The following is a 72,089-nucleotide window of genomic DNA, read 5'->3' as shown; positions in this document are numbered from 1 at the left end:
AAAAAAACATCATTTAATTGTATCATGATATAACATTATTGTTTATTGTCGTTGGTCGCATCTCGAAATGTCCAAATATGATGGTTATCATATTTCAAGATAATTGTCTGTGTATCTCTCCAGCTTTGTGTATTTAAGAATGATGTACAAGTATTGGGCCAGTATGATTGTTATGATATGTAATAATTTATCATGTTGTAGAATTCTATATTGTGTATTGGATCATAACATTGACTTTTTTCTTTAGTTTTCATGTGGACTTAGTATACATTTTTAATTAGAAAATATAAAAAATCTAGTTTGATGAAAAAGAGGTATGTTACATTACGGGTTTTGTGTATCGACCACAATTAAATTAAATTAAATAATTAGATCTAGCGATACCGTGTTTCTGTAAATTATGAATTCAACCAAAAAACTTTGACTGTGAAATTAACCGAGTTCATAACAACGTACATTGTATTTTTATATATTATGCATATAAGTGTTATTAAATATATTGATGGAGTGTTGTGAATATTACTAAAACGCTTCGATTATGAAATTTACCGATTTCATAACAACGTATTATATCTATAATGCATATACGTTTTGTAAATCTATTAATGGAGTGTGGGGACCATCAGACAATCATACATTCACACATAATAGTTGTCGATTGAATTTACATAACTTCTGACTTCAAACTAAAATCCGACCGTTTTTACGTAATAGCATTATGAGGATAAATTAATTATATTATTGGTCATGAAATTTACCGACAATATATTTATATAACTTATGACTCTAAACAAAATGCCGACTATCATGTGTACTTTTATATAAGAATACATTAAATATATTTTTTATTATAAATGTGACCGACAGCGTATGTTTGTAGAGACAAAACTATAGGCATCCATTCAATATAAAAAGCGGGATGTGTATTCAGAAAACAGATCAGCTCATTTTGAAAATTAGCTTGTAGGAGAACATTAAAACGTATTGCTGATTTCATAAAAATTGAAACTGACAATTGTTGTTTAGGAGTTTGGATTTAATATCTGGAAACTTTGTATAAAAATCAATTACATCACATAATTAATATTATTTAAAAAGAATAAAATTGGAATTAACTTTATATGTTGAAATATAAAGAAAAATTTCACTTAAAAATATTCTGTATTTTTTTGAAAATTGTAACATAGATTGAAGCGATCAAATAAAAAATTTACTGGACATTTAAACAGTGAGCAATATGTCTTATCCAAACTGTCAGTTTTTAATCAAAGATAAAACATTTTTTCACAACTCGATTTTGCTGCTTTTTAAATAATATTTGCTAATTGATTTATTAATGTATTAATTTATTAATATCAATCTAACACTCTAAGGCTTTAGTCTGGCTATTTTGACACTTCAGCTTAATTTGTATACATATCATTATGGATGCAAGTAATATTTGACTTAATTTCGCCGTAGTGGATTGCTTTGAGTATTCCATTTAATACCCAGGTCGTTCTATCTAATAACACATACAATATAATCTTTTAAATTTAAAAGACATTCGACTGAATACTTTTCGTATTTACAAAGCACATAGTTGAGATGTCTGTATACACTGTATGAAACAAGTGTGAACTAGCAATTGACACTGTATATCGTAAATGTAAACCAGCAATTTACATCATGTGCAGTAAAGGCAAAACAGCCACAAATACGATGTTTTGTGTGAATTCAATCAAATAGCTCGGATTATGAAATTGATCGATTTCAATTTATAGTTGAATTTATAATTATATAAACACTTGATCGCCATATTTAAATATCTCTGTCGATATACAAAACCCGTTAGAAAACATGATTTAAAATCATTTTCAATTATCGTTGGTTTCAATTCAACAATCATGTTTTGTATTTTAAAATGCCAAAATCGGATGCTTATCAATGGCAAAACACCATCATAATTGTATTTATAATTGTCTGAAGATATCATCATAAAAACATAAAAATAAATAATGAATAAAAAAATCATCATGTTGTCATGAATAAAGATAATTGTCTATTGTCGTTGGTCTCATCTCAACTGTCGTGTTATGTATTTTATAATGTCCAAATATGATGCTTATCAATGTAAAAAACATCATCATCATATTATTTATCATTGTTTAAAGATTATTGTCATCAAATAAATAAATAAATAAATAATTCAGATATAAAACAATCATAATTATTAAATAAATGTATAAATGTATAAATACTTTGTAAAATAAAATATAAAATAAATAAAGAAATTATCATAATATTGAATCATGTTTTGTAATTATAATGTCTTAACATGATGCTCATCGATGTCAAAAACACCATCTTATTATTTTAATTGTTTAAAGATTTGTATCATAAAAATAATATTTTTTATTTAAATTACAAATTATTTATAAAATAATTTCAAAAATCATCATTCAATTGTTTCATTATATTGTTTATTGTCGTTGGTCGCATCTCAAAATGTCCAAATATTATGGTTATCATATTTCAAGATAATTGTCTGTGTATCTCTCTAGCTTTGTGTATAAAATAATGATGTTCAAGTATTGGGCCTGTATGATTGTTATGATATGTAATAATATTTTATGTTGTAGACTTCTATATTGTGAATTAGATAAAAAAAATATGACTTTTTATTTTTTAGTTTTCATGTGGACTTAGTATAGATTTTTAAATCATAAAATATAAAAATCAAGTTTGATGAAAGAGATGTATGTTACGTACGGGTTTTGTGTATCGACTTAGATAATTAAATCTAGCTATAAAGTGTTTATTTAAATTATGAATTTAACCAAACAACTTTGACTATGAAATTAACCGATTTTATAACAACGTATTTTTATATATTATGCATATAAGTGTTATTTAAAATAGCTCAGATAGATAGACTTTTATTTTATTTCCTCCATTCATGAAGAGCATAAGAGCAGTTTGAAAATTAGCTTGTAGGAGAACGTTTAGACGTGTTGCTGATTTCATAAAAAATTGAAACTGACAATTGTTGTTTAGGACTTTGAAATTATAATATGTGGAAACTTTGTATAAAAATTCAATAACATCACAAAATTATTATTTTTAAAAAGAATTAAATTGGAATTAATTTTATAAAAGACTTTGTTCTGAATTGTATTACTGTGTCGCCGTTCGGAGTAATAACGAGTTACGCCACACTATAAACGTCAGCAATCCATCGTCAGTCAGTACATGCAGAAACAAAATGCCACACTATAGCTCACTGGGTCATTGTCGACCTGAAATGGCTTGAAGTCACCCGAGGGTGACTACAAGCCGATTCCTGTCACCCTAGGGTGACTTCAAGCCGATTCATGTCACCCTGGGGTGACTTCAATCCGACCGGGTGACTAGAATCGGTTTGAAGTCACCCCAGGGTGACATGAATCGTCTTCTAGCTACCCCCTGTTGACTTCAAGCCATTTCAGGTCGGCAATGACCCAATGAGCCACACTATAAACTTCAACAATAGATCGTCAGCCAGTACATGCAGACAAAAATGCAAAAACACTATTATCAAACATATGCTTAATGTAATTTTGCAAATATTTCAGCACTACCATTTCCATGGTCACTTTTTAGCGCGGAGGACAACATAAATGTCGTTTTAATGTCGTTTATGTATAGTATTCTCATTGCATGCATGATGCATTTTGATTATTTTGTGCTTTAATTTAAATCTTCAACACACTTTTTCTGGCAAAAAGGCTGGACCCGATATGTTTCTAAACGAATTTTTTATTCATGGTAAAGACGTTCTTATTCCGTATCCGTATACCCTTTTCAATAAATATTTTTCATTAGGGTGCTTTCCAGCATCATGGCCTGAGGGTCACGTTATACCATTACATAAAAAGATAGTTTAAATGATATTAACAACTACAGAGGTATCACATTGTTGAGTTCTCTTGGTAAATGTTCACAAAATTTTTAAATAACAGATTAACCGATTGGGCCAAAGAATATTATGTATATGTTGAAGCGCAGGCGGGTTTTCGATCGCATATGAGTACAGTCGATAATATATTTGTTTTACACGGTTTATTAACGCATGTTTAAAATCAAGGCAAACAGTTATATTGTGCTTTTATAGATTTCGCTAAAGCATTTGATTATATTGTAAGAGACAATTTATGGTACAAGCTAATTAAAATAGGCATACGTGGTAATATACTCAATGTAATGAAATCAATGTATAACTCCATCAAATCAAAAGTTAAACATAATAACACGTTAAGCGATAGCTTTCAATGCATTCTAGAGGTCAGGCAAGGTGAGTGTTTGTCGCCATTTTTATTTCCCATGTATCTTAACGACCTAGAACAGGAATTCACATGAATGGGTTAAATGGTATAGATATTAACTGTTTTGAAATGTTTCTACTGCTCTACGCGGATGATATAATTATATTTGCTAATAATGCAGAAGAACTCTAAAGAGGTCTATATTTACTACATGAGTATTGCCACACATGGAAGCTAGTAGTAAATACAGATAAGTCTAAAATAATGATATTTCGCAAAGGCGGTCGTAACTCAACCAGTTCTTTTTGTAATTACAACAAAACTATAGATATTGTCAATCGTTTTAATTATCTCGGTGTTATGTTTACGTCTGGCGGGTCATTTTGCGACACCACAAACGCACTAGCTGGACAAGCTCTTAAAGCTATTTTTAAACTGAAAAAGTATCAATACAAATTTACGGAAATGCCATTAGGCAACAAACTTGAGCTCTTCGATAAGCTTTTAATGCCAATATTGAATTACGGTAGCGAGGTGTGGGGCTTTATTAAGGCTTTACCAATAGAAAGGGTTCATATGCAATTTTGCAAACAATTATTGGGTGTAAGAAAATGCACACAAAATGATTTTGTATATGGTGAGGTTGGACGTATTAATTATCTATCCATAAGATATTTAAATATTATTAAATACTGGGTAAAACTTTTGAGAACTCCAGACAACAAATTTATTAAGAAAATATATTTAACTGTATTAAATGATCCTTTAGAGAAAATTTGGTGTACATAATTAAAGGATTTGTTAAGCAATTTGGGATTTTATGACGCTTGGCTCTTCCAAGATGTTGGTGATATAAACATTTTCATATCTGCCTTAAAGGGATCTTTTCACGCTTTGGTAAATTGACAAAATTGAAAAAAGTTGTTTCGGATTCGCAAATTTTCGTTTTAGTTATGATATTTGTGAGGAAACAGTAATACTGAACATTTACCATGGTCTAATATAGCCATTATATGCATCTTTTGACGATTTTAAAACCTAAAAATTATAAAGCGTTGCAACGCGAAACGATTGAATAATTTGGAGAGTTCTGTTTTTGTCGTTAAATTTTGTGAAACTACGAAGATTGCTTATATAAGGTATAAAATACGTTCAGTATGTGTACACGGCGGAATAGCTCAGTAGGATAAAGCGTTTTTACTTCAGGACTCTTGCAGGACTCCAGGGGTCATTGGTTCGAAACCTGGTCCGGGCAATGTTCTTTTCCTTTTTTTAATTTTATTCTTGATTTTTTACTGGAGCTTTTACGATCCAATGTTTACATTTATCGATATAAAGCATTTAATGAATAAGTTAAAAAATGCCAAAATCTGTGAAAAGGCCCCTTTAAGGCAACGACTAAGCGACACATTTATCCAAAACTGGAATAATAGACTTGAAAACTCCAGCAGAGCTAATTTATACAAACACATTGCAATATTTCGTTTTCAACCGTACATTAACTATTGTCAAATAAGTAAATTCCGAATAAGTTTTTCTAAATTACGGCTGGCATCACATAGGCTGTACATTGAGAGCGGCAGATGGGCACGACCCACTCCGATTCCATTAGAACAAAGAAAATGTACCGTATGTAATAAACTTGAAGATGAGTTTCATTTTGTCTTTGATTGCAGTTTATACTCAGAACTTAGAAAACACTACGTTCCATCATATTTTCGACACGGACCAAATATGTATACATTCGTAGCACTTATTACGTCTGAAAATAAATTGGTGATTAAAAAATTGTGCATGTACATTTGTAACGCATTTCAAGTTCGTACAAACAACACATATGTAATGTCAAACTAATTCCATTATAAGATTACAAATATTGTGTTCTACTTTATGAAAGTGTTAATTAAGCAACCAATATTCATGTGTACTTTCAACAATGTAAAATATTTAAAATTATGTAGCTCTAATGTAAACTTCATATAAATTTGTGTTACGATTTATTATTTATATAATCTTATATAGTTTATGATCAATTGGTGTGAAGTGCGATATCACACGCATGCGCAGTGTATACCAAACTCGTCAATAAGATGTCTATTATGTTTTATTTTTCTTTGACGCGCATTATTGTTTAATCTCAAGGCAGCTGGCCTTAGTCTTAGAAAGAACATTTAAATGTCCTTTTTGATCATTATTTAAACTATGTTATCATTTATTTAAACATGGTCAAGCCTTATGTCTATCTATTTTTTCAATTTCGAAATGGTAGCAAAGACAAGGCGCTAGCAAAAATGTATAGTTTCAGTGATGTCAATATGAAAGTATCTTCTTATATTCATTATTGTGTAGGTTTCATAATTACTTTTTGTTTCTTTTTCGAATAAATAGTCGAGTCTATGCTAGTATTTAATAGTATTTTTTATACAGTCAAGGCAGGTGGCCTAAGTCTTAGAAGGGAATATTATATGTCCTTTATGATCATTATTATCATTCTGTTATCATTTATTTAAACATTTTCAAGCCTTATGGCTATCTATTTTTCAATTTCGAATAGGTAGCCAAGACAAGGCGCTAGCAAAAATGTAAATTTTCTTTTAACGAATAAGTAGTCGAGTCTATGCTAGTATTTAATAGTAACTTTTTTACAGTCTTTAACAGAGCCTGTGTAACAATAGATATGTATAATACATACAAAAAGGTTATACCATGCTTTTACTACTCTAATGTGTAATTATAAAGACTCATAGTTATTCGTATAATGTTATATAATCTGATTACACAAATTATTATTCCCTTATAACGAGATGGTAACTATTTACTTTACACGCGCCTATATTGTACAAGCCCGCTTTTGCCTGTTTATATGTTATCCAACCAATAATTGTGTGATGCATGTATAATTATCATTATATAACTATCACAATTATTACAGGTTTGCTGTAGCGGCTATATTTGTCATTTCATCAATAACTTTGCAATGCATTGTATGCCAATGTACATTTTATACATTGCATTATTATCATTAGAATAATTAGTGCTCGTTTGCTTAAGCGGTTTTAGATATGATTTAACCAACAATTTTGAGTTGCATGTTATGAAAATTTACATGATATACCTTGCATCATTATAGTAGAAAATATTTGTTATTATTAGTAGTAGAAGTAGTATTATTTGTATTTTAAGTATTATTAATTATCCCGAAGCTTTTTGAAAAGCGTGGGGATATTGTGGTTATCTCCGCCGTCTGTCCGTCTGTCTGTCCGTCTGTCTGTCCGTCCGTCCTGGCCACTATTATCTCCTACACTTATAGCACCAGAACCTTGAAACTTACACACATAGTAGCTATGAGCATATGTGCGACGGTGGACTATTCGGAATTTTGATCTGACCCCTGGGTCAAATGTTATGGGGGTTGGGTGGGACCGGGACAGAGATTTTCCTGCGACTGCGATTCGAAAAAGGCTCATACCTACTGGGTCCCTTAAGATATTGCTTTCATATTTGGTATGCATGTGTATCTGGAAAAGACCTTTCCATGTACACACAAATTTTTACCCTTCTGACCTTGTCCTTGAACTTAGGTTCAGTTTTCAGGTTTCGAAATCTGCGACCGCAATTCGAAAAAGGCTCATAACTACTGTGTCCCTTCAGATATTGCTTTCATATTTGGTACTCATGTGTATCTGGACAAGACCTTTCCATGTGCATAATTTTTTTACCCCTGTGACCTAGACCTTGAACTTTCGGTCAGCTTTCAGGTTTCGAAATCTGCGACCGCGATTCGAAAAAGTCTCATACCTACTGGGTCCCTTCAGATATTGCTTTCATATTTGGTATGCATGTGTAACTAGACAACACCTTTCCATGCGCACACAATTTTTTACCGCTCTGACCTTGTCCTTGAACTTAGGGTCAGTTTTCAGGTTTCAAAATCTGCGACCGCGATTCGAAAAAGGCTCATAACTACTGTGTCCCTTCAGATATTGCTTTCATATTTGGTATTCATGTGTATCTGGACAAGACCTTTTCATGCGCATAATTTTTTTACCCCTGTGACCTAGACCTTGAACTTTCGGTCAGCTTTCAGGTTTCGAAATCTGCGACCGTGATTCGAAAAAAGTCTCATACCTACTGGGTCCCTTCAGATATTGCTTTCATATTTGGTATGCATGTGTAACTAGACAACACCTTTCCATGTGCACACAATTTTTTACCCCTCTGACCTTGTCCTTTAACTTAGGGTCAGTTTTCAGGTTTCAAAATCTGCGACCGCGATTCGAAAAAGGTTCATAACTACTGTGTCCCTTCAGATATTGCTTTCATATTTGGTATTCATGTGTATCTGGACAAGACCTTTCAATGCGCATAATTTTTTTTACCTCTGTAACCTTGACCTTGAACTTGGGCCAGTTTTCAGATTTTTAAATCTGCGACCGCGATTCGAAAAAGGCTCAAAACTTCTGTGTCCCTTCAGATATTGCTTTCATATTTGGTATGCATGTGTATCAAGACAACACCTATCCATGACCACACAATTTTGTACCCTTATCTGGATAACACCTTACTATGCGCATACAATTTGTTACCCCTGTGACCTTGACCTTGAACTTGTGGTCAGTTTTCAGGTTTCGAAATCTGTGACCGCGATTTGAAAAAGGCTCATATCTATTGTGTCCCTTCAGATATTGCTTTCATATTTGGTATGCATGTATATCTGCACAACACTCTATGGGCATAGAAATGTTTACCTCTGTGACCTTGACCTTGAACTTGAGGCCAATTTTCAGGTTTTGAAATATGCGACCGCGATTCGAAAAAGGCTTATAACTTCTGTGTCCTTTCAGATATTGCTTTCATTTTTGGTATGCATGTGTATCTGGACAACACCTTTCCATACGCATAAAATGTTTGACCCCTGTGACCTTGACCTTGACCCTGCGGTCAGCGTTCAGGTTATGAAATCTGCGACTGCGATTCGAAAAAGGCTCATACCTGCTGTGTCCCTTCAGATATTGCTTTCATATTTGATACGCATGTGTATCTGGACAAGACCTTTCCATGCGCATGAAATTATTTACCACTGTGACCTTGACCTTGAACTCAGGGTCCGCGTTTAGATTTCGAAATCTATTATGTGGTTATCTACCCAATCAGAAAAAAGTGCAAGCATTTTCATCGGACAAAGGAATTTTTTTAACAATGAAGCTTGTGTATTGAAAACACATATAGAGTTGCACAGTAGTGGCGCAGAGATGTATTTAGTAGTCAATTGTTTGTGTTAACCCATCTGTGAAATGGTTTAGCTCATCCATCTAATGTTTATACAAGGGATTATAAAATATTGGCGCAAAGGGACACCTGTATATGAGAGAAGAGATAGATAGCAGTCAAGCATAAAAATCATGAGAAACTCATGGAATAGAGCCTCAAGAATCTATAAAAGGGCTGAAACTTTCAATTTGTTCAATTACATTTTTAGACTCATTACTGAAAATCTGTCAAGATGTTCAAGTGGGAAAAATGTGAGAAACAATTCAAAGCAAGATGGACATACATGAAATTCAACATTTTCATTGTTGTGTACAAGATTGCGATAGAATATTTCTGAGACGCTACCATTTAACCATTTAACGTCAAAACATAACTTTTCCAAAACAGAAGCAAGAAGAATGACTATAAGAGAGCATGTTCAGCCATCTCATAAGTCATTCAAATAAGGATGACATGTACATAATGGATGTCAGTGAAGTTGATTCAGTATTAGATTTGTTAGATGAGCAGGATGAGGAGGAGAAATTAGGGTATATATTTTCACTCATTTATTGGGTTATTTTACATTAACTTCTTCATTTCTACACCGAATTACTTCAAATTTATACTGAACATCTCTTATGACAATACGGTCAATCTTAACTTTGCACGGCCCCATTACCACCCTGGGGCGCCCATGGGTCAAACATGCGGCGTTAGAATATGCGTCGGCCTCTGCCGCGCCATTTCTAGTTTTATTAGTATTATATGTATTATCATAAATAGTAGTAGTATTTAGGTTTCAACTGTCATACATTGATATCCTTATATATAGCAGATGTGTAAACACTGTATGCATAACCATTGTCCACTTGGGCTGTTATTGGCCTTCTGGGTCTGATATGAATAAACATCGCCTAAAACATCACCTATCATAATATGTACACAAATATTATTCATTGTGACTGAATGCCGTTTTAATACAACAACTGTGTAGATGTACCATCTCCAATGTTACAAATGTTTGAACAGTTAAATCTCTCGAACAGTTTATTCATTAATGTTTAAAGGCCGATAAAAGGAGACGATCCGTAATTATTACCGATTTTTAAATATTGTTTGCATATTTTGTTTGTAAAGGTTATAACAAAATTATATATATATATATATATATATATATATATATATATATATATATATATATATATATATATATATATATATATATATATATATATATATATATATATATATATATATATATATATATATATATATGCACACAAGTTATAGTCCCTGATGGAACAAGAGCTGGAACACACCAGGTCAGTCATAATGGGGCCATTGTTCCAATAAGGATTCTCATTCGCCGCGCATGTTTAACGTACTTATTCCAAGGTCGACTCATAAATTATTATGTGTGCATAATATTTCTGTAATCAAAAGTTTAAGCGAAAGCGGAAATTTCTTATAATGTCAGTAGTTAAATTCAATTCCCAGTTTGACAATTTAACTATAACAGACAGGCACAAAAAAATAATTAATATAATATACATTTTGTATTTATTATAAATCAAGTTTTGGAGATAAACTGTTGGTGTAACAGTTCGCATGTATCTTAGCACTGGAACGTCTATCCAGAGCCTATATGAAGCACCAACGAAACAAACTATCACTGGTCGCTCGCAAGACAAGGACTCTTGCTCAAATGTAAAGGCCGCATTTAGATGTCAATTGTCAAATACTAGTATAACGACACTTTTGCTTGTTCAGTCTGTTAATTTGTCATATTTCAAATCATTGTTTTAAATAACATACCACAAATGATGAATTGTGTCATGGAGACTCCGTGTCCCGCATAAGACGTTTGTTCCTAGCCGGAAGGTTAAGGTGACGCTTAACGTTGAAATATGAAAATAATGTACTTTTCCGGATTTTAAGTTTACTATTCTTCAATCAATTTTCCATATAACTGGCAAAAAAGATAACCGCGTGGATACCATATGACGCTTAAAGGTGATGGTCACATAGAGAGGTCAAAGATCAAGTATGACAATAATATTGCTTGTCTGAACTGTATATTTGTCATGTTTGGCGTGTCAGTTTGATATTAGCTCGATAAAACTTTCACAATAGCGGCTCAGTGTGTCGGTTTATGTGTCCGTGCGTCCGATCTTGTCTGTACTAATACTTAATCATTTCTTCAGGTAATGCACCATAGCAATTTATCTTCCACAAATAATGACAGCGTTGAAAAGGCACGTCGTGCGAAATAACTGTGTCCGTATATAAAAGATATCTGTCAGCTATGGGGGCGGTTTGTTGTGCGCAAGAACGCTGTTCCTTAGTGGAAGGTCATTGTAACATAAGCCAATGTCAAATATGTGCATGATTCGAGCAATTTAAAAATAACTTTGCAAACATGATAATTTATAACCTTGTGGACAAAACATGTCACAGCAATACTTGTGCCCCCTCTTGAAGGTTCATGTCACACTTAGAGATTGATGATTAATATGATTGCAATTATTATGGCTATATTGAAATATCGGCCATGTAGAGCTCCATTGTAAAAGCAATTATTTCATTTAACAATAAATTAAACAGAAAAAAGATGATCCATATTCGGACTCCAATCAGTCTCATTAGGATTGAAAAACCTATCGCTGAAACTTCTCGGCAATCGTGCCTGTGTAACTTGCAGTTGATCTATCGCTGAAACCTCTCGGCAATCGTGCCTGTGTAACTTGCAGTTGATCTATCGCTGAAACCTCTCGGCAATCGTGCCTGTGTAACTTGCAGTTGATCTATCGCTGAAACCTCTCGGCAATCGTGCCTGTGTAACTTGCAGTTGATGCTTTAAAAACGGATAGACCTGTTGTAACAAAAAAATGATGATTTTTCACAAACAAAAATGTATTTTAAGAATGAGTGTACATCAACAGTGTTATATCACTCGATGATGTATAGTGTTCATGTTTTTGAATCTGTTTAAGATGGAAAACTGTCATTTCGACGCTCTGTGAACAGATATGTAGCATGACAAAATGTGACACTTAGAACACATGCAGATGTATTATTATGATCGGCTAACACTGTCATACATGAGTACATGTCGAGTCGCTAAATCAAGTATTTATTAATAATATCTGGATGGATCAACAGAGCTAAACACGACATTTTTATCCCCAAGTTTTTTCTATCAAATACTATTATTCTTTGACAGTTCACATTTTCGGAGTTGGGCCTCCGATAAGATTTTGATTTGTTAGTGTAGTTGGATGTATTGCGGCTAAGAATTCATCAGAAAAACATCCGCGTCATGAGTCATAACTCTTTGATTTTATTTTTTCCAACAACAGAAAACAAGTAACATCAACGCGTACACGTCACCATTTGGCGTAGTAATATGTAAATGTGCATTGCTCAACAGGATACGTTTTTTCGCTTATAAACCACAAAAGTATATGCTTGTTTGATTTTGTATCCCTCTGATAGAGTTTTTTTTAAATTCTTTAAGAAAGCTGATAATCAATTACATAATTCGAAAAAAATAACAACATATAATAAACAGACATTTTGAAATATAACCCATTATGCCCTTGGCAAAATAAAAAAATATATATCATGTAGACCGTCGCACTGCAGTTTACATTTTAATATAAATCGCAATTATGATCGATGTGAAATTTACGTGGTGTGTTTATTTACGGGGATTCCCTCGCAGTACCGAACATGCATCATATGACGACACATGCATTGCATATAAAGTCAGACATTACATTCCGCTTCTTAATTCAATCTTGTACTCTTCGTACCAGATAGATCTTTCGTGAATACCAAGTAAGATTTATTTATGAATTATGACTTTCTTTTGTCGTGTCGTTGAGGGGAATGAGAATAAAATGAACTTAATGCATAATAATTTATAAATATAGAAACATTTGCACAATTGAATGTAACTCATTTATGCTTAGCGTCTAGAAAAAAGGCCTTGGCAAATAGCGTAGACCCAGATGAGACGCCGCATGATGCGGCATCTCATCAGGGTCTGCGCTGTTTGCTTAAAGGACTTTCTGTAAAAAATGTTCTAAATATAGAAATAAGAATACTAGGCATCCCTAATTTTGGAAATAAATTGATTCAATTTAGAAGGATGGGAGAGTCCACTAGGCATAAATGGGTTAATTGACTATTGAATGATATAAACGGACAGAACAAATGAACTACGTACTTTCACGTACATTACTCTTGTTATCGAATCGCTGTTGTTATTTCAACTTATTTTGTATTTAACTCTCTTTCAGACTTAAATTATCACAAATCAGGAATGTTAACAACGGCTACAGTGGTGTGCTGCTTATGTTCTGTTGCACTGGGCGTTGTAATCAGCAGGGACAATCCGTTCGGTAAGATCTTCAGTACCTGAGTAATCAGTCGCAACTGCTTCTGAACTTTCCAGTTTAAGGGATCCAATTTTAAAACAATAATACAAACGTAAAACTATCATAATATTGACGTTTAGTATTTCCATGATATTTTTTTATGGATATCAAGATACGAGTGCAAAATGCTCAGTTCTTATACAATAAGACGTTGAGTATTTATTTCGATATGTCAATTATAGGTCTCTGCAAAGTTCCTGTACCGGATGCTCAAAACATGTGCGGCATAGCGGGGGTTTGGCGAAACCAGCTCCAGTCCGTCATGAAATTCACCTGCGTCGGCGGACATATCGACGGCAAATATTTCACGGCGGTCGGCAACGCCGACGGATTCTATGAACTTTCGGGTAAATACTTGAAGCCCGACAACAACACGACAATCGTTGGCTGGGTTGTTGCCTTTAGCAACGACTTGTACGGAAATTCCAACTCCACGACCGCATGGTCCGGGATCCATTACGCTGACAACGGTACTTTGTACACCCACTGGCTGCTGACTCGTTTTCAACCAAGACCCAATCTCTGGATGTCAACGACGGTAAACCATGATGACTTTGAGAGGGTTTGCTGATGAAAAGGAGCGTCTGCGAAAGAGACCGTGCATTGAATTTTAATATGCGACGACAGTCAATCACGGTGACTTAAAGATTTGCTTATTTAACAATAACTGCTAAACGTACAAAACAATGTATGCTTTAATTTGCCTTACGGTTCAAGACGATCGTTTGATTAAACTTTTAATAGTGATAAATGCATTGAAAATGAACATGTACTTGTACAAAATGGTATTTAGTTGTATACTGAAGCTCACGTCCATCGTCTTTTGCAAATGTTTAAATGATTAAATCAATTTTGTCACATGAAAAACTATAATCCAAAATATCACACAGTGCACGTATTCAATGAGAAATAATAAATTACTTCCAAAAGGTATACGCCGTTAATGTTATTTGTTTCTGTTGTTGAAGAACGATCGTAAATAAAATTAGAGAGTGTTATGTAATGTCTCGGATTTTGATCTGAACAATTCTTAGCCGTATTACATCCACATACATTTTAAATGAATATGGACGAATTATTTTTTTTCGGAGAGTCGTCTCCGATAATGTAAACTCCCAACGAAGACTAGTATTTGTGAAATCAAGCATGTTGTGTGTGTCACCCTATCGATCACTCCAGATATTAATTAAATAAAAGGCAGACAACATCGAACGTCTGTAGGCAAGAAACATGAAAGTTTCAGGTGAAGTAAATGTTTGCCGTCACAAAGTTGAACGACATTACAGCCCTTAAAAAAACTCGACACTCTTCTGCAAAAAAAGACATATTTGTCAGTTAAAACAGCATGCGTATTTGAAGTGACTTGCCCCATATATACATACATTGAAAAAATATGTGACCCCCACCATCAAATACGAAAAGATTCGCCTTATTATAAATACATAACTAAGTATGCAAAAGGTTAGCTAAACATGTTTGGAACATATTCATTGAAATCATGGCATATACATGAAACAAGTTGTGGAACTACGATAATTAATCAAAATCTCGTTCACATCCACGTTTTTGTAGCAATCGTTCAAAGATTATTTTTTCAAATGTTTTTTAAATATGATTGCTTGCAAATGTTTTATGTTTTAAATAATTTTATTTATTCTTTTATAGTAAGAAAAGGTTGAAAAAAGTGATGTGGCCGGTATTAGAACCTGTGTCCTCAGAAACCGTAAGCGAATGCGCTACCACTGCGCAATGCAAGCGTCAATCTCGCAAAACATAACACCTACACAAAACGTTATCTATATCTTCTGACATCATACGGGCATTTTTCGGGCCGCAAAAATACGCAATTTACTGAAAGATGTGTTTCTGATTTTCAACTTTATAATCTATTGTCAACATACTTAAAATGGCTGTTTTTAATGTATATGTGCTAGTTTATACTCTATCGTCACAGTACTAGCCACCATTAGGGGCATTCCATTTTTTGCAAACAACACAAGCCCAGCATATGACTTAATCTCAACTAATTTGTGTCAAACAAAGTAACTTTATGATATGATTGAATTTTAAGTGGAATAACATATTTTGCTTATTTAAATACTTCACTTATTATATATTTAACTTATGATACCAATTAACACAATAATAGCACTTTTATACGTTTTGCAATAATTTCGTTAAGAATTGCTAAATAAACGACAAAAAAACAACAACAATGGAACATACCAAACAAATACTCATCATTTACACCTTTAATCAAACGCAATATTTAACAAACAAACCGACAATCGATGCAATTAAAAGCCGGCACAATTTAACAATTAAAACAATTACATACATTGGTAACAGTTTGTAAAACAATAATGGTTTTCCGTTAATTTCATTTTATCATCAATGATCAAAAGAAATACAAAGGAACAAACCGACAACACAATATATATCATTTTGAACACCTTTATTCAATCATACACCCTAGTTAATAGGTGTAATAAAATATGGGGCCGAATGAGCCTGGTCGATTTGGGGCCGAATGAGCTTGGGGCCGAAAAAGCCTGAAATTTCGGACTGGGCCGAAAAAGCTTGGGGCCGAAAGAGCCTGCTACCTTTTATTCATCCGATTATTTCGAGGGGATCCACGAGATGTCATGTTATAGGAAAAATCGCACAATACTTTTTGACATTCAGTTTAATTCTTACAGATTTTTACACTCAATTCTCCAAGCTCCCGTTTAACACTTCATCTACAATTGAGAAAAATGCGTTTTCTTGCTTTTTTCAAGGTAAAAATTGTTATAAAGCGGTTAAAGCCTTTTGAGATGTACAATCGTAATGATTAAGCTTGAAAACACATCTAACAGTTCATTATCTCAGCAGTAATATCACTGTGATATATAAAACAAGTTTGTTAGTCCTACTCATAGCAAGTTAACACACATCAACCCACCTTTCTAAGATGACCCGGTTGGATTGGACCTACTTTTTAATTGGTCAATTTTCGTTTCCTTAAATTTTCTTTGGGGTCATTTATTGAAATAACGCGGGAAATTCTTCGACGCCTATATGTAAACAATGCAGCAGATGAACATTTCTTTGAATAAAAATGAAGTGGAATGTTTAGCCTAAGTAGTATTATTTAAACTTTCTTGAAGGAAATCTTGTTCGATATCCAAATGGAGAATTTCCAAAAGATAGAAAAGATAGGCGAGGGCACGTATGGAGTTGTTTACAAAGCACAAGACAAAATAAACGGACAGATGGTTGCCTTGAAGAAAATTCGGCTGGATGCGTAATCAAACTTTTTATGACTTATATTAATACGATTTTAAGAAACTTATTCTTTAATGAACTAACTTATTGGGTATAGAGTGTACCTGTTAAGTAAATATGGAAAGATAATGGTGGGACATCTGCTGTTATACAGTCGATTGGTGTATAGCGGATTTTAGTGAGTAACGGATAGCTTAAACGTTTTTTGCAAAATACTTTTATTTATGTTAAGATTTATAGTTTTCTATTAATTGAATACAAATAGCCTATCATTGTTAAGTCGATTCATGTTTTTGTTGATGTAGGTCAATGTTTACAACTGTTTCTTTTTTCGAAAGCAAAACAAGGTCACGTTATGTACGCACCGTTTTTGTGACAACAGGAAAAGTGCAGACGAATGGTTTCTTGAATTTTGCAGATTTTGTTTGGTAAACGTAATGTTCATTGATGTAATATTTTTGTATTATGTGTCCTTTACAAAAAAAATGAAAAAGAATGCTCAGAAACCAAATTGATACGTACCATATAAAATAAGCATGAAAGCTGCAACTTGGGAATTAGTGAATTACGGACATGTGGTGACCCATATTCAGGAATGTGGGGATTGTCTCAAAATAAATATAAACCCAATTGAAGTTGTCCAATACACATGTGGTAAGCGTGTGGCTATGATATTAATAAGTAAAAACATTATTTTTAATGAAAAATAATCAAATTATAACGAAAAATCGATTTCTCTGAAAACATATTTTCCGCAATCAAATCTTTATATAGATTCAACTCAAAATGACCCGAATATAGGGTGTATCGCTTTCAACAGCAATTACTTCATCAATTGTGCAGCGATTTCCATGAATTTGGTCTTATTAAACGCAGAAATGAATTTCCTTTCTGGAAATGTACATATATTGCAATTATTTTTTACAAATGCTGTGTCAAATTTCAAGAAATAACACGATACACATGTAATCCGATGGCTGCATCAGTGTACCATGAAATTCTCGCTGTAAACAAATAATATTTTTCGGAAATTTAAAACCGCTGGCATGTTTCAATAGGAAAGACATGTGTCTATCTAGGTTTAATGGTTTAATTACTGAATGCATGGTGTTTACGTTGAAATGAGACTCGAAGTCCTTAGCTATCCGTTATACACCAATCGACTGTAAGTATCTCCAACACACATCTAGAACGAACCAACATTACATAACTTCAGTGTTCTGCCGTGAATCTTTACTGTCGGGGACAGGGACCCTTTAGGGTTAAAAAAGTGGGGACAAAAGGGAAAAAACTGAGGACACAGAAATATATTTGTAGCAGAATTAAATTTTCAGAAACTAATAACCTTTTGCTTGCACTCTTAAACTGGCTTGATTTTTCATACAGCCTGTCCGTCCACAGGATGTAACATTCTAATTCAAACTTAAACATTTTAAAAACTTATTAAAACAATTGTCAACATATTATCAAAATTTTGAACAGTTACTAACCAGTGTTTTTTTTTTCAGTTTTGGGGGAAGGGGGTCGGGGCCCCTGAGGGGGGGAAAATTCGCGCGGAAAGGGGGAAATTTCTATGCTTAGCTAGTAACAGTACAAAATTAAGTTTTAACACTATAATTCACCATACAGAGGGAGAAAAACATAATTCAAACTCTTTTATTCATAAACATGTTATGTTCATGTTCAAAGTTCAACATTTCTGGGCTTTTCAGCGAATTTATCAATTATTCTGGTGACCTCTTCACCAAGTCTCTCCGTGTGCAGACAAAGTCTGATCAGGGACTCCAGTGTAGCTTCCCCAAGCCTGTTTCTCAGTGGCGTGCAAAGCAGGTTGAGCAAACTAAACAGTCTTTCAACACTCTCTTGACCAGACGTTTCTGGCATTTCACTGCCGGCATTTGAAGAAGACTAACTTTTAAGTTGTACTTGTTTGAAAAGAATATCAATTTATTTTTAAGTTAAAACAGATTTGTCAATTTTTTTACAATAGTTTTTGTTGTTGTGCGACATGATGGAATACGTATGGTTTGCGGTAGATGTCGTTAAGCGAAAGTCGTGATAGTGAACTACGTACGGTTTGCGGTAAAGACTAAAAGAAAGTAAACACGCGGATGCAGTTCAGGAAAATTGTAGTAAATTCGTAACAAAAGACGTATTTAAATGAGATATTGATTAAAATTGAATAACACTTCCGATAAGGGAATTTTAAAAATATTTGGGGGAAAAATATATACTCTAAAGATGGAGGAATGGGGCCGAATAACGCCGAATATTTCATCCAAAAAAAACACTGGTTACAGGTATGTAATGTCTACATCTACATCTGTCTACATCTGCTGGGAATTCCCTTTCAAATTAGAATTACCGATAGTAAAGGAATTTTCTTTTTTTTAGTGCTTAATGCACAAAGTGCATGTCGTTTTGTTGTTGTCAAACAGAAACCAAGAAAATTATCGAAGCCAGTTTGCTTTCTCGTTAAGGGGCAGACTTTTTTCGACATTGCTAAAAGATGTTTGGACTTGTTGGGGTGTTATTATTATTGTCATATTTTCTATTTTTACTTTCCAGAAGAAAAAAAAAAGATTTTGTTTTCCTCGACTGGTCACTTTCCGCCATTTTGATAGCTGTGGAAATTTTCTTGGTATTTGATTGGTTGTTATAATCTCAACTTACCAATGAAATAAAGTGTTATTAAAGTAAATTAACCATTGGCTGTAAAATGACGTCACCTCCAATGAAATAATTCGTTCTAGTTACGCATCCACTCTATTTCTTTACGGACATACACATTGAATCAATTAGTTTTCATTTCTAATTCCTGTGCGCCCGCACCCCCTTATACGGAAAACAAGTGGGGACAAATCTCTTTTTTTTGCGCCAATGACGCAAGGGCGCATCCACGGCAGAACACTGCTAACTTTATATGTTTCCTTGATTTTCCTTACACATTGACACACTACACTTCACATAACTTAAATCAGTAAATGAGAGTCCAGACATGCCTGTCTTTTATAAATGTCACCAAAAAGGTGACCACAGGTTTTAATTGGCCTCAATCTGTCACTTCAATTTTAATTTGAACATTGATAAACAATCATATCTGAAATCCATTCCACATTCCTAGTAGTGACCAGACCATGTCCGTTATAAAATACATTAGAGTTAGATACTTAAACAGCTTTATGTCTAAAAAGTGTCCCTATTAAAAAAAAATAATTGTAATTAAATATGATAATTAACATAAGTATATATATACATGTACTCAATAAAAGCATATCATTCATTGATGGCATTTTATTTCTCATACCATATATGTCCTTATTGACACCCACTGCACATGTTTTTTCAAGACCCCTGCACGTTAAATTCGAACCACTATTACCTATTCCTCACATTTGAACAGTGTAACATTTTCATTACCTGCCGCTCACAACATTGTTTAATCCAAGCTGTAGACCCGCTACATCCTGATGTCCAATTTAACGCAAATCAGCCTTGGATCCCATTTAATTTTTCATCGACTCAAATATTTCCCCATTAAGAGACGCTCACCATTAAATCCAGTTTGACCCGGTATTTTGCGCCTTCGATGTGTCTAGTTTATAAGTATATATAGTGTGACAAACAGTCCATCCGAACACTCAATACCGTACAGTTGGCGTCATTGGCATAAAGCTCACGTGCCACCAATGACAATGTCCTTTCACCGCTGCCTAGCACCCAAGTTACACGCAGTCCTCAAGGAATATTCATCGACAAAATAGATAATCAATAATAAACAATGTAAATGGTAATTGCTTAACAGAAACAGCGCAGGCCTGTCAAAATTGGAAAAAAATCTGCCAATCATCCTGACAGGCATTTCAGAAAATCTTCCGGTCAGGAGAAAATTTAGCTTGACCAAAAAAACAACAACACAACTATTTACATTAAGATAAATCCTTTATTTAATCTCAACAAGCCACTGACAGTGCTTTATCCTACTAAGATAACAGTTTTTCGGTGTTATCAATTGTCATGATAGTCTGGACAATAATCTTCAATGTCCATATCTTCTTCAGTGTCACACAGTTAATCAATCTTCTTTCTAAGGGATTACAACAACGTAAACTAAAGTAAGAAGTATCGAAAATACAATTGCGGTTAACGGAAACCAACGTCTTGTACAATGTAAAACAATAACATTTTTGGAGACCTATGATGAGTACATGTTATAAAGATATCACTAGAACATTGTTTATATTTAATAAACAACCTTTTTAGCTCACCTGAGCACAACCTGCTCATGGTGAGCTTTTGTGATTGCCTTTTGTCCATCTTCCCTCGTCAACATTTTGCCTTGTGAACACTCTAGAGGCCACATTTATTGTTTGATCTTCATGAAATTTGGTCAGAACATTTGCTCCATTGATACCTCAACTGAGTATGAAACTGGGTCATGCTGGGTAAAAAACTAGGTAAAAATAAAAAAAAACCTTGTGAACACTGTAGAAGTCAAATTTGATGCCCAATCTTCATGTAACTATGTCAAAATGATATGTTTGTTGAGTTCAAAAATGGTTCCGGTCCGTTGAAAAACATGGCCGCCAGGGGGCGGGGCAGAATTCCTTATTTGGCTTTAAAGAAACCTTGTGAACACTCTAGAAGTCACAATTTTGGCCCAATCATCCTGAAACTTGGTCAAAACATTGGTTTCATTGATATCTCGGACTAGTTCGAAAATGGTCCAGATCGGTGAAAAAACATGGCCGCCAGGGGGCGGGGCAGTTTTCCTTATATGGCTATAGTAAAACCTTGTTAACACTCTAGAGGCCACATTTATTGTCCAATCTTCATGAAATTTGGTCAGAAGATTGGTCTGTATGATATCTTGGATGAGTTTAAAAATGGTTACGTTTGCTTGAAAAACATGGCTGCCAAGGGGCGGGGCATTTTTCCTTATATGGCTATATATGGCTATAGTAAAACCTTGTGAACACTCTAGAGGCCACATTTATTGTCCAATCTTCATGAAATTTGGTCAGAAGATTGGTCTCAATGATGTCTTGGATGACTTTGAAAATAGTTACGTTTGCTTGAAAAACATGGCTGCCAAGGGGCCCGGCATTGTTCCTTATATGGCTACAATGTATATATGGCTGTAGTAAAATCTTGTAAACACTCAAGACTCCATATTTATTGTCTGATCTTCATGAAACTTGGTCAGAAGATTTATCCCAATAATATCTTGGACAAGTTAAAAAATGATGCCCGTTGGTTGAAAAACATGGCCGCCAGGGGGCAGGGCATTTTTCCTTATATGGCTATAGTAAAACGTTGTTAACACTCTAGAGGCCACATTTATTTTCCGATCTTCATGAAACTAAGTCAGAAGATTTGTCCTCATGATATCTTGGATGAGTTCGAAAATGGTTTCAGTTGCTTTAAAAACATGGCCACCAAGGGGTGGGTTATTTTTCCTAATATGGCTATATATCGTGCTTTTGTAAAACCTTGTTAACACTCTAGAGGCCACATTTATTGTCCGATCATCATGAAACTTGGTCAGATGATTTGTTCCAATGATGTTTTGGATGAGTTTGCAAATGGTTCTGGTTGGTGGAAAAACATGGCCGCCAAGGGGGCGTGGCATTTTTCCTTATATAGCTATGGTTAAACCTTGTAAACGCTCTAGAAGCCGTATTTATTTTACATTCATCATGAAAGTTTGTCAGAAGATATGTCCCAATGATGCTTTGGACAAGTTTGAAAATGGTTCCAGTTGCTTGAAAAACATGGCCACCAGTGGCTTTATATGGACTTCATGAAACTTTGTCAGTATACATGTATTTGTTTAAATGATATCTTGGATGTGTATGAAAATGGTTCAGGTCTGTTGAAACAGGTGGCTGCCAGGGTGTTCACTAGTCATGAAAGTTTGTAAGAACATTTTGTTCTAATGACATCTTGGGCTGCACAGAACAGGTCAGTTCCTTTGAATCTCAGGTGAGCGACTTTGGGCCTTTAAGGCCCTCTTGTTAAAGTCATGCTTCAGAGAGAAATTCATATTTTAAATGTCCTTATCTACTCGAAAAATATGTCAAAGCTATCAAGATCTTTTTTGTTAGAACGCAGTTGCCGATTTTGCAACTGAGTTTGAAGTAGGTGTTGTGTAAGCAGTTGGATTTGCTAATTGTACGTAACAAACTTATTGCAAAAATCAAAACAATGAGCGATTTCATTTTCATGATGTAGTAAGGGGTTTGCTCTTCGAATTTTCAACTTTGAAAAAAAGTATTATTTGTTTGCATTCATTTCACATTTTGCCGGTCGCCAGGATTTACATTCTTGTTAAATCTGCCGGACCAAATGGAAATCTGCCGGTCAGGATCGGCAATTTCGCCAAGCCTGACAGCGTACTTGTTCCGTTTTGTTTTTAAAAATCAAATGCATAATTATTGTACGCGATAACGATCATCCCCAAGTTTTTATACTACGCACTACAGTAAAATTTTATAAATGAAAGTAGTTTCTATAGTTCTCGTGGTTTTCTGCATTGTTATTTCTTTTTATATCTATACACCCACAATTTTCAAGCAGACGACATGTTTTTATCAGACTCCGATGAACATGTGGATGACAAGGAGCTCATGTTGAAACAGACTATGATAGCGCTGGTCATTAGACCAATAACATTTGTTTGTCTGTAATGAAAGAAGAAATAAAACAAGTCTATATCTCTATGATTTATCACTTACCTGTGCTGACGACAATAATTATTATTATTGTTGGTTTGTAACCTTCTAGTATAATCGCACAGTAGCATATTTACAGTGTCACCGTGATGCATATAAAATGGCCGCATAAAACAAAGTTTTCAGATGTTATGTGCCACTCTTTAATGAATTACGGGCTACATAAATCTTATCTTATGGTTCCGATAAATTCTGATTAACCCCAGATAAGACGGCCTGTCTGTCTATTAGGGCATGAGCGTCAATAAGGGCATATACGGTATAATTACAGCATTGCAATATTGGCTCCAAATTTTCTTTAGCCAAATATGCCTTATTTTTGCTTACTTATACCATTTTTACTATTTTATTGGTGTTTATTAATAGAAAGTTGCCGCTTAATAGATTTTTTCAGCCAAATGTGTAGCCATAGGCTAATTTTGCAAATGGCAGGGTAAGTATCTGGACTGCAGTCTTTTGAACTATCCTGATCATGTCATTGAATCATACACAAGTTTCAATATTTTCAAAATAGTTACTTTTCATTTCAGTGATTCTGAAGGAGTGCCCAGCACAGCCATTCGCGAAATCTCTTTGTTAAAAGAATTGGATCATATTAATATAGTAAGGTAAGTACACTATCTAGATATAATTATTGCAGCAATAATAGTTATAATAAATATCAAGGATGTTTTATTTTATACACCTTATTTAAAACAGGCATATTATGGGAACACCTTTGGCAGGCTAGTGGTGCCCAGTAGAACAAAGTCCACTCAATTAATCCTGAAACTAGGTTATGATGTTTTCATGCATTATACATGTATCTCAACCAAGTTTTATAACCAACCAGATTGCTTGAAGCATTTCTGAAGGATCTTTGATAAAGCAACTTCTTTATGTTTTACCAGGCGATCTCTATTCAACCAAACTTTCAAACAATATTCAAAATAAACAAAAAAAACTCAGTTAACTTCATATGTTATTGTATGTTTTTAGTTTTCTTGAAATGCATCTTGAGTGAAAGAAGTTTTTTATGTTTCAAACACTGATCTCGTGCATTTTTTATTGTTTTTCCATGCAAATAAGAGATCAGTTTTACAGCACTGCCAGCAGTAGATAAGTGCCATTAAACATCTCTTTTTTTCTTCAAATTACATTCAATTTTCCTTTATTTCAAAAATGGACAGCTCCCTAGTTTTTTGGGCAAGGTTGATCCCTTGGTGATATTTTGTGATCAAAACATCTTGGCCAAGTTGGATATAGACCTAGATCACAGGATACACTTTTAAATTATGGCCTTTTATTTAAATAAAATATTGTCATATCATGCTTTTCTGCTCTCTAACTCAAGTTCAATAGGATCATCTTGAAACTTGTTGATGATGTTTGTTGGCATATATCTCAGCCAAGTTCAATAACCAGGTAAGCGACTACATGTAGTTGCAATTATCATCAAACATTGTCACAATGTTTGTTGACATGAATTCAGAGGTAAACAATTTCCAGTGAACTTATTATTTCAACTACTAAAGTCATTTTTAACTCATCTATTTTTTGAAAAAAAATTATGAGCTATTGTCATCACCTTGGCGTCGGTGTTGGCGTCGGCGTCCGGTTAAGTTTTGCGTTTAGGTCCACTTTTCTCAGAAAGTATCAATGCTATTGCATTCAAACTTGGTACACTTACTTACTATCATGAGGGGACTGGGCAGGCAAAGTTAGATAACTCTGGCTTGCATTTTGACAGAATTATGTGCCCTTTTTATACTTAGAAAATTGAAAATTTTGGTTAAGTTTTGCCTTTAGGTCCACTTTTCTCAGAAAGTATCAATGCTATTGCATTCAAACTTGGTACACTTACTAACTATCATGAGGGGACTGGGCAGGCAAAGTTAGATAACTCTGGCGTGCATTTTGACAGAATTATGTGCCCTTTTTATACTTAGAAAATTGAAAATTTGGTTAAGTTTTGTGTTTAGGTCCATTTTATTCCTACAGTATCAAAGCTATTGCTTTCATACTTGCAACACTTATTAACTATCATAAGGGGACTGTGCAGGAAAAGTTATGTAACTCTGACTGGCATTTGGACGGAATTATGGGCCCTTTATACTTAGAAAATTGAAAATTTGGTTAAGTTTTGTGTTTTGGTCCACTTTACCCCTAAAGTATCATAGATATTGCTTTCATACTTGGAACACTCGCAAACTATCATAAGGGTACAGTAAAAGGACAAGTTGCATAACTCTGGTTGTCATTTTTACGGAATTATGGCCTTTTTTAGACTTAGTAACTTTGAATATATGGTTAAATTTTGTGTTTCGATCCACTTTACTTCTAAAGTATCAAGGCTATTGCTTTCAAACTTCAAATACTTTCATGATATCATGAGGTTACTGTACCTGGCAAGTTGAATTTTACCTTGACCTTTGAATGACCTTGACTCTCAAGGTCAAATTATAAAATTTTGCTAAAATTGCCATAACTTCTTTATTTATGATTAGATTTGATTGATACTTTGACAAAACTACTCTTACCTGACATACCACAATAGACTCCACCCAAACCATCCCGTGTGCCCTCCCCCCCCTAATTTTTTTTTTTTTTTTTTTTAAGATCATGTCACAAATGACCACAACACCCTCACACTATACCCCCCCCCCCCCCACCCCACCCCCAAATTTTTTTTGAAACGGTTAAAAAACACAAATACCGTATTTATTTTTATTATTTTATGTTTGATATACCGTCCAACCATCGCACCCAAGAATCCCCCCCTATCCCCCCACACACCACCCCCCCCCCTCTTCACTCCACCCCTCCCTCCTTTGTGATTGAAAATGAGAGTCCCTTCACCTTTAAAAAGAAAATAGATGAGCGGTCTGCACCCGCAAGGCGGTGCTCTTGTTATATCAGTTATAATTTGCTAAGAAATTTTCTGTGTCAACATTTTTACCACATTGACAAGTAAAATACATTCTCCACAATTCATTGTTACTTTGACCTTTAAACCAGCATGTGCACCTGTTATAAAAAAATACAGTTTTAATGGGAATACCAGAACTGGGCCAGGAGGCCGGGTCCAGAAGTATGGAGACATTGTCCAATTAATATTCAGAAAAGTTAATATGAGATGATCATGCAACTTAGTGATTATGTTTATGGGCATAATCTTTACCAAGTTTGGTAACCAGATTGCCCAAAGATCATGATTGTATTTAGTATGATTGTATATAAATATTTGCAATTTTCAACAAAATACTGTGTTTCCATAAAATTCATTGAAATAAGATTAGTGAGATTTGTAATTACCAGGCTGCTAGATGTAGTGCACAGTGAGAAGAAGCTGTACTTGGTGTTTGAGTTTCTACATCAAGACCTCAAGAAGTACATGGACAGCTGTCCTCCCACTGGTCTTGGGGACCCACTTATCAGGGTAATGTTTTGTAGTATGTATATTATGTAATCAGAAATATTATTCTACAAGTCCTTGGGCTGGCTATTGATATTTTTTCCATTTGCTTCTTTATACATTTGATTATTCTCTCAATAAAATTACTGGTGAGCAAACATTTTCAAAGACAGATGTGAACCTTACTCTGCACATATATTCTTACTGTAGACAAGTAATCCAAGGAAGTTTTAAATGGAATCCATACAGTACCATAACAATTTAAGTATCGGCAAACTTTCTTTATAAATTGCAACATTGCATGAGAAATTAAAATCACAGCAACATTACTTACAAGTTTTCAACAAAGTAGAAAACCAAGGTTATTAGATTAAGGTATGTCAGATAGGCAGCTTCATAGATTTAGCAAAACATTAACCAACAAGAGTTTACTACATATAGGATCTTGCATGAGTGGTCGTTATGTATTTAATTTATTAAAAAAGTCATCTTAATAAAGATAAAAACAAGGCTTGCCGAGTTTTTATCTTTATTTTGATGACTTTTTTAATAAATTCAATACAAAATGACAAAGATTCTATTTATAACACGACCAACAAATGTTCTTTTTATTTTATGCTCTTTTCACCGTTTATTCACATTGTAAAAGAGTTTAACTAAAGAAATTTGCTGAAAATAAAAAAATGACGTCATTTCACAGTTATATAACTAGTGTAATAACATCCGTGTAATAAACAAAATTGAGCATTACGTTATTTCACTCCTGGAGCGTAGGTCATGTTATAAATAGGTGCTGTTTCTCGTATATGTTGACAGAGTTACATGTACCAGCTGCTGTTGGGGATTGCCTACTGTCACGCTCACAGAGTTCTGCACAGGGACATCAAGCCTCAGAACCTTCTCATAGACGTGCAGGGAAACATCAAACTGGCTGACTTTGGCCTAGCAAGAGCCTTTGGGGTGCCTGTGAGAACTTACACACATGAGGTATTTTAGGTGACAGTCAAATAGCAATTGCATTGACTCTTGTTAACCATGTTTTTAGATAAAGTTGAAATTCCTGTATATAACATTGGGGTCAAGCAGGTGGTTTCTGGTCGATATATTTAGTTTGCAATTCATTAAACAGCTAAATAATTCAGTACCACTTTGTATTATAATTTGTTTTAAGTTGAACATGCGCTTATTAACAAGTGGAATACAATTATATATATAATCATTTCAATAATGTTTAATTTTTTCCAATTTCATTGTCTATCATGCTATTTTCCCAACCTTAAAGGCACAGTCTGTAAGATAAAATGAAAAAGCACTGCAGTTTCCACTTAATTACTTAAGTTTGAATGATAACATTGCATGGAAGTTTTGGGTGTAGATAGTGGGTGTCGGTAGCTCACATGCAGACATAGCTTGGGCAGGGCTACAGATAAGGATCGTTTTATCGTTATTACGATTTGTATTTGGCAGAAAACGAATTGAAATAAAAAAACGATCGTACAGAAAACGATTATGAAGGAGGAAAAACGAATTTCAATCAATTCATGATCGTTTTAATTATACTGTTTCCTTTCGTATCGCGTTATTATTGCCGACATAAATGCGAGTTTATAAACATCGATCTACTGTTTGTTCCGACTTCTGAAGCGGCCAACTCCTGCCTTAAACCGGTGTCGAAATAATTTTAGTGCGGCCGTAATAGTTGACACCGTTTGGGCCGGTGTCTATATATACAAGTTACTTCCGGTAAATACAACGTGAAAAATGTCGGCTGCTTAGCGCAGCCGGGTTAGTAAAAGTTCAGCAACGACGTGTGCGCCGAGTATATTGAAGTTTGTTTCGCAGTCCGAACCATTTTTTTTCCATCGGGAAGAGATGTTGTCAAAAGTGTTATTCATGATTTGATAGTGGAGGTGGTGAAAACCTCAGAAGCAGTCGTCGCAAAACACCGCGGCGATTCTGTCTCATCAAAACAAATAGCGTCGTGGAAAACTGACTTTCACTGGCTCGTTGTTGAAGGCGAGGGATTGGAAATGCGCCTTAAGTGCAACTTTTGTATGAAAGGTAATGTTACGACAGTATGGGCTAGGGCTGGATCATGCAATATTCAAAAGGACACGATAGTCAAGCACAATAATTGTACCGAACACAGAGATGCCGAGAAAAAAATGTTAACTTCCAGAGCAGAAGCTTCGGCCTCTTGTATTGAAGAAGTGCCTGTTGATACCAATGAAAAAGTGGAAGATGATGATTTAAAATTGTTTCGCAGTGTTCATTATGCTGCATGCGAGGAACTGCCCTCGTGGAAAGTTAATAGTCTACTTGAACTCCAGAGATTGAATGGGACTGACATTAAATATAAAAATCTAAGCTGTGATACAATGTCAGAAATTCAAGGATGCATCAAGACTGTATTTCAAAGAGATCTGGTAGCAGAACTTATAACCTCTGATGTGTACTCAGTTATGCTGGATGAAAGTACTGACCTTACAGTACAGAAACACTTATCCATCTGTGTCAGATAGGTCAATAATGGGAAATCTGTGACAAAAGATTTAGGAAACATTCACATTAAAGATGGTAAGGCCTACACCATAGTACAAGAAGTAATAAGTTGTCTAGAGAGATCAGGTCTTGACCCTGGTAAGATTGTGTCTCCAGCTACAGACGGTGCCTCTGTAATGACTGGCAGAAAGGCAGGTGTTGGTGTGCAGCTTAGATCCAAAAATTCACCATTTATGTTACAAACTCATTGTATTGCACACAGGTTGAATCTGGCTGTGATTGACTCTATTAAGAAAGATGAAGTTCTTGAAAAGTTTAAAGAGAAGTTTGGTGCATTGTACCACTTTATGAGTAACTTAAGTATCCAAATGGAACGCCTGAAAGATCTGGAAGCAGTGTTGAGAGAACCAGAATTAACTATAAAAGAACCTTATAGTATAAGATGGTTAGGTTTAAGAAATGCGGTTAAGGCAGTATATGAATCGTACAGCTCCCTCCTAGCTACACTCACGAGCTTCGCCAGTGAATCTTCAACAGCAAAAGGTCTCTTCAAGTACTTTTCAGATTATAAAACTGTGTTGCTTGTTGCTCTGATGCTAGATGTGCACGAGTGTGTGGCTGTTTTCAGCCAGAAGCAACAGCAAAAAAATCTTTGTTTTAGTCAGATACAACCCTTTCTTGATGGCACACTAGGTCAACTTAAACACTTGGAAATCAATGATGGTGATTATTTGAAAGCTATGAAACGGTGCATTGAGTTAAAAAAGGAAGATTCCAAGACAGTGGCTTATCTAGATGAAGAAAAACTTTTAAGATATTCAGAAAACATTAACCATGATTTTTCATCATTGAGAACAAGGTATGTAGAAAAGTTGCAGAAGAACATCAGGCACAGATTTCGGAAAGAGGACAGTGAAATATTTAAAGATTTGAGCTTGTTGTTGGAACCATTGGTAGTAACTGTGTCCAGTGAGACAGAGTCACTAGATGCTTTGGAGAAAGTTGGCTTCCTCTATGGAGAAGATAAAGATGCACAAATATACCATGGCAATCTTTTGGAAGGAATTGATATAGAAACCAAAGTGGTGCACAAATTGTTAGACATAGAGAAACTTAAAAAACAGTGGCCAAGTATGAGGGGCATGCTACAGGGCTCATACAAAAACTATTCACTGCAGAATCTGTGTAAAAGGGTCATCTTGATGCATGAAGACTTGACAGAATTTGTTATGTTATGCAAGATAGCTCTTTGCTTCTCAATTACCAGTGTGGAGTGTGAGAGAAGTTTTAGTACCCAAAACCGTATAAAGAACAAGTGCAGAGGGTCTTTAAAGCCAGAAAATCTTGACACACTGATATTCATTGCAATGACCAAGTGTGACATATCATCATTTAATCCACAAAAATCAGTTCAGCTGTGGCTTAGCAAGAAAAAAAGGAGAAAGGGTAGACTAGTCCAGGATTTCAAAACCAGAGCTAAAAGAGTGTGCTCTCAGACTGAACGGCAGGAGTGTTAAAATAAAATGACTCATCTTCCATTTTTCAATAAACAATTTACAGTTAAAATCAATCATTTAAAACATTTAAAATTGTGAATTAATGACTGGAACAAGAATTGGCTGAGAATTATCATTACCTAGGCTACCTGTAAATCAAAGAGCTCATCTTGCCCTGAAATATAGGTAAGTTTTCATTAAATTGTAAAAAACTAATTGACAAAAAGTTTTGAGGGAAAAAAACTAATTGCTTCAAAAAGCTTGTAGTGAAAACTTATTGACATGAAATCTTATCTTTAGCCCTGGCTTGGGATTACATTCAGGACCAGTTGATTCAACGTCACTTTGGCTTAATGTAGAAAAGTGTTGTCTGCTCAATAACTTGACTTTTAGTGGAGTCATTGCGCTGAAAATGCAGGAGCAAGTAGCTGAAAACATGCAGATTTAGCTTCAGATATATTTATTTAAACAATTATCTTAGATTGAAATGTGGTTTAGCCTTTTTCGCATATGTCTCTTATTTTGAAATCCCTGCCGAGGTAGTCAAAGTGGTTCAAATTTAAATGAAGTCACCTTTCTACCAAGTATTTCAAAGAAATATTTTTATGCCCATGTCCGTTTGTAGCCCTTTGAGTGCTATCCTTAATGACCTAGTTTCCCAAATGAATGTTCCAGGTTGTTACATTATGGTACAGAGCACCAGAGATTTTACTTGGTAGCAGGTTTTACTCTACACCTGTGGACGTATGGAGTCTTGGCTGCATATTTGCTGAAATGGTAATATTTTACATCATTACATGGTGCACTTTTAAAATCATAAAAAGGTGAGCTTATTTACTTACATGTTTTACAAAATTACATATAAAAATATATACATACACATAAAAAATACTCAGCACACACATTAACGAAACTATCCTTTCAGCTTGTCAAACATACCAAGATTTGCCTTGATAATCAGTTAAGATATTCATTCTCATAGTGAGTCGACTGGTAAGATCTGTAAAGGCATCTTATTGAAAAATGATAAGATCAGAGCAAAACATCTTTATAATCATGTAACTATCCCATGACTTAACAGTGTTTTTGTGGCGACCAAATTTTGTAACTTTGGTTTCCCATAAACATAACCAATGTCTTGTTAAAACCTCCTAAAGACAAGTCGTGTTGAGGCTGAAAATTCTTCAGGTTGTCATTACATGCTTGTGTTTTTAGCTCACCTGATTGCTCAGGTGAGCTTTTGTGACCAGTCTTTGTCCGTCGTATGTACGTCCGTCCGTTAACATTTGCTCGTAAACACTCTAGAGGCCACATTTCTTGTCCCATCTTCATGAAACTTGGTCAGAAGCTTTGTCCCAATGAAATCTCGGCCGAGTTTGAAACTGGGTTGTGCGGGGTCAAAAACTAGGTAACTAGGTCAAAAAAAAAGAAAAACCTTGTAAACACTGTAGAAGTCACATTTCATGCCCAATCTTCATGTAACTTTGTCAAAATGTTTGTCTTAATGATATCTTGGTTAGGTTTTAAAGTGGTTCCGATCCGTTGAAAAACATGGCCGCCAGTGGGCGGGGCAGTTTTTCTTATTTGGCTATAGAGAAACCTTGTAAACACTGTAGAAGTCACAATTTTTTCCCAATCATCATGAAAGTTGGTCAAAACATTGGTTCAATTGATGTCTCGGACGAGTTCAAAAATGGTTGAGATCTGTGAAAAAAACATGGCTGCCAGTGGGCGGGGCATTTTTCTCTATATGTATATAGTGGCAGTTTTCCCAATTTGGCTATAGAGAAACCTTGTAAACACTCTAGAAGTCACAATTTTTGCCCAATCATCATGAAAGTTGGTCAAAACATTGGTTTTATTGATATCTTGGACAAATTTGAAAATGGTCGGAATCGGTGAAAAAACATGGTCGCCAGTGGGCGGGGCATTTTTCTCTATATGTATATAGTGAAAACATGTGAACACAGTAGAAGTCACATTTTTGGCCCAATTTTCATGAAATTTGCTCAGAACATTTGTTTCCTTGATACGAGAGTTGAGTTCAAAAATGGTTCCGGTCAGTTGAATAACATGGCTGCTGGGAGGGGGGCAGTTTTCTCATTATGCCCTTTCGAATAAGAGGGGGTATATTGTTTTGCTCATGTCGGTCCGTCCGTCCACCAGATGGTTTCCGGAGGAAAACTCAAGAGCGCTTATGCCACGGATCATGAAACTTCATAGGTACATTGATCATGACTCGCAGATGCCCCCTATTGGTTTTCAGGTCACTAGGTCAAAGTCACGATGACCCGAAATAGTAAAATGGTTTCCGGATGATAACTCAAGAACGCTTAGGCCTAGGATCATAAAATTTTATAGGTACATTGATCATAACTCTTAGATGACCCCTATTGATTTTCAGGTAACTAGGTCAAAGGTCAAGGTCACGATGACCCAAAATAGTAAAATGGTTTCCAGATGATAACTCAAGAACGCTTAGGCCTAGGATCATGAAACTTCATAGGTACATTGATCACGACTCGTAGATGACCCCTATTGATTTTCAGGTCACTAGGTCAAAGGTCACGGTGACCCGAAATAGTAAAATGGTTTACAGATGATAACTCAAGAACGCTTAGGCCTAGGATCATGAAACTCCATAGGTACATTGATCATGACTCGAAGATGACCCCTATTGATTTTCAGGTCACTAGGTCAAAGGTCAAGGTCACGGTGACCTGAAATAGTAAAATGGTTTCTGGATGATAACTTTAGAATGCTTAGGCCTATGATCATGAAACTTCATAGGAACAATGATCATGACTCGCAGATGACCCCTATTGATTTTCAGGTCACTAGGTCAAAGGTCAAGGTCACGGTGACCTGAAATAGTAAAATGGTTTCTGGATGATAACTCAAGAACGCTTATGCCTAGGTTCATGAAACTTCATAGGTATATTGATCATTACTCGCAGGTGACCCCTATTGATTATCAGGTCACTAGGTCAAAGGTCAAGGTCACAGTGCCAAAAAACGTATTCACACAATGGCTGTCAAGGTCACGGTGACTCAACTTAGAAAAATGGTTCCCGGATGATAACTCAAGAATGCTTACGCTTAGGATCATGAAACTTCATAGGTACATTGATCATGACTGGCAGATGAAATAATGATGAAACTTGACCAGGATGTTTGTCTGGACAATATCTAGGTCAAGTTTGACATTTGGTAAAGATTGAATGAACCGACTCCTCTCAGGTGAGCGAACTAGAGCCATCTTGGCCCTCTTGTTATGTTTTCAGATAACCAGAAAGCCACTGTTCCCTGGGGACTCAGAAATAGACCAGTTGTTCAGGATTTTCAGAACCTTAGGTAAAAGTAACCAGTTCACTGTGTTAATATGAGATAAAATTGAGCTTATTCAAAAAGAATCTTTTTGCATTGAAGAAATCTGCAAACAATCAACATGTTTAATGATTATCTATATTTAATTTTATGCCAGACTTTGAACAAGCGTGGTTATATTGCATTTCATCTGCCCATTGGTCCGTACCTTGTTTTGTATATCATTAGAAGATCATCAAATGAAAAATTTAACCTACAACCATGCTAATTGGTATGTTCCTTACTGTAGAATTACTAATTTTCATAAAGTTTTAATTTTTATGTTTTTGCAATTTTTCAATTTTGCGAATTTATTACCACAGCCCGAGGTTTCGATGTTTGTCTCTGCCACAGCAAAAAGTTGTTGCTTGGCAGGTTTTCAATTTTCATTCCACTGTCAGGAACTCCTGATGAGACGGTGTGGCCCAACGTGACCCAGCTGCCAGATTTCAAGTCCTCTTTTCCAAAGTGGCCTCATCAACCAATCAGCAATGTGCTGCCTCACCTGGCTCCAGATGGACTGGACCTGCTAACGGTACACTTGGTTTAATTAAATTTAAGGTTACAACAAAAATTTCAAAGTGGCGCAATAGCGGGCATTGTGTTTCTGGCAAACACATTTCTTGTTTCTTTTTAAATCAATTATTTAATTAACATTAAACTTTTGTTGCATACACTGTTTATAAAGTATTTTTGACTATTAATTGCACATCTCTCCATGTTTTCATGTATATATTGGATTATATCATTTATGTATCACTGTGTCTATTAACTAAATAAAGAAAAAAATTGTCACACATTCATGAAATCTTAAATGGTTAAATGATCAATAAAAATCCACTTTTCACTACACTTACCATTTTAATGTTGTTTTTTTTCTAGCAAGGTTTTAATTTCCCTATAATTCATATTTTGTTGCTGCATTATAAACAGTAATTCAACAATAATGAATTTTCATGTTATTTAATGTCTTGAATGCAATACTTATCAGCACAAGGTGTTTACTAATAGTTCTTTCTGTCTTCACATGGTCAATTTAATAATGGCGCACCTACCCTAAACTTCTGTGAGATGGAATTTACTGCGTTCTTGTAACTGGACCAAATGTTTGTGTGTATGTGTCGTATGAACATGTACAGAATAGTCCAACATCCTATATGCTGTACTCATTCATCTACAAAATGACATGATGTGGCCATCGTTGTGGGGATTTCTCCCACATCAGAAAATAAATATTCGTATTTATTCTTTCTAGTCTACTGGCTGGAAATGTCCCAAACATTTGATAAACTGTTTATAAAAGTCATTTAAGGAAAAAAGATGGGTAAGACACCTATGCTTAAAAATGTTAAATTTTTACTATGCATGTACATGGCACTATTTTGAATAATTCGGTCATAAAAATGACAAAACACAAGGTTAATACAATAATAGGAAGAAAAATACTTATGAATAGAAAATGTTTATTAATAAATTAATGTTCTAAATACCCGCACCCACACTTAAACCTCACATGATTTTTATTAGCTCAGCTGTTTACGGAGAAAACCCGAGGTGTTATCATAGCCAGCTCGTCGTCCGCTGTCCGCGTCATGCTAAAACCTTAACATTTTGTTAAGGTTTTGAACATTGGCTCTAAAATCAAAGTGCTTCAACCTACAACTTTGAAACTTCATATGTAGCTGCAACTTTATGAGTTCTACAGGCCACACCCAATTTTGGGTCACTAGGTCAAAGGCCAAGGTCACTGTGACCTCTAAAAAAAATAATTCTGACAAGCTTTCATTCATTCAAAACTGCACCCACAGCCGAGCGTGGCACCCGTTATGCGATGCTCTTGTTATTATTGACATAACAAGGAATTACTGACACAGACTGAGTTTAGTCTATGAGTACATATAAATATAAATAATTAAAAAAAATAACTGAGTGTTTGCATAATTTCTTGAAATAACTAACCTTCAATGACCCTTGGAAAAAAAAATTCATAGCAAGTTTTATTTCAACAAACTCTGAGAAAAAAAATTGTAAAGATCGTTCTTTGTAACACAAGAGTATTCTATGTTATAAAAGTACAATTTCAGAAAATGATGAAGTATGAACCAAGCCAAAGAATCTCTGCAAAGGCAGCTCTTGCACATCCATATTTCTCTTGCAACGTAAGGGATAGACCAGCACCTTACATCAAGTCTAACAGAGCCTAGACTGCAGGATGTCCTTGCACTAGACTGCATAGATGGTGTATCCTGATGGAAATGAGCCGAAGACTTAGTTCTCCAAAAATGTGAATTAGGTCTTTGGTTAAACTGCTTTTAATATAGCGAACACATGTGTGCATAGTACATGAATATAGGCTGTGCTCTGTGAAAAAGAGGTTTAATGCATGTGCATAAAGTGTCCACCCAGATTAGCCTGTGCAGTCTGCACAGGCTAATCAGTAATGAAACTTTCTGCTACAACTGGATTTTAAGCTCAGCTGTTTTCTGAGAAAACCCGAGGTATTGTCATTGCCAGCTTGTCGGCCGTGCTTAAACCTTAACATTGGCTGTAAAATCTAAGTGCTTCCACCTACAAATTTGAAACTTCATATGTAGCTGCACCTTGAGGAGTTCTACACGCCACACCCATTTTTAGGGTCACTATGTCAAAGGTCAAGGTCACTGTGACCTCTAATATAAAACTTCTGACAAGCACTTTTAGGGTCACTTTGTCAAAGGTCAAGGTCACTGTGACCTCTAATATAAAACTTCTGACAAGCTGTCATTTATTTAAAATTGCACCCGCAGCCGAGCATTGGCACCCGCTATGGGGTGCTCTTGTTGCAAAGAAGGGACTTTCTGTAAGCGAAAAATTCCATGAAAGAAAAGTGTCGTAACACTTTACATCCATGCATTAAACCCCCTTTTCACAGAGCATGGCCCATATATAATAAAGGGACTTAGGATTAGGTCAGTATTGCATTGTTGGTGGTGCTGATCAATTGTGCATATTGCTTAAAGCTTTTCTGTTTATCTATTGTTTATTACTGTAGGAACTTGGAAGACATGAACCAGATTGTTTTTACTTCTTTAGAAAAGGTATCTTATGCTTAATCCAGCCCCTTTCCTCTAAGAACATTTCTTTAAAATTATGTCTTTTCCCAAATTTCAAGGTAACATTGAAAAATTTCTTCCCTCTAGGTAGGGTCAAAGTCACTGTTAATAAACATAAACTGGATTCGATTGAATTCTTTATAACAAATGGTAAACTTCATATGTGAATACCTTGTATCCTGACCTTTGAATTGCATATTGTCATAGAAAGAAAATATAAAAAAAGACAATAATTCATGAGAAAAGTTAGTTATTGTAACAAAATTAAGTATGTCAATAACTTGTATTGAGGCCTCAATAGGGTTGCAAGTTGCATGCATAAGATCCAGAGCGCTGTTACAAAATATATTGATTATGCTTCATTAATAAAAAAGCAGATTGACCTATTGTCATGCGAAATCACACATACCCCGTTGATGTGTCATATCAAAACTTGATTGTATATTGCTTTTGGGCTCAAGGTGGTTGTTTCTCTTTCTAAATATGGTTGAATAGTTTTGAGTAAAAAGCTGTTAACAAAACTGAGCTATTGTATTAAAACTATTAACTGAGCTATTGTATTAAAACTTTTTACTAAGCTATTGTATTAAAACTTACTGAGCCATTGTATTAAAACTATTTACTAAGCTATTGTATTAAAACTACTTACTGAGCCATTGTATTAAAACTATTTACTAAGCTATTGTATTTAAATATTAAAACTATTTACTAAGCTATTGTATTATAACTACTTACTGAGCCATTGTATTTAAACTACTTACTGAGCTATTGTATTAAAACTATTTACTAAGCTATTGTTTTATAACTACTTACTGAGCAATTGTGTTAAAACCAGGAATCATATTTTCCAGCAACATCAATCGGTCTGTGCGTAGGTTAGCTACTGACAATAACGAACCAAATAATGAAGAAATAATTCGTGTACATTATAGTTTGTTGTCAAATAACCCACAGCTGATAGTTTAGATGCGTAGGGATTTAATCGCGAGAGCGAAACATTTGAAACCACGCATCAAATTTTCCGGTTGTGAGTTATTCAACAACAAAGTATAAGGTACACGAATTATTATCGATTCTTACAAGGTTTTACTAAAGATTAATACAATGCATAATTTTTTCTTGTGAACTATTTTATGTGAAGTTCCGCCCATAAAAATAACTTTCGGCTGTTCTGTCGATCAGATCCGCGACTTTCATTCATAATTATATTACCGGATTATTACGCTGGCGGAAAATGTATTGGCATGTTTTGTTTAGTTACAGCGCTAGCTTTCAGACGCGTCTTTTCCGATGAGTCTTAAATCCGCTGTTCACAAGTTTTTGATTCTTGTCTCACGTGCAATAAACCGGTCCTGACCGGTTTAGAGACTGCAGCCAATGGTTTATCGCATATAATTGAGATAAGAATGTCATTAGGGTATGTTAGCATGTACACGGTGTAATCGATTTCATGACATGGGAATTTTAGCAAACAGAATCGGACCGACTGTTTGGGATTTTCAATCGGTCTTTCATGACCCCAATCGGTCTAGGACCGACAAAACCGAAAAAAATATGATCCCTGGTTAAAACTACTAATGTAAGTGCCTTATATCCAGATCTAGCATGACATTTCATATGGGTTTTGTAGGCTTAATGTCAAGGTAGCTGATAGAAGATACATTTATGATGTTTACATGTTAAGTTGCATTTTTAGGTCATAACCTTGCAGCAAATAATATGTTGATGTAAGTTTTTCTCTTCAATGTTGTTTTTTGTTGTTCTAGGGTAGCATTTTATATTTATTGATCTTTTATCTTAGTATGCCTTTTAATTGTGTGCCCTTATTTACAACAAAAGTAAATTGTGTCATGATCTGTTCAAAATTGGATAATTAATGTGTTCAAAGATGTGTTCATATATATTTTTTAACAATTGTACATTTTACTTCACTTTGTTTTACAGTATTATGAAGTATTACATTTATTAATGTATGTTTGCAAATGAATACAATATTATACTGTGAATTATCTAATGTTGTGTCATGCTTTGCAACCATTTTGCCTTCATGAAAAGTGTTGTCAATTATTAAATATAACTAAGTACTGTCCTATTAACATGAACATTCAATTTTTGGAATGTTCTCTGTTCTTTTAGATTGTTGCTTTTTGTACCCTACTGGTTTCACCGGAGGGGACTTATGGTTTGCGCTTTGTGCGTCTGTGAGTCTGTCTGTGAGTCTGTCTGTCTGTCACACTTTTCTGGATCTTGCAATAACTTTAAAAGTTCTTAATATTTTTTCATGAAACTTGTTAAATGGATAGATGGCAATATGGACATTATGCAGGTCATTTCATTTTGTTCCTACGTCAAAATTTGTGGTGCTATGGCAACCAAAAAAAATAATTCTGAAAATGGTGGAACCATATTGCTTGACAATACCCTTGTTTGTAAATGGCTCTGTAAAAATGTACTTATAATGCAACATAACTTGTACCTGTTTTGGTCAAATTAAAATCATGGAAGAAATTAAAATCATTAGATTAAGGACTCAAGAAACTTTAAAAGTGATATATGTTGACTATGGAAATCAAAGTACCTGGTATGCTTAAAAAAGTTGAGGTTTATGCTTATGTTTATATCCATTAAATTAAGTTATTGTAAAGCTTGAATAAAATTATCCTATGTGTAAATCGTTCTTTCCGCTAAATATTTCTGTAAAGAATAATAAACACACAAAAGCTCAATTAAGTGCTTTTCTGGGGCTTTACTGAAGTATTGGAATCAAGACAACCATGTGCGTTTTGGTTCCCGTTTTATCGGATTAAGTTGTACCTAAACAGGGCATAAACAAAGATCATTGTGAAATTACCGCCAACTGTACCATCAGCACAGCATTAACAATACAGTTATATTAACATTAATTTAAAAAAAACACTCAAAAACAAGTATTTAATTGAATGTTTGAATTGCTCTCAATGTAATATATAGAGTGAAGCTCTCAGAAGTACATTATTTGATTAAGAAGAATTAAGTTTAATAATTTGTCAGTGACATTTGCGAATATTGTTAATAAATACTTAATTGTTATAATAATTTTCAAATCTTGAAATATCATTTTTAGCTTGGCTGTTTTCAGAGAAAACCCGAGGTATTGTCATAGCCAGCTCGTTGTGTCCGCTGTCCGCGTCGTGCTAAGACCTTAACATTTTGTCAAGGTTTTGAACATTGGCTCTAAAATCAAAGTGCTTCCACCTACAACTTTGAAACTTCATATGTAGCTTCACGTTGATGAGCTCTACACGCCACACCCATATTTGGGTCACTAGGTCAAAGGTCAAGGTCACTGTGACCTCTTAAAAAAAAATTCTGACAAGCTTTCATTTCTTCTAAAAGGCACCCACAGCCGAGCGTGGCACCAATTATGCGGTGCTCTTGTTAGTTGTTTGCGTAGCGAACAGCTAATGTTGTTATTAAAATTTCAAGTCAGTTCGGCTTATCTATGGAAAGCCTACTACCCCCCACAACTGCCGTATTCGCGCGAGAAAGAGTCTTGTAATGTATGCAAGATGTGAATATCGTGTTAAATGGAATATTTTTTAATGGAGCTTATATAGAAAAGAATCAATAAACAATATATGTATTATACGTGTCACGGAAGAAACTATTTATGAATGATTTAAATAGTCCACTATCTGCTGCGCCTTAATGACGTAGTACAGGTCATTCATAATGCGAGGCTATTAATAGATTCGGGAAAACAACGCAATACAATAGGATTACGCTTGTTTATATTCTCAATTTATAAAACTTTGAACATGAGTTCAACAATAACTCAAGGGATACCCTAGACCACAACAAAAATGCTTCATTATCGCTTAAACCGAATATAAAAAACAATTAAATATAACAAGAATTATCTGTATCGTAATCTCGTTCATGCTTCTACAGTGGGGTTAAATTTGATATTTCTAGAAAATGTTCTTTTGTTCTCAACAGATAGCTGCAATCGTTTGTATTAACGGGTGCTACCAACGCAATAGTAGAAGGTTAAGCTTGTTTATATTCACAGTTCTCAATTTATAAAACGTTGAACATGAGTTCACCAATTACTACAGGTATACTATAGACAACCTCAAAAATGCTTTATAATCGCAAAAACCGAATATTAAAAAACAACTAAATATAGCAAGAAATATCTTTAAAAAGGTAGTCAGCGTAAATGCTGACTTTGAAATAAAGTTTGCAATTTACGTTTCTAAATAAATAAACTGAAAACAAAACTTTAACTGTGCTGACCTGAGCACAACATGATCATGGTGAGCTTTTGTGATCCCCTTTTGTCCCTCGTGTGTCGTCAACATTTGCCTTGTTAATTCTCTAGAGGCCACATTGATTGTCCAATCTTAATGAAATTTGGTCAGAATATTGGTCTCAAAGATATCTTGGATAATTCGAAAATGGTTACATTTGCTTAAAAAACATGGCTGCCAAGGGGCAGGGGTTTCGCTGTTGATCGCCACTGTCGCAAATGGCGCTAATTTTTTAAAAGTGGCTCTTATTTTTTTAAAGAGGCAAATTAAAAAAAAACTTATGGGGGGCATTTTTCCTTATATGGCTATAAATGGCTATTGTAAAATCTTGTTAAGACTCTAGAGACCACATTTATTTTCTGATCTTCATGAAATTTGGTCAGAAGAATCATCCCAATAATATCTTGGACGAGTTCGAAAATGATGCTGGTTGATTGAAAAACATGGCCGCAAAGGGGCGGCGCATTTTTCCTTATATGGCTATAGTTAAACCTTGTTAACACTCTAGAGGCCACATTCAATGCCCGGTCTTCATAAAACTTGGACGGAAGATTCATCACGATAATATCTTGGAAGAGTTGAAAAATGATGCCAGTTGGTTGAAAAACATGGTTGCCAGAGAACAGGGCATTTTTCCTTATATGGCTATAGTAAAACCTTGTTAACACTCTAGAGGCCACATTTATTTTCTGATCTTCATGAAACTTGGTCAGAAGATTTGTCCCAATAATATCTTGTTATCTCAGGTGAGCGACTTTGGCCCTTTCAGGCCCTTTTGTCTGGAGTTTATCGCAAAGGTCTGTGGTAGCTGATCAAGTGATGTGAAATGTGAGGATGGGTTTAAATGCAAAAAGCTCATCTAGTGAACAGTTTTTGTAGTAGACAACATTCATTTGGTCCATATGAATAGGGATTAATTAAAAAAAAACAACACAGTAACCTGAAAAAATCTTTGAAAAAAAAGATTTCATTATTAATACAATGAGATTTTAGAAAAGAAGAAAGATTGTATAATTCAGTGTTAAAAAATTAATTCCTATCGGAATTCTTTTTAAAAACTTTCTGTATGAAAGTCTAGATGTCAAGACATCAAAAATCATCAAGAGACAATCTAAAAATTAAATCCTTGATAAACAAAACTCAAGTAATGACTGACAATGTGTTTGTGTCATAAGATTATGCATGGCATATGACATGGAAATTAGAGGGGCTCATATTAAATCATCAGGTTCAAAGGGTATGATTGTTATTACTTGTTGCAATTGTATCGGGGGTATTTTCATCAGAAATTAAAAATCTTCATATTTACTTGAGGTACTACAACTGTAATGGGCAATATTCCAAAACCCAGTAAAAGTATTATTTTTTATAAACTTAATACCATATGTGGTCTTATTACACATTTTTAGGGTGGCTTTCCATGCAAAAAAAATCGTGATTTTTTTCTGTATAATGACCCATAATTTGAATTTTCTTCTAAATAAAATTACCCCTGGGGATAAATAAATTCAATTAACTAATATTTTTAGCATTTTTTGTTAACAAAGTCAATGTTTGTATATTTAGTGCAGGGTATGATTGTAGATGATAAAATAATATAATACAAGACAATTTAGTGATAACAATAATGAAAAAATCTGATTTATTATGTTATGTTAGTTACAAATACTCAAGCAAATTTGGTGAAACTTGGCATGCATATAAAAGGCAATGTAGGGATTAAGTACAACCCTTCATGTTTCACCGTATGTGATTGATCAGGTCACTGTTACTAAAATAGAAACAACAAGAGATTTGTTCGTCTGAAGCACAATGTATTAAGGGTGCTTTGATGAAATTGTATGCACTTATAAAGGGCATTATGGAGATTATGCAGTACCATATTTCTTACCCAAGTTGAAATCACTGTAACATAAAAATAAAAAAGAAATGCACACAATCTGACTCCTGTAATTACTGAAAAACTACTGATGGTACTGAAATACAAGAGGGCCATGATGGCCCTGAATCGCTCACCTGACTCATTAAGATCAGATGAAAACTATGACCTCTATTGTCTACACAATGTTTTTCTATGATTTGACCTAGTGACCTAGTTCCTGACTCTAGATTACCAAAATACAATCCCAATCCAGATTTCATCAAGATAAACATTCTGACCACAGTTCATAAATATTGGATGAAAACTGTGACCTCTATTGTCAAAACAAGATTTTTCTATTTATTTGACCTAGATTTTTACCCCAGATGACCCAAATACAATCCCACCCAGATTTCATCAAGAATTCTGACCAAATTTCATAAAGGTTGGATGAAAACTGTGATCTCTAATGTCTACACAAGGTTTTTCTATTATTTGACCTAGTGACCTAGTTTTTGACCCCAGATGACCCAAATAAAATCCCAACCCAGATTTCATCAAGATAAACATTCTGACCAAATTTCATAAAGATTGGATGAAAACTGTGACCTCTATTGTCTACAGAAGGTTGTTTTATTATTTGACCTAGTGACCTTGTTTTTGACCCCAGATGACCCAAATACAATCCCAAACCGGATTTCATCAAGATAAACATTTTGACCAAATTTCATCAAGATTGGATGCAAACTGTGACCTCTACTGTCTACACAAACAAATTGTTGACGGACGGACGCACGGACACACGCAGGCACGCACAACGGACGCCGGACATCACACGATTACATAAGCTCACCGTGTCACTTCATGACAGGTGACCTAAAAATATGTGTCGGAGATAAACATGAACAGTTGTGGTTAAAATTCCATAGAAACAAGGGCTGTTTGTAAAACATGTATGCCCCCCTATATGGGCTATAAGTTGTAGTAGCAGCCATTGTGTGAATACGTTTTTTGTCACTGTGAATGGTGGTGGTGGTGGTGGTGGTGGTGGTGGTGGGTGTAGTAGTAGTAGTAGTATAGTAGTAGTGGTGATAGTAGTTGTAGTAGTAGTAGTAGTAGTAATAGTAGAAGTAGTAGGGTAGTAGTAGAAGTAGTAGTAGTAGTAGTAGTAGTAGTAGACGTAGTCGTAGTAGTAGTAGTCGTAGTCGTGGTAGTAGATAGTAGTAGTAGTGGTGGTCAAAGTAGTAGTAGTAGTGGCAGTAGTATTAGAAGTGGTGGTGGTGGTGGTAGAAGTAGTAGTAGTAGTAGTAGTAGTAGAAGTAGTAGTAGTAGTAGCAGTAGCAGTAGCAGAAGCAGTAGCAGCATTACAAGACCAATCTTAAGAATGATCAAATGGGAACAGGTAACCTAGCACTGGCAGTAAATATGGGGCTCATTTACAGGTCAGATTTGGAATCTCTGCTGTAAAATGAGATTTTGAATGAATTAAAGGGAGGCAAATCTGTAATAAAAAGAACATGCATAAACCGTAGTTGTTTCCCTTCTTTGAACCATGCTAAATCCTTACAAGTTTGGAAAGAATTGGATGAAAAATTTGGACTTTATTGCATAAACACCATTTTCTCAATTCAAGGGGAGGTAATTCTGTACTTCATGGAGCAAAAATGCTCATTTTTTGTAGGGTTTGTGTCCTCATTGATATAAAGACACTGTGCAAATTTGGAAAGGATCGGACAAAAAATGTGAAAGATTTTTGAAAGTTTTCACAAAATAGGCAAAAACGAATAAACATGCAAAGTTCAACGAGCTCCTGCGGCCATGTTTTTTGAGGAATCAAATTTCTTTGAACAACTTTTTCAGGGGAGCCTTCAAAGGTCATCCCTGTGAATTTTTTTGAAAATCTGATGAGCGGTTTCTGACAAGAAGATTTTTTAAGGTTTTTACCATATATGGTCATGGCGGCCATCTTGGTTATGTGATCAAATTTTTTTTAACAATTCTTTTGTCCCATGACCTAGCGATGCTCCACATGAAATTTAGTTGAAATTGGCTCACTGGTTTAGTAGAAGAAGATGTTTACAAATTCTTTACAGACAGACGGACGGACGGACGCCGGACGCTGAGTGATCACAATAGCTCACCCCGAGCTATCGCTCATGTGAGCTAAAAACATGCAATTGAAATTTTCTTTCAAATCATTCGTTAAAGCGAGACTATACGATTTGTATATGTGTTAAATTGTAATATATTGATAAAAATATGTTACAATAAGACAAAATAGACAAGAAAAATTATGCATTGAAGACGAATTTCATAAAATGCAGCAAAGACAAATTAGCGCCCTGAGCCGATTGTGACGAAGATATTTCGTACATATTTGCCTACAATAACCGAAGCATTCGTCTTTTTATTAGAATCAGAGTTAGTGTTCGTGTGTCGTATGAATAGATCTAGTTGCAGGAATTTAAAATGAACCGTTAAACGTAATTTTGATTCACATCGTACACACATGATATACATGCTGGCGAATTCAACTGTACAGACATTTTCGACTTCAGAATTTAATATCTGGCTTATTTCGCATGTTTCAACACATGTTTTTCTTAACTTTTTTTTTAATTTATGTTGAAATATATGTATACTAAGTTTTTTCACATTACATATAAATTCATAAATATTTGACAAAATCGTATAGTCTCGCTTTAAAGTACTTACATATTTTTAGAACAACCTCATATAATACTTTTTCGGCGTAAGCTGTATTAAGCCAGCTTTTCACCCTGACTTGACCTTTGTAGGTGTCCAATAATATTCAAATAAAATTTCCCGCGGCTAGGTACGAATGAATACACTTCATTTATTCCATTGGCTGATTTGAGTATAACACCAGAACATTGGAAACATATCCGCGTCTTTGTAACACTGTTTTACTGCATGAAACAATTTTATCTCTAATGAAAAGGCTCAATAGATAGAACAGTTCTACAATCAATTTTCGACATAAATACAGTTTGTGTGTTCACCTTTTATTTTCAGAGAATTACCAGCGCAAAAGCGTTTATACTCAAGGCTAGATTCTCATATTTAGTACTTACTTGCATTGCATTTCAACCCGCGAGGTTTCGGGTCAATTCGCGGCCAGTGTGTGAAAGTCAGAGTTTATATACAGTACATCACCGGAGTTCTCAGAAGGGGTTGCGATCTTTTCATTGAAGGAAAAAATTGGAATCTATGCTATTTTTGTCTGATGGAGTAAATAGTTCGTTTAGTCGCTTTGTCGATATATCAATATTTTAGGCACAGCTGTTGCCTTGGTCGTGTACAGTTGGCGTAAACAAGCCGTCGTTTCAGCAGCAGAATTGTTACCTAACTTTAATGCATTGCATTCCAATCCGCAAGGTATCAAGGTCAGTTTGCGGTCAGTTGCAGAAATCTTTATATAAAAGCCGTCTCGTAAACTTTGTGCACTTGAAGTCTGTTTTGATCAGAAAGATACTAAATAAAGATATTCGGCGATATTATTGTGGTATGTCAATCATCGATTTTTAATATGTTTTCAATATTTGCATGATAAGGATTAATTTTGATAAAATTAATTAGAAATATTTATCCATTAAGACCAGTTTATTAAGCATGAGCACAATAATTCACTATACTATAATTATGCAATTAAATAAGATTCGAGTATTGCCGGCTGACCTATATGCACTCGTTTATTTTCATGTTTCTTGTGTTTTTCTATTCTGTAAATATAGATATCTGAGTAATAATATCACATAAAGCAAATAAGCCACGAAATCTGGCGCAACACCCCGTAATTGATTTGCTTGTGATGTAGCTAAGAACTGCGCAGAAAAAAGGCATCCGCTACTTTTTATCTCATAGAGATAACTTTTGATCGTTCATAAACATAGACCACAATCAACGCCGTATATCTTTTTTAAAGATATTTCTTGTTTAGAATAAGAGTCTCTAGGCAAGCCTTCAGCAATTTTTAAAATGAAAACATCACGTATTGCATCCTCACCACCCCTGTTATTAAGCATTGTCAAATACACAAGTTTTAGCCCTGACCCAGCAATATTTTCAGCCGTAGGCCTTTTCATTACACTTCATGAAATGAGTGGGCTCAATGCAGACAGTTCTGGGCTTTAGCACTGTTAAAATCTATTTTTATCCCACTTTTACAGCGAAATCGGTTGATTAAAGCCCCGTTGATTAAATTTCATCTATAATCAACGGCAAGGCTATAATCAATGGCACGAAATGACGTCATCAACTGCCGAACCGGGACTACTTTTTCCCACGCACCTCGTCACCTGTATTTGCAAAGTGCATCAATAATAAAAACAATATCAAAAGTTTGTCAATCTTAATGACCTTAAAACAAAGAAAAGTAGCAAAAAAACGTGTTTTTTGTCATTTATTTTTATTAAAACCTCTAGTACTAGATAAATTTAACACTATGCAAATAGGTTCTGTTGTTGTTGCTCCCCTTTGAAGAAGTCAGTTCGAGTTGCTCCCCTTTGACCGTAGAAAACAATCGTCTGGACCAAGAAATCCTGTGTTAATTTACAAGCTGTACTCGGATATGCGTCCATCTGATTTTTCTTCAAAGCATCTTTTCAACCTGGCAATACGCACAAATGACACTGCATCCCAGTGGTTCTTGCGTCAACAATTGGGTGTCAACAAGCTAGGTCAGATGCTGAAGGCCATGGCAAAAGACGCCGGCTTTCTCAAGCACAAGAGAATAACGAACCACTCAGTTCGCAAATTCCTGGTCCAAAAACTTCGAAATGCAAACATTACACCCACTGAAACCATGGCCATAACAGGGCACAAAAATGTCCAGTCCATAACCAATTATTCCAACATATCTGTTTAACAGCAGCAAAAGGGTTCATTCTTGCTCAGTCCAGTAAATGTAACAATTCAACAGATTCCTCTTGTTCACCTTCATGCACCGAAACTATGGCCGAAATGCAGCCTAGACAACCACTGTCTACCGTCGAACAAGTTGATCTTGATGTTCGCCCCACCCAGTCACTTCACCAGCAAATGTTTTTTCTAGTTCGAACAACTTTGCCTCAAAATTCTTTGGTTTCACTTTCAACATTCAAAATGTTAATGTATATTATTAGCTTAAATCCAAGTAATCTTTGTTATTTCGTCACGAAATAACCACATATTATAACAAAGAAGCAAATATTGTGCACCTCGTGATCGACTTGATAGTTTGATATCGAAAGTGAATTGTGTGTGGTGTTAGGCTACGTTGTAAACAAATGTAGTTCCTTGTAACAACTTAATGTCATATTGATATCATAAAACTTAAAGATTTGAAATTCAATATGATTAAAATTGTAATTAATAACGCTCGATACTTTGTTACAGAACGATATTCTGATTTAAAAAAATGATTATTTGATCAGCGGTTATTTTTGGAACGCGGAGTAATACACTGACCTTGGTTACACTACAGTCATTATCGAAGTACGACAAACACTCATGAAAACTTATTTTGTTTAAATAAAAAAAGTTTACTTAATAAAAAGTGGGATAAATAGAATAATAGGTCAGTGTTGATTAAAGATCAGGTTTATCATGCTCGGCACGAAAACGAAAAAGCACTCGCCAAGGCTCGTGCTCTTTGTTTTCTAAGCCTCGCATGATAAACCTGATCTATAATCAACACTAACCTATTATTCTCTATGTTTTACACAGCCAATGGGGAAAAGCTGTGGATCATTAGATCTTTTGAAGACACATTCACAAATTGGAGCAACATTCTAAGTGCTGCCACATCTGCCATAGCATCGTGTGCATTGTATGTTTCACCAAGCAATTGTAAAACTAAATCAACTTGCTTCAAGGACTGCTTTGGATACTGTACATTTTTCTGAATATTGATAGAGAATCAATATGTACCACAACACATACATAAACGTAGACAAAGTCTGATTTCATTGCGTTTATTTCTGCTTATTAACACAACACAAGTTTTCAATATTCGCAAAATAATCTAAACTGTAAGTTCAATGTAATGGCCTTTTGGCCCCATGACAATAACAACTTGTGTGACCGAACTGACCGGCCGTCCCTTGCTCTCTAACTAAATTTTTCTACTGACGAACAGTGTATTAATGTAGATTGGAACACCCAATGCTGACGTGTCAATTTCCGACGGGATCTTGTGCACAACTACATGCCCAAATGTAGCGAAGTAACATGATATGCGAAAGACAAATACGGAAGGTAGTCCGCTATTATTATGAAATCATACAACATTCAATCTGCAGGTTGCATACCTCATACAATTTAATTAACGTGATTAGCAATGATTAATTGATTTGGTGTGTTATTCTGGTCGGTTATGACGTTATTTATGATTACCATCTGTGTTGGTCATCTGATATCGTTCTGAAGCATGTATTCGCTAATTCATTAATTAGCTGGTCTCTTTGTATGTAAGAAATTGCTTATAGTAGGAATTTAAGCCAATTGAAATTTTGTTGTTTACAATTTTCTAATGCGTATTATATTTTGTATACTTATATTTAATATATTATTTAACTTGTTACGTCACAAATAAAAGCACAGTTTTACAAAATATCAATTGCACTAACATTTATCAAAATTGAAACAAAAATTGTTAAATCAAAACGACGACCATTATGAACAACTAAGCACACATGAAACTTTTCAAGCCAATGTATAATTCTTTCGACAGCCATACATATTGACACTGGCTGCACAACTGATCCAATGAATGTAATTGAATTGTCCCATCAGTCATTGAAATGCCTGTAACTTGTAAAGCCTCTTGACTTATTGGAACAGTTGGCGTGACGTATGTTGCGAACTGACTACCTGACTGGACTTCCACTTATGCATATGAGTAACGTAGTTGACATTGCAAGCTAGTAAAATATTGATATGCAATATCACATTTAGAATGCAACTAAACATAATATATTGGAATTTTATTTGGTTAATAATCATACTGCTGATCTACCAGCCACAAAATGTGTGAACTGCTGATCTACCAGCCATGAAATTTGTTTATAGAACAAAATCATGATGTTTTAAGAAGATTATTGTTATTTTTGACATGTTATTTTGGCTATTATTCAAGGATTGGGAAAATGTTCAGCTAAAATGGGCGAAAATGCTTGTATTTTGAATTGGGAATGGGTCAGACATTCTGACCCCAAGGATTTGTATATAAAGGCCTGCCAAACGTTGCCTCACTTACACTTGTGAGATTGGCGGTCAACAATTAGATAATTGGTTTTACAACACATTTTGTATGGTTTTATGTTTTCCATGTGTGGATGTAAAAAATGTATTGTTACCGCTGATAATCCAAATAATAGATTCGTACTTCATTTCATTTAAGATATCATCGCTAGCTGCAATTCTAGCTGATTCAGTCACAATTAACTTACTCTATCACCTCACCAGCTGGCTGTTCCATTATTTTTAAGTTCGTGTCCGATATTGTTTTGAGGTTTAAAGGGATCTTTTCACGCTTTGGTAAATTGACAAAATTGAAAAAGTTGTTTCAGATTCGCAAATTTTCGTTTTAGTTATGATATTTGTGAGGAAACAGTAATACTGAACATTTACCATGGTCTAATATAGCCATTATATGCATCTCTTGACGATTTTAAAACCTAAAAATTATAAAGCGTTGCAACGCGAAACGATTGAATAATTTGGAGAGTTCTGTTTTTGTCGTTAAATTTTGTGAAACTACGAAGATTGCTTATATAACGTATAAAATACTTCAAGTATATGTACTCGGCGGAATAGCTCAGTAGGCTAAAGCGTTTTTACTTCAGGACTCTGGCAGGACTCCAGGGGTCACTGGTTCGAAACCTGGTCCGGGCTATGTTCTTTTCCTTTTTTTTTTATTTTATTCTTGATTTTTTACTGGAGCTTTTACGATCCAATGTTTACATTTATCGATATAAAGCATTTAATGAATAAGTTAAAAAATGCCAAAATCTGTGAAAAGGCCCCTTTAAGATCATCTAGAAATGAGGCGACCCTAGAGATAATTTGTAAAACATCGTTTCATTGGGCATACTAAACACAACAACGCTACTCTAAGCCTATCAAAGTTTGTACTGGTTCCCTGTCTGGAAATAATCAGCGGAGAAACCAGATATCACAAAATTGATGATACTAACTGTCATGCAAAATACAATCAATAATTCACACGCTATCTAATCAGGTTTGTTAAAAGCTCCAGTAAAAAATCAAGAATAAAATTAATAAAGGAAAAGAACATTGCCCGGTCCAGGTTTCGAACCAGTGACCCCTGGAGTCCTGCCAGAGTCCTGAAGTAAAAACGCTTTAGCCTACTGAGCTATTCCGCCGAGTACATATACTTGAAGTATTTTATACGTTATATAAGCAATCTTCGTAGTTTCACAAAATTTAACGACAAAAACAGAACTCTCCAAATTATTCAATCGTTTCGCGTTGCAACGCTTTATAATTTTTAGGTTTTAAAATCGTCAAGAGAATTTAGTACTACTAAATTTACGAAATAATTTATTGTAAAGAGGTCAGCTAACTATCTTTCTACACAAGCCAAGCTCTGCGTAAATGTACGCACTTAAAATCTACATCAAAATACCTGATATTTTTACCAACTTTTCAAGCAAACAAAATTGTACAAGAACTCTTCTACCTAAGCCAAGCTCTGCGTAAATTTACGCACTTAAATAAATATCAAACCCTGGCAATTTTACAGACTATTTGAAGTTGTAAACAAAAAATTGTCCCAAGCACTGCGTAAATTTACGAACAACTTCATGGTAAACAAAACAGTAAAGTTATACTTTACAAATACAACATTTTTAGTCCCCTACCGGTTTCACCGGAGGGGACTTATGGTTTGCGCTCCGTCTGTCAGTCCGTCCATCAAACTTTTTTAGATCCTGCGATAACTTTAAAAGTTCTTAATATTTTTTTCATGAAACTTGGAACATGGATAGATGTCAATATTGACATTATGCACGTCATTTCATTTCGTTCCTATGTCAAAAATTATAGTTGCTATGGCAACAAATAGACTAAAAATACTGCTGAAATGGTGTTTTTCTGGATCCTGCGATAACTTTTAAAGTTCTTTATAATTTTTCATGAAACTTGAAACATGGATAGATGGCAATATGGACATTATGCATGTCATTTCATTTTGTTCCTACATCATAAAATTTTGGTTGCTATGGCAACAAATATATATATTTTTTAAATCTGAAAATGGTGGAATTTCTGACAATGGTGGAGCCGGTAGGGGACTAATATTTCCATACAATAGTCTTGTTCTAACTATCTTTCTACATAAGCCAAGCTCTACATAAATAACAATGAAAATCTGCAAAATACTAGCAACTGCAAAATACTTGATATTTTTACCAACTTTTCAAACAAACAAAATTGTTTAAAGCATAAGCCAAGCTCTGCGTAACTTTACACACTTAAATCAATATAAAACCCTGGCAATTTTACAGACTATTTGAAGTTGTAAACAAAAAATTTCCCTAGCACTGCGTAAATTTACAAACTAATTATTTGGTAAAAAAAGTTTGGTTATGTTATACTCTGAAATTCTAAAATACAAATTTTTCTGACTATCTTCCTACATAAGCCATGTCTTGCATAAATTTACGCACTAAAATCATCTAAGAAATACCAAATAATTTTACAAACTAATCAAAGTAATAAAAATTGTCCAAGCAATTCATTTATGTACGAATATATGGCAAAATATAGGAATATTATAGTTTGAAATTCATAAAACAACACTTTCTACTAAAAAATATGTCAGGAAAGTCTATTTCATCTTGTTCTAGTTCGCAGTGCGCAGGCTACTGTCCCCCTTCAAGAACACCCAGGTCATACAAGCTGAACACGGTTGACCTGCACACCTAACAGTGAAAATAATGAAACAAGTGATCACACATCCACCCACTTTCTGCCCGGAACAACAGGTTTTCCTTTGTATTATTACTGTTCAAAGGTTAACATTGCAGGATTAGTTTAAACCAATTTATTTTAGCTCAGTTGCATAGAAAGCCATAGGTTTATTTAAAATGCTTTCAAGTCCGTTTCTAGAGACTAGGACCAGTACTTGTTGTCTATGGGGAGATCTAAAGAACGTGCCCGCATTGTGGATCGAACCTGTTACCTCCTAGCAGGGCTTTTTCTGCCTATTTTGGGAAAAGGAGTCTGAACAAATTGGGAATTTTTTATCGACAAAATTGGTCATTTTGGGAATTTTTGCGTCGATGAAACGGCTCATTTGGGAAAAAATTGTGAATTTATCATGCTTAAATAATTCAGCGGTTTAACAAATAAATTTGTTTTTATTTTGTTATTTTGTCTTCTTTATATAAACAGATGCAATATTGGGCATGCTCAACGTTTATTCAAGTACTGCAGTTTTGTTTTTCAGTTACAGTTACACTCTGAGATAAGAACTGAACAGTCAAAACCTCATAGCAGATATTTTTGACCAAATCAAACACTGGTTAGTCACACAAGTTTTAAGACACTTCATTCTTGAAAAAAAAACATTAAGTATAAAAAGGGCACATAATTCTGTCAAAATGCCAGTCAGAGTTCCATTACTTTGCCTGCACAGTCCCCTTATGATAGTTAGTAAGTGTTGCAAGTATGAAAGCAATAGCTTTGATACTTAAGGAATAAAATGGACCTAAACACAAAACTTAACCAAAATTTTCAATTTTCTAAGTAGTAAAAGGGCACATAATTCTGTCAAAATGCACGCCAGAGTTATCTAACTTTGCCTTCCCAGTCCCCTCATGATAGTAAGTAAGTGTACCAAGTTTGAATGCAATAGCATTGATACTTTCTGAGAAAAGTGGACCTAAACGCAAAACTTAACTGGACGCCAACGCAGACGCCATGGTGATGACAATAGCTCATTTTTTTTTTTGAAAAAATAGATGAGCTAATAAAAACACAACTAAGAATTCATCCCAGCAAATGGAAATTGTTCAGTACTGTTGTCTCGCAACTTAATATATAAATTTGATGCTTGTTGTTACAATGCCATTGAGTTGTATTGTATAGATTACTTTATACGAATTGAATATGCATCTTTTTCATCTCTAATATTTCTATTCTTTTCAACTAGTTACAAAATACTATTAATAGATTACTGTACCGTTACTAAAATTAAAATGTGTTTCTATGCCTTTTTCACCTGTTAGTGCAATTTATTCATACTTTCATTGTGTATACATGTACATACTGGAAATGTGTCTTTTTTTTTCTTTTTGCAACTGTCATATATTTTTTTATATTTGCATTATTGTTTTTAAAACTAAGAATTACAAACAACTGAAGTCATACTTTAAAATTCGACGTTGGGTCATGCTCGACTCAAGGTAATCGGAGGAAATATTATTTTTTGGCAATGCAACTGGACTCTGATTGATGGCTGTCAGAAAATAGAAGTTTTTTAGTTGAAACCATTGTTACTATGTGCAAATGAGTGTCGCCGTTGAACTGGGCAAAAAAAATCATGAGTATAATATAAATTGTAGGAGCCACCTATCTACTAGTTCAAACTGTCCATGGCTAAGTCTAAGGTGCACAGTATGCCCCAAAACATGAATTTAACATTAGTAAGAAAGTGAAGAAACTTTCTGGACATAAACAACTTTACTGGGATTTGATTGACTTTTTTTATTAATATACAAAACTTTTACTACCCATTTCTTATTTTTCTTTCATTAGGAAGTTATGATTTATTTACTTTACAAAACTTATACTCTTCATTTCTAATTTTAACAGTGCTAAACAATAATAATAATTCAATTTTCCCAATTTCATGGTTTATTGCACTTTATCCCCAATCAAAAAGGCACAGGCTGTAAAGAATGACGCGAAGAAAAATCACTGTTGATATTTATTAGGGCTGTAACGATATATTCGAATTACTCAAATACGGCTGTGGAGTCGACGAGTCGTATTCGTTATTCGCCACCTCCCGAACCGTATATTTGAGGAATACAAACAACATGGTTTCGAGTTTGAAAGTTTAATCATCTTATTTTACCTTACAAATGAAGTTCATACAATAAACCCCTATATTTAAATGTTCTTCTCCTTATTCCGGCGTTTTTCATCATGTTTACTCCACCCACTATGTTACACAGTGAGATTAATCAGTGATCAGCAAAAATGGCGGGCACCAGTTGAATATTTAGGACATTGAATTGAAAAATCTTTCGATGGTTGTTTAATGTTTATTTAGGTAAATACAAGTGATTTGATGCTCTAACATACACACAAAGGATATGCAGATGGAATTTCTTTTTTGTTTATCTTTACGACAATGATTGTGAAACTTACCCATAGTTTCATACTATATAATGTCATGTCAAGTTGCTTAATTGTTTAACTCAAGGATTTTATTGGTACAAGTCATGTTTTCAAAACAAAGTTTAAGCAGTTCTAGTCAGTGTTTTGTTATTTCAAAGTGTTATATTTCATATTTTCAGTATGCAATGATACTCCATTAATCAAATTGACAAATACTCATAGTTTCATACTATATAAAGTCATGTCAAGTTGTCAGTATTGCTTTTGTTCATTGAAATTCATATTCGCGAATAAATATTCGTATTCGCCACCCTGCATTCCTGATACGTATCGTATTCGTCACCTAGTGTATTCGTTACAGCCCTAATATTTATTGTATTATTTATTGTTTCATGTTATAATTGACAGAAAACTGAGCTTCTTATATAACTTGGATAATGAAAACTACAGTGTACCATGTAAAATTTAAGTAATCACTATACCTGGTGTGAGTAAACAGAACAGCTATTGGAGTTTTTTTTTATTTTACAAAAATTTGATATGGGCTTAATCTCAATTATTACTACTAAATGATCTTGTACTGGTATTTTGCAGATATATGCATTTATTTTGCAAAATATATAAATTTATATAGACAATATATGTATTTTTTATTTTTCGCTTTTCGCTCGCCTGTGATTTAACAAAAAATATAATACAAATACATTTATTTTTATTTCCCCTCGCTCGCTCCATTTTTGTGAAGCAAAAATCCGTAGAACAAATCTTCAATTTGTCTTTTGACATTCAATTACGCTACATTCTGCTTTCGAAAATGAGGCAAATGCTGTGAGCACTTCATCTGTTAAGGTTTTACCTACTAATGTAAATCTTTCAATTGCAGGCATTTTAGTGACAGCTGCCAGTTCTGAATCTACTGATGATATGGATGAAAGGGGTTGTGGTGATAAATCAATTAAAATGGACTTAACTGCAAATCAATCCAGTGGTTTGTTAAGTGATGTAACATACAGTATGGACACAAAAAAAACATTTAAATCTCATAGCCATTAACACAAAGCTCAACAGTATTTCAAATGTTGAACATAATAAAAGTGAAATTTTACAAACTGTTACGGAAAAGCAATTAACAAATGCAATATTACAGAAGAAGAACACAAACACAAATGAAAAGGAGTACACTGGTGAAGTGTTGAATTATACTAGTAATAACAGTAATCACATGGAGAAACACATGAGGATACCTGCAGGAGAGAGACTGTACAAGTGTTGGGTGTGCGGTTATGAATGTAACCGGAATAGTCACATGAAGACACACATGAGGATACATACAGGAGATAAACCGTACAAGTGTGAAGTATGTGGTAATACATTCAACCAGAGTGGTCATTTTAAGATACACATGAGGATACATACAGGAGAGAAACCATACAAGTGTGAGGTGTGTGGTTTTGAATGTAACCAGGGTGGTTCCTTGAAGTCACACATGAGGATACATACAGGAGAGAAACCGTACAAGTGTGAGGTGTGTGGTTATGCATGTAAGGGGAGTAATACCCTAAAGAGACACTTGCAGAGACACATCAGGATACATACTGGAGAGAGAGAATACAAGTGTGGGGTATGTGGTTATGTGTGTAACCATAGCAGTGCCTTGAAGAGACACATTATAATTCATACAGGAGAGAGAGAGTACAAGTGTGAGTTGTGTGGTTATACATGTAAACAGAGTGGTAACTTGAACATACACATGAGGACACATACAGGAGAGAAACCGTACAAGTGTGCGGTGTGTGGTTCTACATTTAAACAGAGTAGTCACATGAAGACACACATGAAGATACATGCAGAAGAGAGACTGTATAAGTGTGAGGTGTGTGGTTTTGCTTGTAAACAGAGTGGTAACTTAAAGACTCACATGATGATACATGCAGAAGAGAGACTGTACAAGTGTGGGGTGTGTGGTTATGAATGTAACCTGAATAGTCACATGAAGACACACATGAGGATACATACAGGAGAGAAACCGTACAAGTGTGAGGTATGTGGTAATACTTTCAACCAGAGTGGTCACTTGAAGAGACACATGAGGATACATACAGGAGAGGGACTGTCCAAGTGTGTGGAAAGGCATTCAACCACAGTAGTCACTTGAAGACACACATGAGGATACAAACAAGAGAGAGAAAGTTTAAGTGTGATGTGTGTGGTTTTGCATGTAATGGGAGCAATAACTTAAAGACAAACATGAGGATACATGTACATACAGGAGAGAGACACTACACGTGTGAGGTGTGTGGTAATGCATTTACTTATATGGGGTCCTTGAAGAGACATATGAGAATTCATTCAGACAAGAGACAATAAATATGTTAGGTACATGCTTATGCGTGTTACACGAGTAACACCTTGGAAAGACACATGGGGATACACACTGAAGAGAGATTGTACACATATTGATTGTTATGCATTTCACCAGAGTACTACCTTGAAGACACTCAAGAGGATATATACAGGAAAGATAGTACAAGTGTGAGGTGTGTGGTTATATATTCAACCAGAGTACTAACTTAAAGAGATACGTGAGGATACATACAGGAGAGAGACTGTACAAGTTTGAGGTATGTGGTAATACATGTAACAAGAGAGATTACTTGAAGAGATACTTGACGATACATACAGCAGCTTGAGGTTATGCATTTACCCCGAGTGGGTCCAAAATGAGACATATGAGGACACATGCATATGAGACTATAAATCTGTGAGGTGTGCTTATGTGTGTAACACGTAAAACATTGAACACACATATGAGAATACATTTCATGAGAGAGAGCACAAGTGTGAGGTGTGTGGTTAACCAGAGTGTTACCTGTTTTCTTCATCAAGCTGTTATGATACTGCATATGGTTGGGGTTTTAGATCCGGGGGGGGGGGGGGGGGGGGGTAACCTTTTTATTTACAGGTATATAGGGGTGTGCCGATTTTATGGGGTGTGTTTTCCGACTAAAATTATAGATATGTGTATGGTTTTGAGCATCTAAGTATAGATATGGGTATTGAAATCAGAAATTTGCTTGTATACTATATAAATCATTAATGCATATAGATTTGAAAGTATCAGTATCAAAATGGGTATGAAAAATGTAATTCTTGTATATAAATGGGTATCAAAAAATAAATTTCAGGAGCGGGAAATATATAATAGCAAATTCAATAAGTATACTGTATTGTTATGAAATATATTAAAATTCTAGTATGAAATATGTCCACTTTATCAAATTCTAGTATATAAATGGGTAAGGACTCAACATTAATGTTTGTCCTATTGCCCCTGGCAAGTAAAAGTTGGGTCCTGGCAAGTTATTTTACAATCTAGTTGTCTGCCCAGGCAAGTGCACAAAAGAACAAAGAGCATTTAATTTAGACTTAAATTAGACTTAAATTGCTGTTATCATTTTGTTAAATGTGCCCCAAAAAAGGTTTTGTGGTGTATCATTTTGATCTTTATTAAAAAATATGAGGTTCACAGTTTATGTGATATTTCATGTTTGGGCAAGCGGCTTTACGTTCAGGGCAAGTAGATTTTCTAAGTACTTGCCCGGAAGGGCAAGTTGGATTTTAGGTTAATGTTGAGCCCTGAAATGGGTCCAGTTTATCAAACTTCTTGTATTGAAATGGGTCCACTTTCTCAATGGTATCGTATACAAATGGGTATGCTTTTTCTTTTTCAATAATCTTGTATCAAAATGGGTCTACTTTATCAGAGTTCCGGTATAAAAATGGGTCACTTTTCGGAATTCTCATCGAGACTCCCCTTACCTAGCGGGACAATATAACCTATAATTTGGGAAGTTACCCCCCCCCCCCCCTCCCCGGTTTAATATGCTATGTAGCAACTCACAAAGTGAAATACATGTATATTAAACATGAATATATATATAATTAAACTTTACTTAGTGATGAGTGATTATTGACTTAGTTATTTTCTGAGTGATAAACATAAATTTCATTAAACGTTATAAGATAACTTTTATCATACATGACTTTTAGCTCGACTTTATATATAGGTGCTAAGGTGACTGCGCGCACTGGTTTAATTATAATCGGTCTCCGATGTTAATTGACGTGCATGTGATACAAAACAATTTGTGTGATTATAATGTATTTTTATCACTGTAAACTGTAATAAATTTAATAATATAGAAGTAAAAAACGATTCTAACACGGCACGTGGAAACTTTCATATAAACAAAGAAGAAAATCGTCTATGGGTTATTCTGCAATAATTATGGGCGGACCTTATACACTGAAAGCACGCGCTGTAATTAAACCAAGAAATATCTTTAAAAAAGATAAACGGCGTTGATAGTTCAATGAATGAGATCAATGATAGCGAATGTCTTTTTCTGTGCAGTTCTTAGCTGCATCACAAGCAGTAAGGGATGTTACGCGGAGTTTTCGCGGCTTATTTTACATTATTACATATTGCTGGTCATAAACCTATAGATACAAAACAGAAAACCAAAAGAAGAATGGAAGTGAAATTAAAACATATGAGTCAACCGGCCACACGCGAAGTATCCGTATTTGTAGGCGCGTTCTTCGAACAAACCTGTTTTAGTGGTTTGTCGGACATTGCTATATGATTCGATTATTAACAGTTTCGAGAATCATCGCGCTCATGCTTAATACAATAGTCAATATGGTGGAATAATTATTGTTAAATTAATCTAAAATACTATTTATCATTGTATTGTTTAAAACGCATTAATTATCTATTATTGACATATCTTAATTATATTGCTGAATATCTTCATTTAACATATTTCTATTCTAAAGAAAATTCCAGGTCACCTAGTTCACGGATAGATTCTTTATTATATAACGATTATTTTACTGGCTGCGAACTCCGGTGATGAACTGTATATAAACTCTGACTTTCACACACTGGCCGCGAATTGACCCGAAACCTCGCGGGTTGAAATGCAATGCATTAAAGTGAGGCCTCGCGTCCACTGCTCTTTATACTTTTACATGTTGACATGAATATGGAAGTAAGTACTAAATATGAGAACATAGCCTTTAGTATAAACGCTTTTGCGCTGGTAATTCTCTGAAAATAAAAGGTTCACGCACAAACTATATTTATGTCGAGAATTGATTGTAAAACTGTTCTATCTATTGAGCCTTTTCATTAGAGATAAAATTGTTTCATGCAGTATCACAGTGTTACAAAGACGCGGATATGTTTCCAATGTTTTGGTGTTATACTCAAATCAGCCGATGGAATAAATGAAGTGTATTCATTCGGACCTAGCCGCTGGAAATTTTATTTGAATATTATTGGACACTTACAAAGGTCAGGTCAGGTGAAAAGCTGGCTTAATACAGCACGCCGAAAAAACATGCCGATACATTCGTAATTAAACAGCGTACAGCGTAATAATCCGGTAATATAATTATGCATGAAAGTCACCGATCTGATCGACAGAACAGCCGCAAGTTATTTTTATGGGCGGAACTTCACATAAAATAGTACACTAGAAAAAAAATATACATGGTATAAATCTTTAGTAAAAACCGTGTTAGAATCAAAATAATTCGTGTACTTTATAGTTTGTTGTTGAATAACCCACGACCGGAATATTAGATGCGTGCTTCGCACTCGTGATTTAATCCCTACGCATCTAAACTATCGGCCGTGGGTTATTTGACAACAAACTATAACGTACACAAATTATTTCTTAATTATTTGTTTGTGTTATTGTCAGTAGCCAACCTACGCACAGACATTTGTTTGGTTCAACGCATGTGTGTAAGCTATTATCGAGTCGACAACAATTTAAAACATCGGTATAGACTTACACAGATTAATAATATTGACAACGATGAAAAAAGTCTGATAAACAGCACACGAAACAACAATGAAATCGCAAATGATAAAACCAGTTGAGTAATCTCGTATGTTCCGTTTAAATAAAAATGCCTAAGGGAATTTTACTTGTACATTTATTATACCACCTTAATGAATGGCAAAATCAATGGTATGCTATATGTTGGTTGAGTCGTGGGTAATTTTCATTAAAAACATTTTATAAATTTATTACTATGAATTATTATAAACATAATTATTAACCCTTGTTCTTTTATTTGTTGATTTTTTTTCCAAATGTTAATTGCCAGTAATAATAATTAATAATCGATTTTATCACATGCTAAACCCTGCTCACCTGATTGCTCAGGTGAGCTTTTCTGACCGGTCTTTGTCCATCGTACGTCCGTCCGTTAACATTTGCTCGTAAACCAGGGTTGGCATATTGACCGGTCAATTGAGTATTGACCGGGCCGGCGGTAAAAACCCGGTTAAAACCGGTCAATACTGGTCATTATTGGTCAATACTGGTCGATTGAAAATTGTAGCATTTAAACATGACAAAGGAAGAATTTAAGCTATTCTATATTAAATCAATCATTATTATGTAATTGATAAACTTTTTTTGAGTTATCTATTGTAAAAAAAGCTTTAAAGCTGTAAAAAAATACTTCTTTATTATTTATGGAAACGGTCTCAAATACAAAAGAACTAAGGCAATATCTTTATCTCAGTGTATCATATCTGTTACTGAAGTATTATTACTATTGTAGTTACCATAGTATTTCACTGATCTATTGATATATCTATTTGATAAGCTGATGGACAAACAAAACTCTTGTGGTTTCTAGTGTCATAAATGATCTGGCCCTTAAGCCTTAATTGGTAATAAAATGCATGCACTGGTATGTCTCTGATAGTGACAATGAAGCAAATCTGCCCTTAGGCTATTTCATTTCACTCAAACAAAATGAGATAACTTGCTATTAATGTTATTAATTTAATAGTTACTTCTAACTTGTCTTCTTTCTATATTAAGAGGGTTTTCTTATTTTAAAGTTCAATTGGTCTTCAAATGAATAAGCAATCAAAGTTCAGTTCTTGATTTTGGCAACAAATAATGTTTACCAATTGTGGGTTTACTCTAGACTCTTCTTTTCAAGTATTTCTTTCTTTTAATAATTATTTGTTATTAAGTTTTTTTATATCAATGGTAAAATAAAATATTTTTTCACTATTTTGTAAAAGAAATCCAGGCAAGAATACATGACAAGTAAGGGTTGTGTCAAAGGTGCCATGTAAGGCCCTATTATCAGTTTTGGGTGCCCTAACCTGTATAGGTTTGAAGACTGTGGAGACAGTGGTGCAAGAGGAACAACTAATACACAGTAATTCACAGGTTCTTGTTGAATCAAGCACAGAATCTTCTGAGCATTTATAATTCGTTAGAATTGGAAAAAAAATTCAATCGACCAGCAAAATCCAATTGACCAACTTGACTCATTTGCAAAATTTTGAGAGATTGGCCTACAAATTGCATGAACAGGTATAAATAGTGGGTTTTAATAGCTTAAGACATTATTGGCAACATGTCTGTTTAATTTATATTATCAATATTGTTTAACTAAGCATGGAATATTAATCAAAATTGCGGGTAAAGTTCAATCGACCAGTATTGACCAGTAATGACCACTTTGGAAGTATTGACCGGGGCGGTTTTAACCGGTAAAAACCGCCGGTTAAAACCGGGGGCGGTCGATTGGTGCCAACCCTGTCGTAAACACTAGAGGCCACATTTCTTGTCCCATCTTCATGAAACTTGGTCAGAAGCTTTGCCCCAATAAAATCTCGGCCAAGTTCGAAACTGGGTTGTGCCGGGTCAAAAACTAGTCACTAGGTAAAAAAAAGAAAAACCTTGTAAACACTGAAGAAGTCACATTTTATGTTCAATCTTCATGTAACTTTGTCAAAATGTTTGTCGTAATGATATCTTGATTGAGTTCAAAAGTGGTTCCGGTCTGTTGAAAAACATGTCCGCCAGTGGGCGGGGCAGTTTTCCTTATTTGGCTATTGAGAAACCTTGTAAACACTCTAGAAGTCACAATTTTGTCCCAATCATCATGAAAGGTGGTCAAAACATTGTTTTTATTGATATCTCGAACGAGTTCTAAAATGGTCCAGATCGGTGAAAAAGCATGGCCGCCAGTGGGCGGGGCATTTTTCTCTATATGTATTTAGTGGCAGTTTTCCCTATTTGGCTATAGAGAAACCTTGTAAACACTCTAGAAGTCACAATTTTTGTCCAATCATCATGAAAGTTGGTCAAAACATTGGTTTTATTGATATCTCGGACGAGTTCGAAAATGGTCCAGATCGGTGAAAAAACATGGCCGCCAGTGGGCGGGGCATTTTTCATTATATGTATATAGTGGCAGTTTTCCCTATTTGGCTATAGAGAAACCTTGTAAACACTCTAGAAGTCACAATTTTTGCCCAATCATCATGAAAGTTGGTCAATACATTGGTTTTATTGATATCTTGGACGATTCGACAATGGTTAGGATCGGTGAAAAAACATGGCCGCTAGTGGGCGGGGTATTTTTCTCGATATGTATATAGTGAAAACGTTAACACTCTAGAAGTCACATTTTTGGCCCAAGAACGCTTAGGCCTAGGATCATGAAACTTCATAGGTACATTGATCATGACTCGCAGATGACCCCTATTGATTTTGAGGTCACTAGGTCAAAGGTCAAGGTCACGGTGACCCGAAATAGTAAAATGGTTTCTGGATGATAACCCAAGAACTCTTATGCATAGATTCATGAAACTTCATAGGTACATTGATCGTGACTCACAGATGACCCCTATTGATTTTCAGGTCACTATATCAAAGGTCAAGGTCACGGTGACCCGAAGCAGAAAAATGGTTTCCGGATGAAAGCTCAAGAACGCTTATGCCTAAGATCATGAAAGTTCATAGGTACATTGATCATGACTTGCAGATGACCCCTATTGATTTTCAGGTCACTAGGTCAAAGGTCAAGGTGACCCGAAATAGTAAAATGGTTTCCGGAGGATACCTCAAGAACGCTTATGCTTAGGATCATGAAACTTCATAGTTACATTGGTCATGACTTGCAGATGACCCCTTTTGATTTTCAGGTTACTAGGTCAAAGGTCAAGGTCACGGTGACTCAACTTAGAAAAATGGTTTTCGGATGATAACTCAACAACGCTTACGCCTAGGATCATGAAATTTCTAAGGTACATTGAGATGACCCAAAAAAGTAAAATTGTTTTACTCAAGAACACTTATGCCTAGGATGATGAAACTTCATAGGTACATTTATCATGACTCGCAGATGACTCCTATTGATTTTCAGGTCACTAGGTCAAAGGTCAAGGTCACGGTGTTTCAACTTAGAAAAATGGTTTCCAGATGATAACTCAGAAGGCCTATGCCCAGGATCATGAAACTTCATAGGTACATTGATCATGACTTGCAGATGACCCGTATTGACTTTCAGGTCATTAGGTCAAGGTCACGGTTACTTGACACAGTAAAATGGTTTTTGAATGATAACTCAAGAAAGCTTACGCCTAGAATCATGAAACAATATAATGGTCAAGTTGATAGAATTTTCTTATTAAATCAATCAAAAATGGAATTTATCATGTAGATGTTTTGAACATCTTATAACTTTGTTATCCATCTGACATGTGCGCATTATAATCATTGCATCTTTTTTAAGATGTTTGTGGTTTAAAGTTTTTTGTTTGTTTTGGTAATTAAACACAAAGCACTAAATTGACGATTTTCCAGACAGACTAACAGTGGGCTGACCTTGAAACGATGCAAGATGGAATGTAATTCATTTGTTTGTTTTGTAATTTAAAATCTTAACATGTCAACTATGAAAACACTATACAATGATTATTTTGTTATCAGACTAGGACAAGACAGTGCATATGTGCTCTAAAATCTACAAGTACACAAGAACAAACACACACAACTCAAATTTGATATTAACCCATTGATACCTAACATTGATTATGAGAGAGAGGAAGGAATGAGTCATGCTGAAGGATACACACATTGATTGATTATGAAATTAATGTATGGGATCAGGAATAACATTTTGCTGTAATTTGTTGGTGTGTGAGTTCTGGTCAACAGGCTGTGTTTAAAGAAGACATTAACAATGGATATATGCTACTGCTGATAAAGGGTTCTAAAATATACAGCTACATGTACCAAATTTAGGTTTGGAATGTAAATTGCTATTGCTAACTGTTGGCTACATTGATCATGACTCACCAATGACCCCTATTGATCTTCTCGTCACTAGGTCAAAGATGACAGTCACAGTGATTCAAAATACAAAAATTGGTTTTCAAATGATAACTCAAAAACACTTTCACATAGGATAAAGACTTCATAGATACATTGATCATGATTATAAAAATACCCCTTTTGAATTTTAAATCACTACATCAAAGATCCACATCACAGCGACTCAAAACAATAAAATTGTTTCTTGATATTTACTGACAATGCTTACGCCTAGATTCATGATCTTCATAGTTACATTGATCATGACTGGCAGATGACCAACATAATGTTCAAGTCACTAGGTCAAACGTCTTAATAACAATGACTCAACACTGTATAATGGTGTCCAGATGACAACTAAAAAACCAAGGTCAAAAGTCAAAGTCACAATGACTAATATATTCATATTCACACAATGGCTGCCATTACAACTGACAGCCCATATGCATGCATGCATGTTTTACAAACAGCCCAATACATTTGGTCAAAATTCAATGAACACACTCTTCTCAGGTGAGCGAACAAGGGCCATCTTGGCCCTCTTGTTATATATTACACATGTGTAGTACAACATTTTAAATTGTTTTCATTGGCTTAGTTTTCGTTTTTTGACCAATCGCATTTTTATGACCGGTCTTTGTCCGTCGTCCGTCTGTCCGTTAACATTTGTTCGTAAACACTCTAGAGGGCACAGTTCTTTTCCGATCTTCATGGAACTTGGTCAGAAGCTTTGTCCCAATGATATCTGGGTCGAGTTCGAAACTTGGTCACTAGGTCAAAAAAAGAAAAACCTTGTAAACACTGTAGAAGTCACATTTCATACCCAATTTTCATGAAACTTTGTCAAAATGTTTGTTTTAATGATATGTTGGTTGAGTTCAAAAGTGGTTCTGGTCCGTTGAAAAACATGGCCGCGAGTGGGCGGGGAAGTTTTCCTTATTTGGCTATAGAGAAACCCTGTTAACACACTAGAAGTCACAATTTTTGCCCAATCATCATGAAAGTTGGTCAAATCATTGGTTTTATTGATATCTCGGACGAGTTCGAAAATGGTCCAGATCGGTGAAAAAGCATGGCCGCCAGTGGGCGGGGCATTTTTCTCTATATGTATATAGTGAAAACATGAGAACACTCTAGAAGTCACATTTTTTGCCCAAATTTTCATGAATTTTGATGTTTGGTAAGGGGGTCAACTCAAAATATAGGTCACATGGTAAAATCTTACAAAAACAAAAACACTCCATACGCCAGAGTTTTGGTTCAATAATGATGAAACTTGACCAGGATGTTTGTCTGGACAATACCTAGGTCAAGTTGACGCTAGGTAAAGATTGGATGAACCAACTCCTCAGGTTAACGAACTAGGACCATCTTGGCTCTCTTGTGTTAATTTGCTGAAATGACGTTGCAACGTTTAATGACGTCACGAAATGTAAACAACATTCGGGATTTATCATTATGTTTGCGTATATATTTATTTAATTTGCTCATTTAAAAGCATGTGATAAAAACGATCTGGCACGAGTTGTCATATCATACCATATTTTATTAAACGAGTTCAGGAATGTTGTTAGCGAGCCTACTAACGAATTTCCTGGACGAGTTTAATAAAATATGGTATGATATGACAACGAGTTTGAGATCGTTTTGACAGTGTCAAACTGCCATCTTGAAAATGTTTTCTTGTTGAGCCGTGTATTCTGATTGGCTATTCCAATTTCAAGATTTGCATATCTATAAATAGCCTTAAAACTGACATTGCAGAGGAGAGTAACTTCCTGTGAAAAAATGTCAACAGACGATTTAGTATGGAACATAATCACAGGTCATGCTGTCTTTATGAATGAAATCTCCAGTTGTAAAGACACACCTCCGCATTGGACCAATGAAATCACTCGTATGTTTAAAATGTCAGTTAGTTGAAATGTATGTAAACAAAGGTTTTAACCGGCGCTGGACAGTTAGTCTTGATGCAGAATGTAACGACAAGAACGGTAATAATGTTTTTTCATACGTTTTATTGAATTATGGTATCGAACTGCATGAACTTTGTAGGGAAGTTGCCTTTTACTCCGTAAAGATTTCAGTCTAAAAGACAGCATGATCACTGTCAACTGGGTCATGCGAGTTGTGTATCGTGTTATTTATTAAAAGTTGACCCAGCTTTTGTAAACATATTGCAAGACATATACATTTCCAGAAAGGAAATTCATTTCAGCGTTGAATAAGACCGAGATCGTGAAAATCGCTGCACAATTGATGAAGATATGGCTGTTCAAAGCGATGCACCCCGTTTTGGGCTGATTTTGAGTTGCATACCTTGTTATATATATATTTGATAGTGAAATATTTTTTTTCAGAAAAGTTAATTTTTCGTTATAATATGATTATTTAGCATTCAAAATGATGTTTTCACTAATTTTATAGCCACACGCTACCCACCTGTGAACATAATCATAAATAAACGAATTTGTGTTACTTAGGAACACTATATGAACACTTTATAAAAGAGGAAATATTTAATAAGAGCTCTGATGAATTACAATAAAGACCTGTTTTATCACATTTTTGATCGAAAAATGATGGTGACCAGGTCAAAACTTTTTCTGTAAAGACTGCATAATGTGGGAGCGTTCTGTAGCGTTATTTCACGTCTCGGTCAGCAGCTGGAGCGTGCGCGTCGCGACCGAGGCGAGAGTCGCCCGCAGAAAATTTTCTCACCTGTACATATTTCCTTATAGAGGGGAACTTCTGCGAGTGGTTCTGCTAATCCAGCTGAGTCCGTCACCCTCGAGCCGGACGTCTTCGACACTGCTGGAATTGCTGTCTTCTCCAAGATGCAGCGGACTTGTCACCCGCTGTTTATAGTCGAGAGTTCGCTGGCCCGGACCTGCCAGAGGTCCCGTCTGTAGAGGACGGGAACGGCGGGACAGCAAGACCACCAGTGTGGAGGACATACGGGACGGACCTGGGTCTGCTTAGCGCGGGGGACACCCATGAACATCGAGGGGGTGACTTTGGAGACGGACCCGGGGCGGCGGTACTCAGTGCGCTCAACGCACTGGGAAAACCGTCTCGGGGGTGAAGACGACGGCCGGTGACGACGAGAGGGATTATAAAGACCGGCAGATGACCCCTATTGATTTTCAGGTCACTAGATCAAAGGTCAAGGTCACAGTGACTCAAAATAGTAAAATGGTTTCTGGATGATAACTCAAGATGATTACGCCTAGGATCATGCAACTTCATAGGTACATTGATCATGACTGGCAGATGACCCCTATTGATTTTCAGGTCACTAGGTCAAAGGTCATGATCACAATGACTCAAAACAGTAAAATGGTTTCCGGATGACAACCAAAGACTGCTTACGCCTAGGATCATGCAACTTCATGGGAACATTGGTCATGACTGACAGATGACTTCTATTGATTGCCAGGTCACTAGGTCAAAGGTCAAGGCCACAGTGACTCGAAACAGTAAAATGGTGTCCGGATGATATCTCAAGAATGCTTACGCCTAGGATCATGCAACTTCATAGGTACATTGATAATGACTGGCAGATGACCCCAATTGATTTTCAGGTCACTGGGTCAAAGGTCAAGTTCGCAGTTACTCGAAATAGTAAAATGGGTTTCGGATGATAACTCAAAAATGCTTACGGCTAGGATCATGAAACTTCATAGGTACATTGATCATGACTGGCAGATGACCCCTATTCATTTTCAGGTCACTAGGTCAAAGGTCAAGGTCACAGTGACACAAAACGTATTCACACAATGGCTGCCACAACAACTGACAGCCCATATGGGGGGCATGCATGTTTTACAAACAGCTCTTGTTTGATTTAGTCACTTTAGAAATTTTATTAAATTTTATGTTTAGATCCACTTTACTTCTACAATATCAAGGCTATTGCTTTCAAACTTCAAATACTTTCTAATTATCATGAGGGTACTGTACCTGGCAAGTTGAATTTGACCTTTAAATGACATTGACTCTCAAGGTCAAATTAATAAATTTACTTTAGTTGCCATAACTTCTTTATTTATGATCAGATTTGATTCATACTTTGACAAAACAACACTATCCTGACATACCACAATGGAGTCCACCAAAACCATCCCACATCCCCACCCCAGAATCCCCTCCCCCCAAAAAACTTTTTTTTTCTTATTTTTGAAAGATTATTAATAAATGACCACCCTTCCACATTATACCCACCTCTCCACCTCCACCCAAACAGATTTTTTAAAACATTGTAAAAAACACAAATATTTATTTATTTCATTTTTGAAGGACCATTCCACCCAAGCTATTGCTATCAAACTTTAAATAAAACGTATCACTTTGTTGTATGTCCTTGTAAATGTTCAATAGATTGTGGTAAGTATACCTGAACTCAGAATCGTCTATAAAGGTCAACTTCTTGAAAACATAAGCGATCAATATGTTTCAATTATGACCTTATTGAATATGAACAATTTCTACATGATGGCTTACTTTATACTGTCAAGCACTCGAATAGTCGAGCGCGCTGTCTTCTGACAGCTCTTGTAAAGGGGCCTTTACACATTTTGGTAAATTGAAAAAATAGAAAGTTTTTTCTAATTCGCAAATTTTTGTTTTAGTGATGATAATTGTGTGAAAACAGTAATATTGAACATTTACTATGCTCTAAAATATCCATTGTATGCATCTTTTAATTATTTAAATATTTTAAATAAATTACAAACGAAAACATTACAAATTATGCAATATAAAATTATCAGGTTTATTAAAGATTACGAACCGAGAACCTCCATTACCAATGATGATTTTGTACAATTGAAAATGTTAAATGTGGAAAACAGAGTGAAACAGCTTAAATAAAGTTATATGCATAAAATTTATTATGGAAAATGTCCTTCATATCTCAGCGAGAACTTTGAAAAATCATCAAGATCTGGAAAAAGTAATTTCATAATACCAACTGTGACAAATACTAATTTTAAAAAAAACATTCCAATACTCTGGGTCTACAGACTGGTATTCCCTCCCAGAGGACATCAAAAAAGTGGAAAATTTTGACAAATTTAAAAGAATGATTTAAAAACCTCAACAAAACAAACAAACTGAGATAAGTGAGGAAATATATATGTATTATTAATATATAAATATGACTGTGATATAGAAACAATTGGAATCTGTGATATACTATTTGATTTGGAATGTTTCCATATTTGCAATAATATGTATTTAGTTAAACCTCATGTTTGGTAATGTTTTTCATTTTGTGTTAACATTGGTTTAGTTGTCGGATTGAGACAAAGCGCAAGGTTATTCACATGTTTTCTCTCAATCAAACACCAAAGTATATGTGTTTAAGTTAGATCATATAACAACTTGATCTTTTTTACTCGTACTTTTAATGGACCCCATTGGAAATAAGCTTTCAGCTTAATGGGTTATTCATAGGTCAAATATTGCATTACAATTGATAACTAATTTTTATGCTCCCCCCCCAAAAAAAAAGGGGGGGGAGCAT

The 72,089-nt window shown here is 34.9% G+C and overlaps 3 protein-coding genes across 4 annotated transcripts; all 3 read left to right on the top strand.

Moving 5' to 3' along the window:
- Positions 1–13,291: 13,291 nt before the first annotated feature.
- On the top strand, positions 13,292–14,879 carry LOC127859289 (streptavidin-like). The gene is made up of 3 exons (XM_052396531.1): positions 13,292–13,376; positions 13,841–13,942; positions 14,161–14,879. Exons 2-3 carry the CDS (start codon positions 13,864–13,866, stop codon positions 14,547–14,549), a joined length of 468 nt encoding a protein of 155 aa, XP_052252491.1. The 5' UTR covers positions 13,292–13,376; positions 13,841–13,863; the 3' UTR covers positions 14,550–14,879.
- A 2,131-nt stretch (positions 14,880–17,010) lies between these two features.
- Positions 17,011–40,495, top strand: LOC127860110 (cyclin-dependent kinase 2-like). Its single transcript, XM_052397924.1, has 8 exons — positions 17,011–17,264; positions 24,510–24,587; positions 27,277–27,397; positions 28,190–28,360; positions 32,047–32,148; positions 34,656–34,725; positions 35,139–35,272; positions 36,822–40,495. Exons 1-8 carry the CDS (start codon positions 17,149–17,151, stop codon positions 36,939–36,941), a joined length of 912 nt encoding a protein of 303 aa, XP_052253884.1. The 5' UTR covers positions 17,011–17,148; the 3' UTR covers positions 36,942–40,495.
- A 13,358-nt stretch (positions 40,496–53,853) lies between these two features.
- Positions 53,854–59,284, top strand: LOC127859492 (zinc finger protein 98-like). Of its 2 annotated transcripts, XM_052396973.1 has the most exons (3): positions 53,860–53,992; positions 54,457–54,531; positions 57,238–59,284. In XM_052396973.1, exon 3 carries the CDS (start codon positions 57,577–57,579, stop codon positions 58,507–58,509), a length of 933 nt encoding a protein of 310 aa, XP_052252933.1. In that variant the 5' UTR covers positions 53,860–53,992; positions 54,457–54,531; positions 57,238–57,576; the 3' UTR covers positions 58,510–59,284. The 2 variants fall into 2 exon arrangements, with proteins under 2 accessions (XP_052252932.1, XP_052252933.1); XM_052396972.1 differs by lacking the exon at positions 54,457–54,531 and having other exon boundaries at positions 53,854–53,992.
- Positions 59,285–72,089: the final 12,805 nt, after the last annotated feature.

The sequence above is a fragment of the Dreissena polymorpha genome, chromosome 15 (genome assembly GCF_020536995.1).
Source record: "Dreissena polymorpha isolate Duluth1 chromosome 15, UMN_Dpol_1.0, whole genome shotgun sequence".
Taxonomy (NCBI): Eukaryota; Metazoa; Mollusca; class Bivalvia; order Myida; family Dreissenidae; genus Dreissena; species Dreissena polymorpha.
This window is presented reverse-complemented; position numbering and strand designations above follow the sequence as displayed.

Coding starts and splice junctions, on each gene's coding strand:
- LOC127859289 (XM_052396531.1), top strand. CDS start 13,864: ATGTTAACAACGGCTACAGTGGTGTGCTGCTTATGTTCTGTTGCACTG. Junction 13,943..14,160: donor CAGCAGGGACAATCCGTTCG/GTAAGATCTTCA, acceptor TGTCAATTATAG/GTCTCTGCAAAGTTCCTGTA.
- LOC127860110 (XM_052397924.1), top strand. CDS start 17,149: ATGGAGAATTTCCAAAAGATAGAAAAGATAGGCGAGGGCACGTATGGA. Junction 17,265..24,509: donor AAGAAAATTCGGCTGGATGC/GTAATCAAACTT, acceptor TTTTCATTTCAG/TGATTCTGAAGGAGTGCCCA. Junction 28,361..32,046: donor TGAGAACTTACACACATGAG/GTATTTTAGGTG, acceptor TGAATGTTCCAG/GTTGTTACATTATGGTACAG.
- LOC127859492 (XM_052396972.1), top strand. CDS start 57,577: ATGGAGAAACACATGAGGATACCTGCAGGAGAGAGACTGTACAAGTGT.